The following is a 72,089-nucleotide window of genomic DNA, read 5'->3' as shown; positions in this document are numbered from 1 at the left end:
CAGTCGTTTCTTGATATCACGCACTGTATACTACACTTACAAATTTTGTGGCAAATGTGGAAGGATGCATTGCTGGATCTTGTTCTGAAGAATGAAGTGGGTCAAGTGAATTATAGGGGAACATTTAGGGGACAGTGATCATAGTATCATAAGGTTTAGGTTAGCTATGGAAAAGGACAGGGAACAATCCAGAGTAAAAATAATTAATTGGAGGAAGGCAAACTTCAATGGGGTGAAAACAGCTCTGGCCCAGGTAAATTGGAATCAAAGATTGGCAGGAAAAACTGTAACAGAGCAATGGGCTGCCTTTAAAGAGGTGATAATTCAAGGTACATTCCCACAAGGAGGAAAGGTAGGGCAAACAAATCCAGAGCTCTCCGGATGTTGAAAGAGATAGAGTAAGATGAAGCAAAAAAAAGGGTGCATATGGCAGATGCCAGGTAGATAATACCCAACTGAATATAGAAGGTTCAGAGGCGAAGTGAAAAAAGAAATAAGAGAAGCAAAGAGAGAGTATGAGCTAACATAAAAGGAAATCCAAAAGTCTTCTACAGGCATATAAATAGTAAAAGGGTGATAAAAGGAGAAGTGGGGCCAATTAGGGACTTAAAGGGGGATTTACACATGGAGGCAAGGGGCATGGCAGTGGTACTAAATGAGTACTTTGCATCTGTCTTCACCAAGGAAGAAAATGCTGCCAAAGTCATAGTGAAAGAGGAGGTAGTTGAGGCATTGGATGGGCTAAAAATTGATAAAGAAGATGTACTATATAGGCTGGCTGAAATTTAATGCAGACAAGCGTGGGGTGATTCATTTTGGTAGGAAGGATAAGGAGAGGCAATACAAAATAAAGGGTACAAATCTAATGGGGCTGTAGGAGCAGAGAGACCTGGCAGTATATGTGCATAAATCATTGAAGGTGGCAGGGCAGGTTGAGAAAGTGGTTAATAAGGCATACGGGATCCCGGGCTTTATAAATAGGGGCATAGAGTACAAAAGCAAGGAAGATATGATAGGCCTGTATTAAACGTTGGTTCAGCCTCAACTGGAGTATTGTGTCCATTTCTGGGTACTACATTTCAGGAAGGAAATGATGGCATTCAAGAGGGTGCAGAAAAGATTTACAAGAATGGTTACAAGGACGAGGAACTTCAGTATTGTGGATAGATTGGAGAAGCTGGGGCTGTTCTCGTTGGAGAAGAAATTTGATAGAGGTGTTCAAAATCATGAGGGGTCAGGACAGAGTAGATAGGGAGAAACTGTTCCCATTGGCTGAAGGATCAAGGTCCAGAGGACACTGATATAAAGTGATTGGCAAAAGGAGCAACGGTGACATGAGGAAAAATGCTTTTACGCAGCAAGTGGTTAGGGTCTGGATGCACTGTCTGTGAGTGTGGTGAAGGCAGATTCAGTCGAAGCCTTCAAAAGAGAATTGGATAATTATACGAAGAGAAATAATTTGCAGCACTATGGCGAAAGGGCATGGGAGTGGAACTAAGTGTGTAGCACTTGCAGAGAGCCATCACGACACAGGGGGGCCAAATAGCCTCTTTCAGTGCTTTTACCATTCTATGATACCATGATTCTATGATAATATGAATGAATGGTGTGTGTGTGTGGTGGGTGTGTATGCGTATGGTTGGTGGTGGCGTGTACGTTGAGTAGATGATGTGTGTGTTTGTGTGTGTACGGTACATGTGTGGGTATGTATGGTGCGTGTATGATGTGTGTGATGTCTGTGTGTGTGTATAACCTAACTGTAACACCTATGTGTGATACTATTATTCTATTTACAGGTTTCTGATTTCATAGCTCCAATAGCCTACAGACATGCAGCAGATGGTTGCTTCGAGATGCAGATAGGCTGTGTGTTTTTTTCTAATTTTTTTTTGCCCTTAATGGAAAGATTGCAGCTGCTAAGATCAATTCATGAAAATCAGCTTCATAATAATCATATTTTTACAGTGTTATACACCATTGAGGAAACACAAAACTGGGAGTAAGTTCTCAGCTGTTTTTTGCATACAAAGGTAATTGAATTAGAAAACCTGCAGAATACAGAACACCACATGCAGTTTTTAAAACTGAATTGTGAAGGAAGGTGAGGTAGAGTCTTTTTTGATATTTACTGGTTATCTGAGAGCCTCATGCTCATAGCGGTTTTTTTTATTCATTCATGGGAAGTGGGCGTCACTGGCTATGCCAGCATTTATTGCCCATTCCTAATTGCCCTTGAGAAGGTGGTGATGAGCTGCCTTCTTGAACCACTGCAGTCCATGTGAGGTAGGTACACCCACAGTGCTGTTAGGAAGGGAGTTCCAGGATTTTGACCCAGCGACAGTGAAGGAACGGCGATAGAGTTCCAAGTCAGGATGGTGTGTGACTTGGAGGGGAACTTGCAGGTGGTGATGTTCCCATGCATCTGCTGCTCTTGGCCTTCTAGGTGGTAGAGGTCGTGGGTTTGGAAGGTGCTGTCTAAGGATCCTTGGTGCGTTGCTGCAGTGCATCTTGTAGATGGTACACACTGCTGCCACTGTGTGTCGGTGGTGGAGGGAGTGAATGTTTGCGGATGGGGTGCCAATCAAGCAGGCTGCTTTGTCCTGAAAGGTGTTGAGCTTCTTGAGTGTTGTTGGAGCTGCACCCATCCAGGCAAGTAGAGAGTATTCCATCACACTCCTGACTTGTGCCTTGTAGATGGTGGACAGGCTTTGGGGAGTCAGGAGGTGACTCACTCGCCGCAGGATTCCTAGCCTCTGACCTGCTCTTGTAGCCAAGGTATTTATATGGCTACTCCAGTTGAGTTTCGGGTCAATGGTAGCCCCTAGGATGTTGATAGTGGGGGGATTCAGCGATGGTAATGCCATTAAATGTCAAGGGGAGATGGTTAGATTCTCTTTTGTTGGAGATGGTCACTGCCTGGCACTTGTGTGACACGAATGTTACTTGCCACTTATCAGCCCAAGACTGGATATTGTCCAGGTCTTGCTGCATTTCTACATGGACTGCTTCAGTATTTGAGGAGTCACGAATGGTGCTGTACATTGTGAAATCATCAGCGAACATCCCCACTTTTGACCTTATGATTGTAGGAAGGTCATTGATGAAGCAGCTGAAGATGGTTGGGCCTAGGACACTACCCTGAGGAACTCCTGCAGTGATGTCCTGGAGCTCAGATGATTGACATCCAACAACCACAACCATCATCCTTTGCGCTAGGTATGACTCTAACCAGCAGAGTGTTTTCCCCCTGATTCCCATTGACTCCAGTTTTGCTAGGGCTCCTTGATGCCATACTCAGTCAAATGCTGCCTTGATGTCAAGGGCAGTCACTCTCACCTCACCTCTTAAGTTCAGCTCTTTTGTCCATGTTTGAACCAAGGTTGTAATGTGGTCAGGTGCTGAGTGGCCCTGACGGTAACCAGTCTGGGTATCACTGAGCAAGTTATTGCTAAGCAAGTGCAGCTTGATGGCACTGTTGATGACACCTTCCATCACTTTGCTGATGATTGAGAGTAGACTGATGGGGCGGTAATTGGCCGGGTTGGATTTGTCCTGCTTTTTGTGTACAGGACATACCTGTGCAATTTTCCACATTGCAGGGTATATGCCAGTGTTGTAGCGAGACTGGAACAGCTTGGCTAGGGGTGCAGCAAATTCTGGAGCACAGGTCTTCAGTACTTTTGCCAGAATATTGTCAGGACCCATAGCCTTTGTAGTATCCAGTGCCTTTAGTTGTTTCTTGATATCACACAGAGTGAGTTGAATTGGCTGAAGTCTGGCATCTGTAGTGCTAGGGACTTCAGGAGGGGGTCGAGATGGATCATCAACTCGGCACTTCTGGCTGAAGTTTGTTGCAAATGCTTCTGCCTTATCTTTTGCACTGATGTGCTGGGCTCCCCCATCATTGAAGATGGGGATATTTGTGGAGCCACCTCCTCCAGTTAGTTGTTTAATTGTCCACCACCATTCACAGCTGGATATGGCAGGACTGCAGAGCTTAGATTTGATCCATTGGTTATGGGATCGCTTTTCTCTGTATATTGCATGCTGCTTATGCAGTTTGGCATGGAAGTAGTTGGCATGGGTTGTAGCTTCACCAGGTTGACACCTCATTTTGCGGTATGCCTGGTGCTGCTCCTGGCATGCCCTCCTGCACTGAACCAGGGTTGGTCTCCTGACTTGATGCTAATGGTGGAGTGGGGGATATGCCGGGCCATGAGGTTACAGATTGTAGTTGAGTACAATTTTGCTGCTGCTGTTGGCCCACAGCACCTCATGGATGCCAGTTTTGCATTGCTAGATCTGATCGAAATCTATCCCATTTAGCACGGTGATAGTGCCACACAACACGATGGACGGTTTAAATCTAGCTTTGTAAATATATGAATTCTGTACCTTGATTGGAACTCACAGTCAAAAGAAATTGAGATATTTCTCCAACTCAGTACCCCACTTTGATAAATTGGCATTTCTAAGGCTACAGATAACTGCAGAACTGTCATCCAGCTAAGTTTCAAGTATGTCACAGTTAGCCTTATGGATGCTCATTCTAAAAACAGCATTAATTATTTTATATTGTTCTGTTTGATTTTTAAGTCCCAAAAATTACATTTTGGGAAGATGTTTTTATCTTAAACTATCACGTGACAATTTAAAGCCATTATTATTTGGCAGCTGTGGGATCATGAAAAATAACTTTTTCAATTGCCAGCCCTCATAATTAATAAATGTAAGTTCCTTTCTCTTGCAAACATAATTTGTTACAAAGTCCTGATAAACCCCAAACTCTTTTTTTATTAAACCCATAATTTGCTGTCATGCAAGAATGAATAGATATTATACTCCAGCTCCCACCACCATTTTTCTACATCACAACAGTGACTACACTTCAAAAAAGTACTTCATTGGCTATAATGTGCTTGGGGACATCCGATGAATGTGAAAGGTACGATATGAATGCAAAACTTTCTTTCTAGTCATTGTTTTTATGATCATATGATAGAAAGCTGCACAATGAGCAGGGAGGTTCCGGGATTGATCTCATGTCTGCAATGTAATCTGACACAAAAATGAGCTCCTAGAATTGACCTCAGCATTCCCAGCCGAGAAGGTGGCCAGGATACGCCCTTCTGCATGATCACGAGGTCAATTTCCAGGGGACTGCCTAAACTCAAGCATGAGTTGCTTCCATTAGAAGGAGAAGGAAAATCTGGAGGGACTGTCACTGTCAAGGTAAAGAGAAAATTCTACAAAATTAAAATACAACTTATAAATGGGAGAGAGCAACTGTAAGGTTAGATGCCATAGAAAGCAATTAGATGTACTAAACATCAGTGTCACCGAGGAATAAAAACTGGATTTAACACATTATTTTGCGGCTTGATGTGTTCCACATAATGAAATCAGCACCATTAGGGACAAATGTCTAGTGAAATCAGAACTGTTAGAGAGAAAGTACTACTGAAATCAGCACCGTTAGAAAGAAACATATACTGAAACACACAATGTTACAGGAAAACGCCCACTAAAATTAGCACCTCTAGTGAGCAACACAAACTGAAATATGCAACATTAGAGAGAAAAACTGACTGAAATCAGCACAATCGGGAGAAACACCTACAGAAATCAGTCCATTTAAACAAAAACACCAACTGAAAATAGTAAGAGAAACAACTACAGAAATCAGTCCATTCAGAGAGAAACACGAACTAAAATCAGCACCTTTAGGGAGAATCACCGAGTGAAATCAGCAGCATTATGAAGAAACACCTACTGAATTCAACAAGTTCAGAGAGAAACTCCAAATTAAATCAGCCCCATTAGACAGAAAGACCAACTGAAATTAACACTGTTAGAGAGAAAAACCTCCTGAAATTAGCACTGTTAGAGATAAACACCTATTGAAATTCGCACCATTGGAAAGCAACAGCTACAGAAATCACCCCCATTAGGGAGAAACACCCACTAAAATCAGCACCATTGGAGAGAAACATCTACTGAAATCAAGACCATCAGAGACAAACACCGACTGAAATAGGAACCATTAAAGTGAAATGCCTACTTAAATAGTAACCGTTATAATGAAACAGCTACAGAAATCAGCACTGTTAGAGGTAAACACCTACTGAAATCAGCACCATATGGGAGAAAACCATACTGACATCTGTAGTTAGAGAGAAACACCTAGAGAAATCAGCACCATTAGAGAGGAACATCTACTGAATTCAGCATCATCTGAGACAAACACCAACTAAAACAGGAACCATTAAAAATAAACAACTACTGAAATAGTAATCGTTATCGTGAAACAGCTACAGAACACAGCACTGTTAGAGAGAACTGTGACATTTCAGGCTGAGATGAATCACACTTGAAATCACAGCTATAACTTTAACAAAGATTTAATAAGTGTTTTATTAAAGATTTCTGCAGAGTTCTTGCTTACTGCTCTCACTGTGGCTACAAAGCTATTTGGCCTTACAACAACCCCCAGATCAGATGTTTTCCCCAAATCACAAAGCTACTTTCAGTTTCCCTTCCAAGTACTATATATTCTCTAATACTCAATCCCACACATACAATCATTACATTCCTCCCTTATCAGACCAAAACATGTCCATGATTTTTGAACATAATCACAACACATAATCTTCATATCATTTTACTGGTCTCCTCTCACGCCATGGTCTTCCTGTTATCTCAGGAACTCTGGTCACCATGTCCGGATTAGGAAATATCGTCAGCCGCTTTGAAACCGATGCTTCTCCCTCTGGTTAGAAAATTGTCTGCCTGTTAACAGCATCACTGGCTTGAACATCTGAATTGCTGGATGTCAGCTTCGCCTCAGCTCCTACATCTGGTTTATCTGCTGTTGTGTCTTTGTCACCATGATACTTTTTAACTCATGAAGAATTTCTGTCATATAGTACTCCTTCTGGTGACTGCACAGTCACATTGTTTCCCTTCTTGGCAATAACAGTGTACAGCTTGGGATAATATGGTGTATCCATCTTACTCAGACTCTCCCGTCTCAGCAATACTTCATCACTTGGCATCACATCAGACTGTCTAGCTTTCCTCTGTGATCTGCATAAAACTTTGCAGCACCCTTTTTCTCAGCATCATGATCTCGAACCTCCTGATCAACTCTAATGTCCCTCAGCTCAGGTATCTTGGTGCATATTTTGCATCCAAATAGCAACTCAGTGGGCTCTTTCCCATTGTTGTGTGTGTTGTTGCTCTATACATGGCCACATATGACAACACCATCTTCTTCCAGTCTTTACCCTCAGCTTGAGCAATCCTCATCTGTTTCTCTAAGGTTTTGTCTTTCCACTTTTCCATTTGCCTGTAGCCATTTAGATGTTACTCTGTGATGGTGAGTGCCTGTGACTTGCATGCAATTTGCTAAGGTCTGTGAAATGAATTGTGTTCCATTGTCTGAATACAATGTGATTGGTAGACCATGCCTTGCAAATATTTCCGTCAATGCAAACACCGTTTCCTCTGCCATTGTAGATTTCACTCCCACATACTCATAATAACGGCTGTAATAGTCAATCACCACTAGTATGGACTCTCCTGATGGAAATGAGCCTAAGAAGTCAACTGCTACATCCTCCCATGGTCCAGCCAGTAACAGTGTACTGCATACTGGTTCTGGTGGATTGGGTTTACTGACAAGTTGACATCCCTGACATGTTTGACAAACTGTTCCATATCTTTCTCCCCATCCCTAGCCACCATTCTTTTGTTCGGAAGTTTTGCTTAATATCAACCATTCCCAAGTGACCCTCATGAGCTAGCATCACTAAACTAGGCCTGAGCCTTTGTAGCACTATAAGTCTATTACCTGCGAGAATACGCTTCCCAATTGTGCACAGCTCATCTCGTATAATATGTATGCTCTGAATGGGCAAGTCTCCCAATTTCCAACCTGGATTCTCTGTCTGATATCATTCAATTCTGGATCTTTGTCTGACTCCCTTTCGATCTCTCTAGTTGTGATTGCACTCGGTGTATTATGAACCGCCACAACCTGCATGAATGATTCAGCTACCTTCTCGAGTGAAATCTCTGTGTTTGATCCTCCCTCAGTAGTCGTGACAGCGAATCAGCAATGTTCACCTTTTCAGCAATGTGAACCACCTTGTACTTGTATTGTTGGAGTCTCCAAACCCATCTTTCAATTCTGGCACATGGTTTGGATCTGGGAGAATAAATCATCTGTAATGGCTTGTGATCCATCATTAATTCTAATTCCATGCCAAACATGAATGCATGGAATCTTTCACATGCCCACACCAATCCTAGGGCCTCTTTCTCTGTCTGAGAATATCTCCTCTCTACATCTGTCAGAGATCTGCTTGAATAAGCAATGATTCTCGGGCCCTCAGCAATCTTTTGCATCAGCACTGCTCCTAATCCTACTGGACTAGCATCTGCAATGACTTTTGTTGGTGCTTTTGGACCATAGTATCCCAGCATTCGAGCACTTGTCAAGCTGTCTTTCAAAGCTTTGAATGCCATTTTCCATTCTTCATCAAATCCGAATCGTTCATTCTTTCTGATTAACTTCCTCAATGGATCAGCCAGGGTAACGACGTTTGGGATATACCTCACACAATAGGTCACAAGTCCCGAAAACTCTCACTTCACACTCGTTTTGTGGTTCATGTGCCTCTGCTGTTGCTTCTATCGTGTCTTTGGCAGGATTAATTCCACTGCTCATGAGTTTATGGCCCATGAGCTTTCGCTCTGTCACTCCCAGCGAGCACTTGTCTGCATTTACCATAAGTCCTCCTGACTGCAATCTAACCAATACTAATCTCAGCCTCTTGTCATGTTCCTCTCTGTTGGCTCCATGAATAATGATGTCATAGGATCATAGGAAATAGGAGCAGGAGCAGGCCATTTGGCCCATCAAGACTGCTCTGCCAGCCAAACAGACCATGGCTGTTCACCTACCTCTACTCCATTTTTCATCACTATCCCCATATCCCTTGATGTCATTAGTTTTCAGAAATATATCAATTTCTGTCTTGAATATGCTCAATGATTGAGCTTCCACAGTCCTCTGGGGTAGAAAATTCCAAAGATTCACCACCCTCTGAGTCAAGAAATTCGTCCTCATCTCAGTCTTAAATGGCCTGCTCCTTATTCTAAGACTGTGTCCCCTGGTTCTAGACTCACCAACCAGAGGAAACATCCTATCCATATCTACCTTGTCACGTCCTGTAAGAATTTTGTAAGTTTGAATGATACTCAAGCCCACACATACAATCATGACAAGAACCACCGCTGAAAACAGCACCGTTAGAAAGAAGCAGCTGCAGAAAGCAGCACCGTTAAAGAGAAACACATACTGAAATCACCAAATTAGAGAGGAACAATGACAGAAATCAGCAACTTTTGGGAGAAACACCTACTGAAATCAGCACCATTAGAGACAGACACCAACTGAAATTACCACCGTTGGAGAGAAACATCTAATGAGGTCACCACCATTAGGGAGAAATACCTAGTGAAATAGGAACCATGAAAGAGAAACACCTACTGAAATAATAAACGTTAGAAACACCTACAGAAATCAGCACTGTTCGTGAGAAGCAGCTACAGAAATCAGCACCATTAGAGAAGAACAGCTACTGAATTCAGGGCCATCAGAGATAAACACCGTCTGAAACGGGAACCATTAAAAAGAAACACCTACTGGATTGTAACCGTTATAGTGAAACAGTTCACTCAGAGAGTGGGAAACAGCGAGAGCAGAGCGGAGCTCAAAGAGCCCGGGAGAGAGAGAGCAAGAATTCACTCAGAGAGCAGGAAACAGCAAGAGCGGAGCATAAACAGCCCAGGAGTGAGAACAAGAGTTCAGTCAGAGAGCAGGCAACAGTAAGAGCGGAGTGGAATGTAAAGAGCCCGAGAGACAGAGAGAGCGTGCGCTCGCCCAGAGAGCGGGAAATAGCGAGAGCAGAGCGGGGCATAAAGAGCCCGGGAGACAGAGAGGGAAAGAGTGAGATTACACTTTGAGAAGGGAAACAGCAAGAATGGGGCTAGCTGCTGCTGCTGCCACCAGTCTGCCGGCATTCGGAAAGAAAAATCGAGGTGTGACATCACAGGGAAGCAGGTAGGTGATTGGTTGGTGAGTATTTCCTCGTTATCTCCCCGCTCTCTGGGTGAACTCTTGCTCTCACTCTCTCATGGGCTTTTTATGCTCCGCTCTGCTCTTGCTGTTTCCCGCTCTCTGAGTGACCTCTCACTCTCTCTGTCTCTTTCCCGATGCTATGTGACAGCTGAAGGATGTTTCTCATATCCTGGATAACCATATGTGCAGGAAATGTTGTCAGTTGCAGTAGCTTGAGCTCCGGGTATCGGAACTACAATATTATCCCAATATTAACTGGGATAGTTTTAGTGTGAAAGGAATTGCAGGAACGGAATTCTTGAGGTGCATTCAGCAAAACATTTTTGCCCAGTATGTAGCAAGTCCAAAAAGAGAGGGTGCAGTTTTAGACTTAGTTTGAGGAAATGAAGATGGGCACGTGGAAGGAGTAGCAGTGGGAGAACATTTTGGTGGTAGTGATCAAAATTCAGTCAGTTTTAAAATAATTATGGAAAGAGACAGAGCTAGAACATGAGTTAGAGTTCTCAATTGGGGAAAGGTCAGCTTTACTAAACTGAGGAGTGATTTAGCAAAAGTGGACTGTAAACAGCTACTTGAAGGTAAATTAGTGTCAGAGCAGTGGGAGGCATTCAAAGGAGAGATTCAAGAGGTTCAGAGTAAACATGTTCCCGCAAAGAAAAAGGGGGGATGGCCAAATCTGGAGCCCATGGATGTCAAGGAGCTTACAGGGTAAGATAAGGCAGAAAAGGAAAGCTTATGTGCAACACCGAGAACTCAATACTATAGAAAGCTAAGAGGAGTATAAGAAGTGAAGGGTGAAATCAAAAAGAAAATTAGGAAAGCTAAGAGTGGGCATGAAAGAATATTAGCAAGCAAAATCAAGGTGAACCCAAAGATGTTTTGTCAATACATTAAGAGTAAGAGGATAACTAAGGAAAGAGTAGGGCCCATAAAAGACCGAAAAGGTAACCTATGTGTCGGGGCAGAAGTATTGTTCTCAGTGAATACTTTACGTCTGTCTTCACAAAAGAGAGGGACGATGCAGATATTGTAGGGAGAAAGGAAGTATTAATTGTATTAGCATACTTGAAAATTGATAAATCACCAGGGCTGGATGAAATGTACCCAAGACTGTTAAAAGAAGCAAGAGAGGAAATAGCAGAATGTCTGACCATCATTTTTCAGTCCTCACTGGATATAGGTGCAGTGCCAGAGGATTGGAGGACTGCTAAAGTTGTACCTTTGTTTAAAAAGGGAGCGAAGGATAGACCGAATAATTACAGGCTAGTCAGTCTAACCTCAGTAATGGGCAAATTATTGGAATCTATTCTGAGAGACAGGATAAACTGTCACTTAGAAGGGCACAGGTTAATCAAGGATAGTCAGCATGGATTTGTTAAGGGAAGATCTTGTCCGACCGACTTGATCGAATTTTTTGACGAAGTAATAAGGAAAGGATAGATGAGGGTAGTGCAGTTCATGTGGTCTATATGGATTTTAGCAAGGCTTTTGACAAAGTCTCACATGGCAGACTAGTTAAAAATATAAAAGCCCATGGGATCCAGGGAAATGTAGCAAGGTGGATACAAAATTGGCTCAGTGACAGGAAGCAAAGGGTGATTGTTGATGGGTGATTTTGGGACTGGAGGGCTGTTTCCAGCGGCGTTCCTCAGAGCTCAGTACTGTGTTGCCTGCTTTTTGTGATATATATTAACGATTTGTACATAAATGTCAGGGGCATGATCAAGAAGTTTGCAGCTGACACAAAGATTGGCCATGTGGTAGATAACGAGGAGGATATCTGTAGGCTGCAGGAAGATATTGATGGACTGGTCAAGTGGACAGAGAAGTAGCAAATGGACTTCAACCCAGAGAAGTGTGAGGTGATGCATTTGGGGAGGTCAAACAAGGCAAAGGAATACATAATTAATGTGAGAATATTGAGAGGTGTAGAGGAAGTGAGGGACCTTGGAGTGAATGTCCACAGATCCCTGAAGCTAGCAGGAGAGGTCGATAAGGTGATTAAGAAGGCATATGAAATCCTTTCCTTTATTAGTCGGGGTATAGAATATAAGAGCAGGGAGGTTATGCTGGAACTGTAGAAATCATTGGTTAGGCCACAACCTGAGTACTGTGTGCAGTTCTGGTCACCTCATTACAGAAACGCAGATTCTAGTCTGGTTCTCACTCTTGAGTTTCTTGATGACTTGTATGGGTGAGACCCAAAGTGTAGGCTCATCCCCAACTTTCTCAATAATGTCAAGGTCAAATAGGTGTTGAAGTTCCTTCTCTGCCTGTTTCCTGACATGAAATGATGTTCATCACCATTGATGCACATTAGAATCAACATGCAGATTGCATGTAACAGCTTTCAGTTTTTCAATATCAGTGAAGCAATCAGCATACAGTTCGAGAATGTTTTTATTATGCGTAGGAATCGCGCATGTGACTGCAACCATGTGCAGATCTGTTGCTGTGTGGAAACTGATAAGTGTGTCACATTCTCTTGATATGACATAGCATACAGCATTTATGCCTGTAAATCAGACTGGCATTTCAAAAGTTCCGAGGATTTTCAGCTGTTTGTCACTATTATAAGGGAAAATGTTCATATTCCCTCGTTTGCAGAGAATGGGGCAATCCTGAAGTTGGTTAAATGTTTTGTCGCCCATGACATTGACAGAAGCTCCTGTATCTATGATAGTATCTACATCTGAGCAGCCAATGGTCACTGTCATATGTGGCTGTTTGCTGTGTCTGAGAGGACAAAAGTATATTCAGGGTCATCTGCCCGTATGTTAGTTACGTTCGCTCGCCTTTTTGCTGTGGTATGCATACGTGGCACCCTTCCGTTGGTATTGGTCTTAGTAGTTGATTTTACTGATGAGCGACAAACACGAGCAAGTGGTTGGGTTTTCCACAGGATTTACACTGTTTACCAATAGCAGGACACTCTGTCTGGTGTGGGTAAGCACTGGCATAGTGGAGACATTCTTTGGATAAGTCGCAGCTCTGTTTGTGAAATGGCTGTTGTTGTTTTGCAGGTTGTTTCCTGGCACATGAGCAATGAATAAAGTTCACAGGAGTTGAACTTGGAGTGTGGTAGTTACTGTTGGCAGCCTCAACTTCAGTAGCTGTGGACTCTGACATTGATAATGAACTTGCTAAATCCAGCAGCTCTGGCAGTTTTCTGTCTTTCTCGAGTGCTTTTTGGCAAAGGTGACTGAACCATTCAAACCTGCAAAACAACAACAGCCATTTCACAAACAGAGCTGCGACTTATCCAAAGAATGTTTCCACTGTGCCAGTGCTTACCCACACCAGACAGAGTGTCCTGCTATTGGTAAACAGTGTAAATCCTGTGGACAGGCTTCAATTATTTGTGTTTTGATTTCCATTCAACATGTTCAACATCACTGAAGTCACACCTGGTTGCTAATTCTCTCAAGCGTGTGCAATATTAGTCAATTGTCTCATTTGCTTCTTGCTTAGTGCATTGGATGACATTGGTTTCATATATGGTGTTTTTCTTAGGTGTAAAGTAGGTTGTGAACACATTTTCTGCTGAGTTGTAGTCATTTCGTGTCTCAAAGATAACTTCTAATTCTTCATCTCCATAGTGTCGGAGCAAGGCCTTTTTCCATGTGCCATCTTTGATTGCTAAACCTGCCATCGTGCCTTCAAAATGCCACAGCCACTTTTACCAACGTCAGGATATGGATGATGGCTCTGAATGCACATCAAAATTTGGCAGGTTGGACGTAGGCAACGCCATATTGATCAGCTACGCAGTGATAAAAGATCCGAGATCGCATTGCTTTCAGAGGAAAGTTCTCTGCAATGATCTGAGATTGTATACTTTTTTTGATTGAATGGTTATTTTGGAGAGATCAATGTGTGAGTACACACTGTACAAGCTTCCTGTGTGTCACTCTAAAACAGTCTGCAAGTTAAAATGCTGTCTGTAAAAGTAGACAAAAACCTTCAACTTGTCATATCTGAAAACAATGTTTCCAGTTTTTCCACCATCCTTTTCTTTTTACCTCATTGTCATTGTGATGTCCTCGGCACTGGAGTGAGATTTAGCCAAATTTATTATATTATATGACATGAGGCAAAGACAGACACAACATAGCACTGAACACAAAGGCTTCTTCTTTATTCTGTGTTTGACTTTCACTATCCCTTTGCTAGCATGTATGTTCTCCAGCAGCCTCTAGAGTACATAATGCCCAATGCAATTGTAATTTCAAAACATGACAACACTACAGAAATCAGCACCATTAGAGAGAAACACCTACTGAAAACAGCACTGTTTGAGTGAAAAAAAATCTACATTTTTAAGCACCATCAGAGAGAAACACCTACAGAAATCAGCACACGTAGAGAGAAACAGCTAAAGAAATGGGCATTGTTGGAGAGAAACATCTACTGAAATCTGCGCAGAGTGAAGCACCTACAGAAATCAACACAATCAGAGAGAAATACCTCCTGAAATCAGCGCCATTAGATAGAAAGATCTGCAGCAATTAACACCATTATAGAGAAGCACACACAGTTATCAACACTGTTAGAGACAGCTACTGAAATCAGTACCACTGAGGAGAAACACATACAGAAATCAACACGGTTAGAGCGAAACTCCTCTTAAAATCAGCACCGTTAGACAGACACACGGACTGAAACCAGCACCTTAGGGGGAAACACCTACTGAAAGCAGCACTGTTGGAGAGAAACATCTCATGAAATCCATACCATTAGGGAGAAAGACCTACTGAAATCAGCACCATTCAGGATCAGTTTTTCCCCAGGGATCTGTGTTGGGGTCTCAATTGTTTACTATATTTATTCACAACTTAGATGATGGGATAGAAAGCCACAATTCCAACTTTAATGATGGCACAAGGATACACCAGTTTGGACCTAAAATGGATAGAACAGAATACTTTGTAAATGAGGAAATGTTAGATACAGTGGTAGTCCAAAGAGACTCGAGGGTCCTGTTACACACATCATTGAAATGTCATGAACAAGTACAGAAAGTAATCAGAAAGTCGGATGGAAAGTTGGTTGTTATATCTGGAGGACTGGAATACAAAGTGGTAGAAGTCATGCTTCAGCTATACAAAGACCTGGTTAGACCACACCTGGAGTGCCACAAGCAGTTTTCAGCACCATACCTTAGAGAGGATATATTGGCCATGAAGGGAATGCAGCATAGATTTACTAGAATAATACCTTGACTCCAAGGGTTAAGCTATGAGGAGCGATTAAGCAAACTAGAATTGTATGTACTGGAACTTTGAAGGGTAAGGGGTAATTTGATCAAAGTTTTCAAGATATTAAGGGTAGATAGGGTAAATTGGGAGAAACTATTTCTGCTAGTTGGGAAGTCTAGGACTAGGAGGCATAGTCTCAAAATTGGAGCCCGACCTGTCAGGGATGAAATTAGGGCCGGATATTTACAGCCCGAAAATGAGTGGGTTGGTGGCAGGGGAGTCGCATAAAATTGTGTAGGAGGTGGGGGGGGGGGGTGATTGCCGTTCCCGACCTCCTCCCACTCCCACTGCAATTTTACACGGGGTGGTGGCAGTGAGAAATGGCCCACCTGCCCCAGGCTAACCAATTAACTGGCACTAAAGGGCCTCTTCGCGCCGCGGCTGGTATTTTACCTGCATCAGCTGGACAGCAAAGACCTCAACAACCCCGCCTGGTAAAAGCTGGCGGCCTTCTTACGGGCTGGGGAGGGGGTGCTGACCTCTAGATTGGGAACCGTATGCCCCATGGAAGGCTGCCCTGAAGCCACAACTGCCCCCAATGCACATTACTCCCTCCCACACTGCGCCCCCCCCCCCCCCCCGCAATCGACCCCCTTTGCCTTGCCAGGGCCTGGCCGATTGTCCCCGACGAGGCCCTAAAAACTTACCTGAGTTCCGGGACTGCCCTTCCTCTTACATCCGATGGCTGGATGTAGTCCAAGCAGTGGTCACCGCTCACAGTGGCACTGCTGGGATTACACCCAGCTGGCCCGCTGATTGGCCAGCAGCTCCAATAGGTGGGACCACCTGCCTCAAAATGGTGGAAGTCCCGCCCAAAACCAATTAAGGGCCTGGAGAGTGAAAATTCCTGGTCTGGCTCCCCAAGCCTGCAGAGGCAGGTTCGCCACCGACTTTACAGCCAGTGGCAGGGCCTCCCACCCAATGTAAAATTATGGCCTAGGAAATACTTCTACACGCAAAGAATGGTAGAAGTTTAGAAGTCCCTTCAACTAAAGGAAATCGATGCTAGATCAATTGTTTATTTTAAATCTGAGATTGGTAGTTTTTGTTAGCCAAAGGTATTAAGGGATATGGGGCAAAGGCAAAGGTATATGGAATTAGCTCTCAAATTAGCCACAATTTCATTGAATGGTGGAACAAGCTTGAGGAGATAAATGGTCTACTGCTGTTTCTATGTTCTTAGGTTCTTCCTATGTTCCTGTTAGATTCACTTGCTCTCTGCTGCTCACCTTCACCTCATAACAGGAAATAGAACCTCCAAAGTGATGATTTTGCATAAGCCAGATAGAGTTAAAGGAATCCTGGCAATTCAGTGTTGCTTTCTTGATATCCAAGAATGTTTCAAGAGTCACTGCAGAGGCAAATTGGCATCTTTATGTAAACATGCAAGTAAAGAACAATAAGATAATGACCCTATTTGGATTAAATCTGGAATTTTAATAAGATGATGCAGACTAATTTCCAGCCATCTAATTTACTTATCAATTGGCAATACAACACCATTTTGGAAGCATGGATCACAATATTAAAGATACTGCTCGTCAGCTAAATTAACCAAATTCTGCCTGGGAATGGATATTGAAAACTTTCTAGCGTTACTTTGGGAAATGTGATAACAGCTCCTCCGGTCCTTCATCATTGGCATCTGGAGGTAGAATTTATTTATAGTAGATTATTGCCCTTGAGATCCCAAAGCTAAAATAACACATATGAACAAAAATATCTTCAACATGGATTAAAAAACTGATTTTGCATGGATTTAAACATGAAATGGTTGTTAGTACCCATTGAAAGGAACCATTTTGCACCGAGCCTCAGCAATGGGCACAACCAATACAGCTTCCTGTCAACTGTGCGAGAACAATGTGCTTCAACTCTAACCTCGGAAGAGTGCTCGCTATGATACCACTTTGACATTTCCATTTAACCACATCAGCCATCGCTGTGGCATTGGCTGCTGATATAAGACTGTTTTATTTTGCAGTCATCCACGCGCACTGAAACTGGCATGAGAACGCCCAAACACGTATCACCTCGAACAAAATAGATAGGCCATAATTATTCTAATCCACCACAACAATATGGGGAAAGATTGGTGTTACGACCAGGTGAGAAGGAGTCTAGGGGTTCCCTCTCAGCCTTTGCCTGGTTCCTGGTTTAATCGTATCAGGGTTCAATTTTAGCACACTATATCTTTAGCTCCACCCCTAGTGAATCCTTGTTCACTGCTCCAATTGTAAGGCAAAGAAATCAAACTGGTTTCCTTAGATTTAAACAAGAAATGTAAAAGTTTATTAATCTTAAACTCTAATCCGGTCAACGACTATGAATATAAGATGCGACCATGCTAGCATACATACGCGATAAATACACATGCAGATAGAGACAGAAAAAGTAGAAGGAATAAAGGGAAAAGTTTGAGGCAGTATCTGTTAGTTAGTTACTGTCCTTTCAGTTCAATCTGGAGTCTTTGGTTGCCGGTAAGTCCTATTCTTTGTTGGGGCCCAGTCCACGCTTCAACTTGTTTCGATGTCGGAGTCTTTTCTCTCTTGAGGTGTACGTGTCTTCCATGGGTCCAGTGGCTTGGGAGAAGGCAAGAGAGAGAGCGGCTTCCTTGTTCCAGCTTCAATTGCACACAAAACTTCTGCCTTCTGTTCCTTTCTGTGTGGCACAATTCAAAAAACCTGAGGTTGCCCAGCCGGTTAGTCATGTGACCAGCTCCTTATTTGGAACAGTCTCTTCTGCGAGGTTTGTGGATTGTATTACCATAGCAGTCTCTGGAATACACTTCCTTACACCTTCAATGTCTGGTGATCAAAATCCATTTGGGTTAATTGGAGGAGGGAATAGTCCATTGTCTCCACAGCAGCATCTCTTAGTATGCAAATGTCCTTCCAGCCCAGTGTCTGGTGATCTTCAAATAAGTCATTTCTTCACTCCAGCAACAGTTTAAAATCAATGTTCATATAACAAAATTAATATGCCTCATTCTTGGCAGGTGGGGGTCCGCATGACACCTCCACACCCAGCGGAATGAAATGTGACTTTTTAAAAGACCATTTAATTAAAAGGGACGAGAGAGAAGATAAGGACAGGAAAACACACAAGCATCTCTCTCATTTATTAATAACCCCAACAATTGTCGTAGCTTGTCTTTTCTTGGTAGCAGTGCTGCTTTAAATGGCCCTTTTTGGCATCCCAATAAACATCTGTTTTTTGGGGAATTTTTTTCTGTTTGCACATTTCCATGACTGCCTAAGGGGTCTTTGTTCTTGTTGAGGTCTGCAGGGGGAGGGTTAGGTTTAATTAGCCCTAGGTGGGAGTTCTGCTCAGGGGCGGTGGCAGTGGGCGGTTGGCCTCTGTATTCTCTTTCAGTGCTTTGACGAGTCATGCAAGGGCTTTTCACCTCAGGGAATGGCTGGTTCTGTTTTGTACCTGAATGTGGGGGGGGATTCTTTGCTAATCTTCCCTTTGTCCTCTGGGACACTCCTGCTTGCAGGCATTTGTTCAGATTCTACTGCACTCTCCTGTGGTACTTTGACTAGGTGAGGCATCACCATCACGGTTTCTCTGCCCTCTTGAGGACTTTCTTTGCCTCTGCAGGTGCCTGTAAATGCTGCTAGCCACTCTGGTGGGGTGCTTCTAGTGTCTGCATTTACATAGGAGAATGTGGGATCTAATTTTTCAAACATTTCTGGGTTGGCTGACCGGACAGTAGGGGTTTTTATCCAGGATTCTACCCGGACTTCCTTTAACCTGCCCTCTTGGTCCCTTTTTCCCTGTTCCTTTCTAATGTGTTGCCAGCCTGGTGCCTGCCTGTCCCTTTTTGTTCTCAGCGGGCATCTCTTAGAGTTCACCAGCCTTCTGCTGGAGGATCATCCAAACACCGGGACAGGACTTAGGGGTACAGGTTTCACTGTAGGTTGGGGTTTGCCCTCAACCTGGCACATGTGGCAACTCCTACAGTCCCCCACCATATCTTTGTGGAGTTTTGGCCAGTCAAACGGCTGTCTTATGCGGGCTTTGGCTTTTCATATACCGGCATGTACAGCCACTGCAATCTCATGGGCCATTCTTACTATTTCTCTCCAGTACCTCTGCGGCACCACTAACTGGTGAATTACTGTCCACTCCTTGCTCTCAGGTCTGTGAGGAGAATTCCACTTCCTCATCAGTACATCATTCTTTAAATAGTAGCAATCAGGGACTTACTCTGCTTCAATTTCAGTCTGGACAGCCTGTGCTAACTCTCTCAATATTGGGTCAGCTTGCTGAGCCTCAGCTGGAGAGGATCCATTTAATTCATTTCCTGGGTCTTCTAATTTTCCAAAGAAAGTCACAGATAGACAGACTTCATGGCCATCTGCATGCAGTACCAATTCAGTCTCCTGTGGGGGAGCTGCTTTGATCATGGCCTCACTCATTACACATTCAGGGAAACTGCAGGGAACCATCTCCTGCCACTACCCTGTCTCTCTGACCTCCTGCGGTCTCTCTTTCACTATTGGGGAAGCTGCCACCTTCATCCCTGCCAGATCATTACCTCGGAGCAGATCAACCCCATCCACAGGCAAACTAGGGATAATCCCTATGGTCACCGGTCCTGAAACTAGGTTGCACTCCAAACGCACCTGGTGTAAAGGTACAGGCATACGTTGCCCTCCAATACCATTCACCACCATTCTTGAGTTTACTGTGCTCTCTGGGGGAAAGGTCAGGCCTTTTCCCAATAAAAAGGATCCAGTGGCCCCTGTGTCCCTGAGGATTACTATGGGCTTGCTTGCCCCACTTGAGGGGTATGAGGTTATTCTCCCTTCAGACACAAAACCCTGATAACCTTCAGGAATCCTATTAAATTTTCCTGCACTTGCAGCGGTAAACTTCCTGGGTCTCACTCTTACTGCAGTTAAAGCCACAGCTTGTCCATGTACTTTCCATCAGGGTCCCTTCTTCTTCACTGAGTGTGTGTGCCCTGATTAACCCAAAGGTTTCCCTTTAGTTTCCAGCAGTCAGCTCTTAAATGCCCTGCTTTATTATAATGGAAGCACACAAGTTTCCGGGTCTCACTCCTACTTATAGCACCTTCCTTTTTGGCTGGAGGAGGGCCCACTGTGTCTCCTGCTTTTCCTTCTCTCCCAGGACTGCTTGTGCTTCTATCACCGTCCCACACTCTGTCCTTTTCAGATTTGTGGAAGGAATTAGGAAAGGATTTCCCCTGGGAAACTGACTTATAAATGAGAGCAAACTCATCGGCCAAGACTGCTGCCTGTCAGGCTTTATGAGTCTTTTGTTCCTCCACATGTGTCTTTATGGAGAGTGGGAGAGAGTTTTTAAACTCCTCTAACAAAACTATTTCTCTGAGATTTTCATAGTTGAGCTGTACTTTAAGAGTCCTCAACCACTGGTCAAAAGCCAGCTGCTTATTTCTCTCAAACTCCAGGTAAGTTTGATCAGCTTGCTTCTTGAGGGTTCTAAACTTTTAGCGATAGGCTTCCGATACTAACTCACATGCCCCAAGGATAGCATTTTTTGTCAGTTCATAATTTGATGAACTCTCATCTGGCAACAAGGAATAAACCTCATGGGCTCTTCTGATTAATACTCTGTAACAGCAGAGTCTATGCCTCAGCTGGCCACTTTCACTGCCTTGCCAGTTTTTCAAAAGACACGAATAATGCTTTCTCGTCTCCCTCATTGAATTTTGGGATCAGTTGGGAAAGTTTTAACAATTCTGTACCCAGCCCTCAATTATGCTCCTCAATATTGGCCATGCTTTCACTGGGGTTACTTTGTCGCCCCCTAGTTAACTCAAGCCGCTTCAGCTCTCTTTCTTCGCATTCTTTCTGAAAGGTTCTTTCTCTTTCTCTCTCCTGTCTCTCTCTTTCTTTCTCCTCTGTTGCTTTCTCTCTCTCCTCTCTCTTTTTCTTCACATTCCTTCTGGAAAGTTCTTTCTCTCCTGTCTCTCTTTCTCTTTCTCCTGCCTCTCTCTTTCTCTTTCCCTGTCTTCTAATTCAAGTTTACTCTGTTCCAATTGTATTTTTGCTAGCAATACCCTGTCGGAGTCTGCTTCCTACCCTGTTTCTGCTTCTTCAGATTCAAGGTTAACTTATCCCAAGTTACTTCATCCTGGCTTGGAGAGTTACTCGCTTCTGTCGCAGACATGTTTGTATTCTAGCACACACAACCACAAGAAAACCTGTATTGAAATGTTTTCTCTTTTTGATTAGGAACAATTTAGCTTCTCACTTCCAATTTCTCATTTGTCTGTGGGTCAAATCCAGGATGCTAGTCACCAAATTTCTGTTACAACCAGGTGAGAAAGGGTCTAGGGGTTCCCTCTCAGCCTTAGCCGGGTTTAATTGTAACAGGGTTTAATTTTAACACACCGTGCTTTTAGCTCCCCCGCTAGTGAATCCTTGTTCACTGCTCCAATTGTAAGGCAAAGAAATCAAACAGGTTTCCTTAGATTTAAACAAGATAGGCAGAAGTTTATTAATCTTAAACTCTAATCCGGTTAACGACTACAAATATGTGACGCGACCACTCTAATATGCATACGCGATAAATACACCCACAGATAGAGACAGAAAAAGTGGAAGAAATAAAGTGGAAAGGTTTGAGGCAATATCTGGTAGTTACAGTCCTGTAAGTTACATGTGGAGTCTTCGGTTGCTGGTAAATCTTGAAATTCGTTGGGACCCAGTTCACGCTTCAACTTGTTTCGATGTCGGAGTCTTTTCTCTTTTCAGGTGTACTTGACCTCGTCCTCACCAATCTGCCTGCTGCAGATGCACCTGTCCATGACAGTATTGGTAGGAGTGACCACCGCACAGTCCCTGTGGAGACGAAGTCCCACCTTCACATTGAGGATACCCTCCATCGTGTTGTGTGGCACTACCACCGTGCTAAATGGGATAGATTTCAAACAGATCTAGCAATGCAAAACTGGGCATCCATGAGGCGCTGTGGGCCAACAGCAGCAGCAGAACTGTACTCAACTACAATCTGTAACCTCATGACCTGGCATATCCCCCATTCTACCATTACCATCAAGCCAGGATACCAACCCTGGTTCAATGAAGAGTGCAGGAGGGCATGCCAGGAGCAGCACCAGGCATACCTCAAAATGAGGTGTCAGCCTGGTGAAGCTACAACACAGGACTATCTGTGTGCCAAACTGCGTAAACAGCATGCAATAGACAGAGCTAAGTGATCCCATAACCAATGGATCAGATCTAAGCTCTGCAGTCCTGCCACATCCAGCCATGAATGGTGGTGGACAATTAAACAACTAACTGGAGGAGGTGGCTCCACAAATATCCCCATCCTCAATGATGGGGGAGCCCAGCACATCAGTGCAAAAGATAAGACTGAAGCATTTGCAACAATCTTCAGCAGAAGTGCCGAGTTGATGATCCATCTCGGCCTCCTCCTGAAGTCTCCAGTATCACAGATGCCAGACTTCAGCCAATTCTATTTACACCCCGTGATATCAAGAAACGACTGAAGGCACTGGATACTGCAAAGGCTATGGGCCCTGACAATATTTTGACAATAGTACTGAAGACCTGTGCTCCAGAACTTGCCACACCCATAGCCAAGCTGTTCCAGTACAGCTACAACACTGGCATCTAACCGGCAATGTGGAAAATTGCCCAGGTATATCCTGTACACAAAAGCAGGACAAGTCCAACCCAGCCGATTACCGCCCCATCAGCCTACTCTCAATCATCAGTAAAGTGATGGAAGGTGTCATCGACAGTGCCATCAAGCAGCACTTGCTTAGCAATAACCTGCTCAGTGACGCTCAGTTTGGGTTCCGCCAGGGCCACTCAGCACCTGACCTCATTACAGCCTGGGTTCAAACATGGACAAAAGAGCTGAACTCAAGAGGTGAGGTGAGAGTGACTGCCCTTGACATCAAGGCAGCATTTGACCAAGTAGGGCATCAAGGAGCCCTAGCAAAACTGAGGTCAATGGGAACCAGGGGGAAAACACTCTGCTGGTTGGAGTCATACCTAGCGCAAAGGAAGATGGCTGTGGTTATTGGAGGTCAATCATCTGAGCTCCAGATCATCACTGCATGACTTCCTCAGGGTAGTGTCCTAGGCCCAACCATCTTCAGCTGCTTCACCAATGACCTTCCTTCAATCATAAGGTCAGAAGTGGGGAGGTTCACTGATGATTGCACAATGTTCAGCACCATTCGCGACTCTTCAGATGCTGAAGCAGTCCATGTAGAAATGCAGCAAGACCTGGACAATATCCAGGTTTGGGCTGATAAGTGGCAAGTAACATTTGCGCCACACAAGTGCCAGGCAATGACCATTTTCAACAAGAGAGAATCTAACCATCTCCCCTTGACATTCAATGGCATTACCATCGCTGAATCCCCCACTATCAACATCCAAGGGGCTACCATTGACCAGAAACTCAACTGGAGTAGCCATATAAATACCGTGGCTACAAGAGCAGGTCAGAGGCTAGGAATCCTGCATCGAGTAACTCACCTCCTGACTCCCCAAAGCCTGTCCACCATCTACAAGACACAAGTCAGGAGTGTGATGGAATACTCTTCACTTGCCTGGATGGGTGCAGCTCCAACATCACTCAAGAAGCTCGACACCATTCAGGACAAAGCAGCCCGCTTGATTGGCACACCACCTACAAACATTCACTCCCTCCACCACCGACACACAGTGACAGCAGTGTGTACCATATCGAAGATGCACTGCAGCAATGCACCAAGGCTCCTTAGACAGCACGTTACAAACCCGCGACCTCTACCAACTCGAAGGACAAGGGCAGCAAATGCATGGGAACACCACCAACTGCAAGTTCCCCTCCAAGTCACACACCATCCTGACTTGGAACTATATCGCCATTCCTTCACTGTGACTGGGTCAAAATCCTGGAACTCCCTTCGTAATAGCACTGTGGGTGTACCTACCCCACATGGACTGCAGCGGTTCAAGAAGGCAGCTCACCACCACCTTTTCAAGGGCAATTAGGGTTGTGCAATAAGTGTTGGCCTGGCCAGCGACGCCCGCATCCCATGAATGAATTAAGAAAAAAGGATCCGGTGGCTTGAGAGAAAGCAAGGGTGAGAGAGAGCGGCTTCCTTGTTCCAGCTTCAGTTGCACTGCCTTCTGTTCCTTTCTGTGTGGCACGATTTAAAAAACCCCAGGTTGCCCAGCAGGTTAGTCATGTGACTAGCTCCTTATTTGGTACAGTTTCGCCTGCGAGGTTTGTGGATTGTATTACCTTAGCACTATCTGAAATGTGTTTCCTTGCACCTTCAATGTCTGGTGATCAAAATACATTTGAGTTAATTGGAGCAGGGAATAGTCCTTTGTCTCCACAAGCAGTGTCTTTTCATAAGAAAATGTCCTTCCAGCCCAGTGTCTGGTAATCTTCAAACAAGTAATTTCTTCACTCCAGCAACAATTTAACATCAATGTTCATATGACAAAATTAATATGCCTCATTCTTGGCAGGTGGGGGTCTGCATGACATTGGATAAGGCCTGAGAGTGGACACAGGAATCGAGTTGCAGGATTAGCACATCCAATCGTTCTTATACAAACTGCACACAAACTTTGAGCTGCCTGCCAATGTAAATGACAGTAGCTTGCAGCTGACCACTAAATGCACTCTGAGAGGCTGTACACTTCAGCAGCGGACCCAAGTTTATACAAAGCCAGTGTTGTGTGTGTACACCTTTAAGAGGTGTGGCTATGTTATCTTGCCAGCAGTGTAAGAGCTGTGATATTACACACAATGTGACCTCTGGTTTGGGGGCAGTCTTAAGTAAGTATCTGTACAGTGAAGACCTGTGTGTACATGCAGAACCATCCTTAAATAACAAGTCCATGTTACTGCGTTACTGATCCCATCTTGAGTGGTCCGTGCTTTATGTTTAGCAGCAGCTGACACAGAGGTGAAGACAACAGGCAACAGCCAGCACCATTTAAAACTAGCCTGGACTACGTAAAGTCAGCTCTTGAAAGGGAGTTGTACTCTAGCTGCAACACGTATTGGAATCAGCTGGGGGAAGATTGTCTGACCTGCAAGAAGACTGAAAATGGTGCAACAGGACAGCAAGCGTGCTTCAAGTCTCTCTGACGCAGCACTGGAGGCCTTGGTGCAGGAGGTGAACAGGAGGAGAGAGGTCCTCTACCCATAGTGGGCCAGGAGGTTGTCCGGACAGACAGTGAGAACAGAGTGGGAGCAGATAGCCAATGCTGTCAATGCAAGCAGTGTAGCCTCAAGGACCTGAATGCAATGCAGGAAAACCGCACACTCACATGTGTGGTCAAGGTTAGTTATTGCATCTTCAAGTGTCATATCCTTACAACTGAACCTCTCGCCTCACACACTGCTCAATGCCCCCTGCTCTCCTTTACTCAACTTACCAACATTTTCTATCAAGCATATTCATTGCTTCAACTCACCCTCACACACTTAGCACTGCTGCAAGACTCAGACCCACACCTCACAGTTTTCACACACTGTTAGCTATTCAACTAAGACAGCCACATCACCCAAATACATTTCACCACACTCACTAACACATTTCCCTCTCTTTTGCAAGACAAGATGGCACATGACACCTAACCAGCGGGCAGCCATAGCTGCATGTCCTAGCCCTGATGGAGGAGACAGTAGTGGCCATTAATGGAGCGGACACACCTAAGGCCCTGATCTGCGGCAATGTGTAAGCCATTGAAGATGATGGTCTCCTCATACCTAATCCTCCTCTCTCAATCCATCTCCCCCTCATCTCACACCATCTTCTGATTTACAAGCTGCAGATGGTGTAAACATGCACCTCCTGCTTTCCCCTAATTCCCTCATGGTAGCCCAACACTTGTGCATTTCTCCTTTCAGATATCCAAGAGCTGCCACCTAGTCAGGCAGTGGTGTGGGAGCATGAAGTCCAAGAGACTGATGATGATGACACCTCTTCACATGTTCTCACACCCACAGCAACCAGCTCATATACTGGCACATGTGTACTTTAGATAGTAGGATCGAGGTTCAATATGCAGTAGCTGAATTTTATGCAGGTGACTAGGGTCCCGAAGACCAGGCCAGAAAGGCAAGAGGAACCCTGCCTTGGCCGGTTTGGGGACCCCCGACTGCATTCTATGGTGCTCAGGCAGTTAACTGTCCGGTGATGACATCCTCTCCCCTTTAAGAATGGCGATCCCGCCTCTAAGTGCACCCGGCCAATCAGAGGGCCAGTTGCTCAGCAGTCCCAGCAGTGTCACCGGAAGCGGTGGCCACTGCTGGTACTGCAGTAGGCCCAGGACCAAGAGCAGCACCGGAGCCTCGGAGTGCAGGTGTGTGGCAGGTTCACCAGGGCCAGTCAGGTCAGGTGGGGGTGGTTGTTGATGGCAGGGAGTGGGGTGTTGGCACAGGGGCAGCCTTTGCCGCCAGGGGCCATCTGTGGGTCCTCCATGGACCATAGATTTCCCAAACAGCAGGGAAGCCCCCAAACCCCCCCCCCACCCCACCAACCCATGAGGAGGTTGCCTGGTCCTACTGGGTGGCCTCCCCACGTGGCACACAGCCAGGGCAGGGGAATAGGATCCTGCAGGTGCACATGGGTTCTGCTGCAGAGGACTTAGATGAGGATTTCAATGGAGTATCTTAGAAAAAAAGAATGATCGGCACACACAATGAAATGCTTGGTGCATTGGCAGGTCTGCCAGTAAACGTGCTGTCACTCTCAAAGAAAATGGAGGACAGTACCAACTTGGTATGGGGCTTTGTGCAGAGCTTGGAGTGCATCCTCTCCAGCATGGAAGTTGTGGCCAACTCCATGAGAACACTTGCAGACTCAACTGTGATGCTGCGTCTGATGACCAATGTCTCAGCTTCAGGCAGAAGCCAGGCAACATCTGAGTGCTGCAGTGGAAGCTCAGGAGGGGATCCTCAAACCTTTGTTTGTTGCCATGCCCAGCTTGCTGTCATGCAGACTCAGACTGCTGCCTTCATGGCTGCGGGTAGCAGTGCTCAAAGGGACTTGCAGGGTTTCACAGCAGCCCAGCAATCTGTCTTCCAACAGTGGGAGTATCACCTGCTGTCCTCTCTCAGTTTTCATCCTACCAGCACTGCCACTTCGCAAATGCCTTTGCTGTTGCCAGTCAGCTAGCTAGTCCAGACAGCTACTACACATGTTTTGGTGCTGTAGTCCAAAGCCGGGCCTTCTCAAAGGGTCCTCCAAGGCCATCTGCAGTTTACTCCACTGAAAGTCAGCAGCCTTCCACCAGCCTTGCTGCAGCTACTGCAATAGCACTAGGCCGGCAAAGGCACCCCCAAGACAGACACTAAGGCAATGTACAAGGGTGATTAGTTGCATCTTGTAAACAATATTGGATGGTTAATTTGAAAAGTTGGTTTGGATTGGTTGTTTTCTGGTGGTATTATTTTAGCATTGTGGCCAACAGGATGCTGTGATGGTCAGTGACAGAGGAAAGTAAGATGTGAAACTGTTGTAGAATAGGAAATGGTGTAGTGTTCACTGGTACAGTAGTAAAATGACTGCCCGGCCAGAAAGGACGTGTTGTTGCCTCCTTCCTTCCTCCTCCCTTCCTCCTGCTCCTCCTATTCCTCCACCTCCTCTTCCTGCTCTTCCCCCTCAACTGCCCGGTGTATACATACGATCATAAGCAATAGGAACAGGAGTAGGCCATTCGGCTTCTCGAGCCTGCTCCGCCATTCAATAAGATTATAGCTGTGCTGATTGTGGCCTTAACTCCACTTCCCTGCCTGCTCTCCATAACCCTTGATTCCCTTGTCAATCAAAAATCTGTCTAAATCGACCTTGAATATATTTAATGGCCCAGCCTCCACTGCTCACTGGGGAAGAGAATTTCAATCATTAACGACCCTCTGAAAGAGGAAATTCCTCCTCATCTCCGTCTTAAAAAGGAGACTCCTTATTTTGAAACTGTGCCCCCTAGTTCTTGATTCCCGCACGAGGGGAAACATCCTCTCAGCATCTACCCTGTCAAGTGTGCTCAGAATCTTATACATTTCAGTAAGATCCCCTCACAACCTTCTAAACTCCAATGAGTATAGGCACAACCTGCGCAACCTTTCCTCATAAGACAAACTCCTCATCCCAGGACTCAACCTAGTGAAACTTCTCTGAACTGCTTCCAATGCAAGTATGTCCTTCCTTAAATAAGGTGACCAAAATTGTACGCAGTAGTCTAGGTGTGGTCTCATCAATGCCCTGTACAGTTGTAGCAAGACTTCGCTACTCCTATACTCCATCCCCCTTTCAATAAAGGCTTGGTGACAAGGGCTGTGCCCTCATCATTGTTAGGTTATGCAGGATACAGCAGACCAGAGCACATTGTGACATAGGCTCCAGTGAATACTGCAGGTCTCCTCCAGAGTGGTCCAGGCAGCAGAAGCATTGCTTTAGCACCCCAATTGTCATCTTGATGATGTGCCATGTGACAGCATGGCTCTCATTATATGCCTGCTGCCCATGTATGGTTGAGGTACATACCAGAATCATGAACCAGGTGGTCAGCAGATAGTCCTTGTTGCCAAGTAGCCGCCCTCTGGTTTCAAACGGTGGCTCAAATCCTAATGGAACAGCAGACTGCCACAGAATGAAAGCATCATGACTGCTGTCAGGATAGTGGGCATTCACCTGCATGATGTGCTGAGCATGGTCGCACACCATCTGCACATTCAGAGATTGGAAACTTTTGCGGTTGCAGTACACCTCACCATTGAGATGCAGTGCCCAAAAAGCCTCATATGTGAAGTTGGTGGCTCCCTCCACCATGGGGAAGCCCATTATCCTGATAAAGCCATGTGCACACTATGCCTGCTTCTCTCTGTTCATAGAACACACAATGAACTCCCCTCTCCTAGCATAAAGAGCATTAGTCACCTCCCTTAAGTAGCAGTAGACACCAAACTGGGAGATGTTGGAGATGTCGTCTCTGCAGCTTGAAAGGATCCCAATGCTAAGAAATTCATGGCCACGGTCACCTTCACAGGCACAGGCAGTGTCAGCCTCTTCCTGCATTGAGGCTGCAGGTCTGCATGCAGGAGGTGACAGATTTCAGTGAACACGGAGATGACGCACACATTATTCCTGGCATAGGTCGAAGCTAGAGAAATGCTCCCTGAAAATCCTGAGTGGATATGGTCTCCTGCTGAGGGCCCTTCTCCCCCCACCTCCTCCTCTTCCTTCCATTGTGAACAACTCGTCCCCTCTTGTGTTGCCTCTACTCAATTTCCATGTCATGCTACAGGTCAAGAGCGATGGTGACAAGTGGACTAACCAGAATCATTGAAATCAGAACCAAGATCTTCACCACCTGCAGCACCACTCCTAGTAGACGTCACTACCTTTAAACAGCACTAAAAAAACTCCTTCCTGCTGCTGAAGTGAGGTTCAGCTTTGCATGTTTAAGAGAGGGCATGAGCTGGGGTGATCAAATCAAAAATGGCAGCGCTGGCATCAAATCAGCGTAACACAGTGACCGACATCACAATCTGCTTACTCTGCATACTTCCAGTGCTTGCTTCGAATGCCCACGTTAATGACCTCACTAAAATGGCATCCAGTGCAGACTCCGCCGGAAGTGTGCAAATACAGTGTGGATGCCATTTTGATACCAAAACAGCACCCATAACAGTGAAACTATGGATGCTGAGGAGCTAAATTTTGCAGCCCATATCTACAAATAACATTGATACCTTTCTATTTACATATAAATATAGTGGGTTTGTGTGGGCATAAAAATGAGCATGTGGAAAATGTTGGGTTACCATTTTTTCATAACCCTTGACACAAACCATGAGTATCTAACAACAGATGGCTTGCAGATGCTTGTGGCAAAGTTATCACACACTCTACTTCCCAACTACTACACTATAATGTGATGAAAGCACCGACAAATGCAACCATTATCATGGTACTGTGTGCTGCTAGTTTCTGTACTACTAAATATAAGTTAAATTTATGGGATTAAGGTAGTATCCAACACTGTTCTATGAGTTGCTCACAATGTCACAATGCTAAGTTTCACTGTGGGCTTACAGGATGTTGTAGCATGTGGTGTTGTTTAACGTCAATGTTAGGACAACTTTGATCATGTAACTGATTTGGAAGACATTTCTTTTTATTTGTTTGAAAAGATTAGAAGAATTCAACCCTCCTCCAATACAAACACACGCACAGAATACTGGCTATGTGGAATCAGCTGTCTGTAAGAGCAGTTAATGTTGTGGTATTCAAACTCTTATCAAAAGAAAAGTCTCAGTATATATTTATATATATATTGTACATGTAATTGAGGGTTACAAAGATAAATACAGATTCAGATGGTCAAATACACAGTGGAAGCCAATGGCCCTTGTGTTCTTTGTAAAGCCTGGGGAATAAGAATGCCCCACAAGGAAAATCTGGGTTTTCTGTAGGCCAGGCTCCGTCCCTCCCCAGCTTTGAGAACTGAACTTCCCCCTTCCCCCACCCCATGACTTACGTGACTCCTGGTGGGCAACTTCCAGGCTGTTTGATCTTCACCGGCTGGTGGCAGATCTTGCCAAACTTCTCCCCGTTCAACACACCCTTCCCAGTGCCGATCCTGTGGACTCTGCCAGCTGATCAGCTGTCAGCCTCCCTCTCTGCATCTCCCTCCAGAACGTCCGTTCACTTGTGAACTAAACTTTTGCCATCCATGCACTTATTGTGGATGATTGCATCAACATTGTGGCCTTAATGGAAACCTGGCTGAGAGGTGATGACACCTTCCCCCCTAACTGAAATCTCTTGCCTGGCTGTACCTTCCACCACTTGCCTCATCCAGACTGTCACAGTAGTGGCGTGGCTCTTATCATCAAATCTCACTTTGGCTTGTCCCCTTACTCTGTTGACACTTTCTCCTCCTTAGAGCATCTCACATTGTTCCACCCCTCTCACCCATCATTTTCAATCCTGATTCTCCACTGCCCACCAAACTACCATGCCAATTTTCTTACTCAGCTATCTTCATTGTTTTCCTCCTTCAGCCTCTGCACTATGGACCATGTTTAAAGTGCAGTACAGCTCATTAATTAGTTGCAGAGGTGTATTTCTTCACTAGACTCTAAACTATAACACTATAAACTATAGCACAGTGGCGCAGTGGTTAGCACCGCAGCCTCACAGCTCTAGCAACCCGGGTTCAATTCTGGGTACTGCCTGTGCCGAGTTTGCAAGTTCTCCCTGTGACCGCGTGGGTTTTCTCCGGGTGCTCCGGTTTCCTCCTACAGCCAAAGACTTGCAGGTTGATAGGTAAATTGGCCACTATAAATTGCCCCTAGTATAGGTAGGTGGGAGGGGAATTGAGGGAAGGTGGGGATGTGGTAGGAATATGGGATTAGTATAAATGGTTGGTTGATGGTCGGCACAGACTTGGTGGGCCGAAGGGCCTGTTTCAGTGCTGTATCTCTAAATAAATAAATAAATAAAAACAGAATGTTGGAAATATTCATCAGGTCTGGCAGCAACTTTGGAGAGGGAAACATTGCAGGAAGATGCCCTTTCATTAGAACTGGAAAAGGTTAGAGATGTAACAGGTTTTAAGCGAGTGCAGAGACAGGGGAGGGGGTCGGGGGGTGTGGGGAGTACAAAAGGGAAGGTCTGTGATAGGATGGAAGGTAGGAGGGATGAAATGACAAAGAGATGATGGCTGGGAATTTGCATGAATCGGGGAGAAGGGGAAAGTGGGGCTGGAAGCCCATGGCACTGATGCTCCCACTCTGATCCCCAATCTTGCCTAATCCTCATGCTGACTGGCCAATTAATGGATAGCAGGTGGGGGGATCAACCATTTAGCAGTGGGAGGCAGGGACTGAGGGGGCAGCCACGTCATTAGCTGACGCTGGCGCATGTGCTGGTGTCATCTTCAAAGGGCTGCCAACGCCAGAACGCAGCTGAAGTTGCCCTTAAGACCTGCTTCAGCCATCCCCTCAAGATCTCCAGCCAGCACTGCAGCCCTGCCTGTGGGAAAAGGCGAAGAGGTCAGCAAGGCAGGCTTGGGGAAGACCAGCAGGGAAAGGCGCTTGTCGGCTTGGCAGAAGGAAGTTCCCAGGTGGCCTCACAGTTCACTGGCAACTCCTGAATGTTCTCCTCCAGGCTAGTCGGGAATGATGGGAGCTCCTCTTCCCCAGGGATAGAAGGAGGAGACCTCCGACCTAACTAAGCAAGCCTGGATGGAGATCGCGGAGGAGGTCAGCAGCCATGGAGTCTTCAGAGAACCTGGCTGCAGTGCTCCAAGCATGCCAAAGACCTTCTCCATTCTGCCAGGGTGAGTACCAGACCTTGGTTCCCTTAGGGGTTAGCAAATGTGAGGATGCAGCTGCTGGTTAACAAGGAGGTGCAAGTGTGCCTTGTGAGGGAGGAAGAGCAGCTGTCTTCCACATCTGGGGGTTCCTCTCAGGGCTGTGGACAGTGACTACTCAGTCTCTCTGCCAGTGACATTAGCGCCTCAAGATGCCACAGTGACAGGGGAAGCTCCTGCATCTGTGCAGGCGTCCCTCAGTATACTGGGGCCCACCAGGCCTCAGGCTGCCAGAGGTTATCCCAGGCCAGGGGCAACAAAGTCTGCCTCCATCACAGCTGGCACTGAAGGGTGAGCACCACATAGGAGAACTCATAAAAGAATTAAGAAAACAAATTAGATGAACTTGGGATTCACTGGTGAATAGATAGTTAAGCCAGTGCTGCTTGTGTGTTCCACTGTTTGTAATAAATTTGTTATTTGTTTTCTTGACATTTCCATCTACTGTTGGAGGACCTCAGGAAGGACAGGATTACCTCAACTCGTCCCAAGGGCCGCCTGAGAGGGGTCAGGGCATTTGCGGTCATTTTTTGAAGCATTATGTGGCACTGGGCGAGGGAGATCGGGCTTGCAACCAAGGTAAATGACAACAGTAGAGGTTGAAGGTGGACCATTTTTTTGGCTGGAAGGATGATGTGGAAAAGGTCATCTGAATGGTGTATGTATGAGTGCCTGCCAAGACTTCCTTGTGCCTATTTCAATGCGTCCTCCATCCGGCCCATCATGTCTATTGGGATGTTGCGGCTGGTCATCTGTTTCCTCACCATTCTCCTCATCTGGGGATGCTTCACGCACCACTATATCCTTAATGGCCAGGACCTCCCCCATTCTGCAGGGCCAGGTTGTGCATAGTACAGCAGACCAACACGATCTTGGAGACCCTCACTGGGCCCTATTGAAGTACCCCATCGGAACGATCCAGGCATCTGAATCTCATCTTCAGAAGACCTATGGTCAGTTCAATGGTACATAAGAATATAAGAAATAGGGGCAGGTGTAGGCCATTTGGATCCTTCAGCCTGTTCCACCATTCAATAAGATCATGGCTGATCTGATCGTGGCTATAACTCCATTTTCCTGCCTGCCCTACAATAACCTTTGACTTCCTTGTAGATCTGTAACAGTGCTTTGATAGTTCTGACTCCTCGTTCAACTTCGCCATTGGATTGAGGATATCTGGGGGAACTTATAAGATGTACAAACCCACAGTTTCCCACAAAGTGTGTGAAGTAGTCGTTTACAAATTGTTGACCATTATCTGACACAATCTGGTCAGGAATGCCATGTGTTGCAAAGATCTCAGTTAAAGCTCGAATGTCTATCTCGGTAGTCATTGTGCACAAACATTTGACTTCAATTCACCTGGAAAAATAATGACAATCAGGTAGGATTTTCCATTAAACATGAATAGATCCATCCCCAGACGTTCCCATGGTCTGGTTTGAAATTGGGTCAAGAAAAGGGGTTCCCTCTGGTTTGTTCTGTGCATTGCTCATACCTGGCAATTGGAAATCATATCTTCTATATTTCTCAATATGCCCAGCCACCACATGGATGACTAAGCCCATGCTCTGCATTTCGTGATATCCATGTGGCCCTGGTGCATTTTCTCCAAGCTGGGGAGGTGGTGGTGTAGTGGTAATTATCGCAACTAGTAATCCAGAGGCCCATGCTAATGCCCTGGGGACATGGGTTCAAATCCCACCATGACAGTTGATGGAATTTAAATTCAGTTCATTGATAAACTCAATTAATTCATAAAAATCTGGAATTGAAAGCTCGTCTCAGAAATGGTGCCATGAAACAATCATCGGTTGTTGTAAAAGCCCATCTGGTTCACTAATGTCCTTTCGGGAAGGAAATCTGCCATCCTTACCTGATCTGGCCTACATATGACTTTAGACCACAGCAATGTGGTTGACTCTTAACTGCCCTTTGAAATGGCCCAGCAAGCCCTTCAGTTATCAAGGGCAATTAGGAATGGGCAGTCCGGACTGAACATTGAGTTCAATAATTTCAGAGCATTTCAGAGCCCCCCATTTTACTTTCATTTTTAGTTATTTTTTCTTCCTTTTTTTTAACATTCTTTTTTACATTTTTTACAATCTTTATTTTTGCATTTATTTCATTTCACCTTTGTTCAGTTTGCTTACCCAATGTTTTTTTTCAGGTTTGCACTTGCTGTTGTTCAATATTCAGTGCATTTACACCTAACCTGTACTAATGCTTTGTCTTTCAACACACCATTAACATATTGTTTGCCTTTGCTCCGTGACCTTTTGGTCAGCTATGTGGCCTGGTCCAATCTAGACCTCCTTTGTTATCTCTTGCCCCACCCCCACATCACTTGTTTATAACTTGTGACTTTTCTAATATTTGTCAGTTCCGATGAAGGGTCACTGACCCGAAACGTTAACTCTGCTTCTCTTTCCACAGATGCTGCCAGACCTGCTGAGTGATTCCAGCATTTCTTGTTTTTAATTCACAATAGTAATATGCTTTCAGTGCTCAAAGAAGATTTTCATCAACGTACCACAGGGCCACTGCTATGTCCAATCTTGCACGCAATATTGGCAGATACAGATGCATTCCTTACCTTGCATCTGAGCATGATGAATTTTTTGGAGCTTTTTTGAACTTGCCAGCCATTGTGATGCAGTGAGCTGAGAATACAACTCAATTTAATTAATGAAGTTAATATCCTGTTGTGTCAGATGATCAACAGTAGCTCTGGACAATGCATCTTCTTCTACTTTCCTGATAAGATTAAGGTCTATACAAACTCTTGTATTTGATTCTGTCGAACAAACAGTGTTTCCAATATTTGCTTTCCCTTGTGCTGGAGTGTTGCCTGTAGCTTTACCTTGACTTTCAGTTCACTCCCTCCTGGACCATGTAACTGAGTTTCTGTTGGTTGCAGGTAATGTGTTGATAACCACAGTTCGTTATCTGATAAAACTGTTACACTTGCTCCCGCGTCTAGTTTAAAGTTGGTGATATGTCCATTTATATATGTATATCTGCAGTCCAGAATGCATGATTAGGGTCATTGTCTCACCAATGAAGTTTTCTGATTTCTCTTCTGGTGGAGATTGTTCAGTTTCATTATTAGCTCTATGTGTGAAGACTTTTCCTTTAGAACCTGTGAAAGTAGAGTTTCACTTTGGTACATCTTCAGAAAATGGCCAACTTTCTGGCAGTGAAAGCATTCTGCTTTGTGTGCAGGACACTGTTGGTGCCTGTGGGTCTTTTTTGGTGCTACAGCACTGGCAGGGTTTTATGGCATCTTGTACTTTCCCTCCCAAGTGTATCTTCTTTCCTGTTGCTTCTTTTACGGAGTTTGCTTAAGGAACTGTATGGTCATTGGAGGTTTCCTGACCCCAGGTTGTTTTTCACCTCTCAGGATTGCTCTGTTCTGCTTACGGACCTCTGCTTGTCTCACCAACTCTATTGCTTTCTCCAAGGTGATGTTTTCCTTAGACTGCAATAAATCTGATAGAGATTCATCAGCGATACCCACTACAATACAGTCTCCATATTCACATCCTTCAACTAGCCTGTAAAGGTCATTAATAAAAGCATCTGCTGGTTCATCTGGCTTCTGGACCCTTCCGTTGAATTTGGCCTTATCTAGAATCTTGTTGCTCCTCGGGTTGAAATAGTTATCGAAAGCTTTTAAGTAATGTGTTGACTTGTTCTGCTTCAGACTTGCTGTCTAATTTTGAAGCAATTCTGTACCTCAAAAATCTTTTTCTCCAAAGTGATCAGCTTTGAGTTTGATTTGGTCCTTCCATGTGTCCAAATCTCTCTGGTAGCATAAATTTAAGATCCATTGCTTTTCTAAGTATTCTAGGTCGTTTACTTGCTGTTTTAAATTCTTCTTCCATTCTTGGAAGTTTTCCTGCACTTCTCAGCCACATGTAATAGCACCGACATCAGAACCTCCCTTGCTAGGGATTCGGTTTTCCCAGTGCTACCTCCCTAGTGCACCATTAAAGACAATTTTCTACCCTTTTTTAAGGGTTGCTCACCAGATCCACGACAGTTGCTTGGTTCTCTGACTCAAAGCCTGCAATCACTGGACCAGGAATTTTTTTCCACAAACCACCACTCTGTGGTGCAGCCTGAATGCCTCTACAAGCCGACTCCCCTACTGTCCATGCCTACGCTTCAACCACGGAGCAACTCTGGAGCTCTTTACAGCCTCTTCCCGAGTTCTGCAGATTTGGTGCCACTTTTTTCAGGTCTGACTTTCAAACCTTCTTAAAAGTTTTTTTTTTTAATTGTGTGTTGTATGGCAAGAACCACCACTGTTCACCATGTTGTATGTTCGGTTTTCCAGCCAGCAGTGATTACTGAGTCTTGGGTAACTTTTAATGATAATTAATTTATTACATATTGCAGAACTATGTACAATTTTTTAAGCATATCTAACTCCTCGAATGCCATGCTGCTGCTTCTTCTATTCAAGTCCCTCTCTCATGTGATCTCTTACACCATCATAGTGGGAGGTATTACTCACACTGTCCCAGACATTAACCCTTTCAAACCCTATACTACATGGTGAATGAGCCATCTGTCAGCTGACATATGCTTTGTGGGCCTCTGGCTGTGAGATCCTTCAACTGTCTCTGATAGAGCCCTGGAAGGAGCCAGGGGCTAAAAACTTGAGGGCAGTGGTGACTTTGACAGCCATTGCTAATGCATGGCCAGCAGGGCCAGCAGGTCTTCTTCTTGGGAAGCTGCAGATGTCTGCCACCACCTGGCATGTCATCCTGAGCCTCCTGAGACACTGGTGTTCAGATATATCAAGGAAACTCAGCCTCAGCCTGTAAACTCTGTTTCGTGAATAGTGCCTCCTGCGGCCTGCGCCTCTCTGCTGGTTCACTTTCTGTTGGTCCACTCTCTGGTGTGCAGCTACTGGTCTGTCGCCAGCAAGATGCTGGTGCTGTTGTTGCTGGTCATGCTACTGCTCATCTGAGGTCCAATCTAAGGCAACATAAAGAGCGCCCATCCTGATGTGATATAACAATTTGCAAAGTATAGAAAGTCAACTCTCAGTAAATGTACTGTGAGCAAGCCTTTCCCACAAGCAGGTAAGAATGTAGCTCTGACTACTGAGTGTTTATTGTAGTATTTCCATGAGACGGGTTGACCCCTTGATTTGCCGTTGTGTACTCACCTTGCTTTCACTGGTGTGTTTCAGGAAGCCCAAGAAACCCGTGAATCCAATTTCCAACTCAAAAGTGAGTAGAAATATCGCTCTAATTGAGCTATTGGCTCTCCTGAGTTTGCATGCATGTCACCTAGCGCACTCAATGTAAATGCTGAAGTCGGCGGATCCAACTTGCTCTCAATTTCCCTAGTTTTTAACCACCAACCTCAACCGAACCCACATGCTCCACCCTGTTAAAATTACCAACAAAGTAATTTTATGGTTTATTATTGCTATCTTTCGAGTGAATTTAAAAAAAAATATTTATCCTCACTGAGACTGCTCTGTATTTTCTGTTACTTTAAATGCATTTTTATGACATCAGTATGAGTCACATTACAAACTGAAAAACTTCCAAGCTTTCATGTTCTTCATCATTCTGTGCCTGATGTGCATGATAACTTGAAATATTTTCTTACTTAAAGAATGAATATTTGGTGTAAGTTCAGCACTTTCCTCGAAGTCCTGACTATTTATGCTGATTTCCACTTGTTTAAGCCCATTTTGACGTTCCAGTGTGTGTTATTGAGAGTGGCAGGAAATTTGGGTGTAAATAGGCATCGGCAAAACGAGTGCACAAATGAGCATAATTTCAGGTATGATTTCTCGATCATGACCTCAAAGGAAATTCCACTCCCAAGTGGAATTTCTGGAATACTGGAATACTGGAACTCTGCATTGTTTCATTGGGTCAAATTGGCACAAAACCATTAGCTCACAAAAATTGTAGATCATCGATTAATATTTCTGCATTGTAAGTGGCCCACTATTATTTAATATGTAGTTAAGTTCCCTTTTTGCCATATTCTCCCCTTTTAGATTGTGATGATCACTATTCTATGGTCCATGATTATTCTTGTGACTGAGGGAGAGGTGCTGATGTGTGGAGGACACAAACCAGGGTTAGACAGTGGACAAATACTCTGCTATTCTTGCATTACTGTAAGACATGGGAGTATTTATGCAGCACCTTTTCCCTGTTGGTTAAGTGGGTTAGAATCCCATAGCATTAATTGTGGCAGGAGTGGGCTTCTCATTCCAGACTTATATATTCTTATTCCACTCTGTTGCATGCCATTCTTTAGCTGCTGCAATTAATTGTTTTTTCTAGGCTCCCTGAGTGGCAATCTGAAGCAGCCACCAAGAGATATAATATAACATTGTCATTTCATTTACTTAGATATTTTCCTTCTCCCCATCCACTTTGGAACAGAGCCTCAAAGATGACTTGAAATCAGGAACACACTCTTTTGGTTGCATGGAAGAACCCAACTAGTTCACTAATGTCCTTTAGGGAAAGAAACCAGCCATTCTTACCTGGTCTGGCCAATACATGACTCGAGCCCCACAGCAATATGCTTGACACTGGTCTTTGTAGAGGCCTAACAAGCCACTCAGTTGTATCAAAGTTTTCAAGGGCAACTAAAGATGGGCAATAAATGCCAACCTTACCAGTGATCACCAAATCTCAAGATTGAATTTTAAAAAACAGTTGCATTCACAGTGCCAAAAAATATTGCAATTTTTTTTGGTAAAAGTTTTCAATATGTTTTCGTGCAATATTGTTTCTCCCACATATTTATGGCTACATTGCTAAAGGTTTCCATTGTTTCCCCCCACAATTATTTCTGGATTGCTTTAAAGAAATTGCACAAGGAGCATTCTTTAATGTGCATTCCTTAGTATCAAATACTTTTGCTGCTCATAGTCACAATATTTTGATTTTTGTATCTAAGTAAACTGCAGATATAAGACTTGCCCTTATTCTCTGTGATTTATGCCCTTCTTCACCGCTCTAAAAAAAGTATCTGATCCAAGCGACATTTTTTGAACTTTATTAACATAAAAGGAATGCTCCTCTTACTGTCTGCTTGCTTGGTTGAACATTTCTTGTGAAATGGGTCGAATGGAATGCCAAGGGCGACTGTTGTGCATTTTGTGTTCACTTTAATGATTACGCCATTAAATATTGTGAATAGTGATATACATGGAGAACCAAAGGCATAGTTTGCAGATGAGTGTGGTTGCATATGTTTGTGCAAAGATTCTGTGCATTTGGAAACTGTGCATAACTCTTCACATGGAAGTTGAAAATTATGCTGATTGCCTGTCATCTCAGTTAACAGAGTAGTACTTTGGTGCTAATTTTGACTTGGCATGATATTGCAAAATGGTTGATAAGAAATCAGCAGCCCATTTTACTTTTCCCCTAATTTTTGTTTCCATTGAAGGAAATGGAAATAAAAATTGAGAGAGCTGTAAAGCAAGCTGCCAATTCGTTATCACCCATTTGACATTATCATAAAATGTCAAAATGTAACCCCTGTATTTAGCATTTCACAGAATACATATTTCTTGCTTAAAATGCATAACCTTGAGTAGAATGGCCCTTCTGCTTATTGTCATAGGTGTTGATCAAGTCTCATTCGTACAATGGCAACATCACAGCATGTAACTCCAAAATGTACATCTAAATGCAGTAGACATACAATTAAATAATAAAATGTTCACTCTCATGATAGGTGACAATGGACTATCTTACACAAGTAGTCTGATACAGGAGTTCTTTTGATACACCACTGCTCGATGGCAAGTCTGCTTGCTGCAGTTGTATTTGTTACTATTGTATTTCAAAAAACATCCATTTCACAGAGATGGTTGCAGACTTCCTGTCATGTGATCTCATGCTTCACACAGAAGTTGATTCTTGCTGTCATATCCATGTGGTTTAAAATGTTGTTAAAACAATTACACCGTTATAGATAACAAACCACAACATGTGCTGTTGTGAAGGTCTTTTTTTTCTGTAACAATTCCGAATAGTGTAAAATGTACATGTTTTTGGAGCTGCTTTTCCCACTTACTGTATAGTAACGTTGCCTGCACCAGCTTCCCTGTAAGGATTTTTCAGATAGATTGTTTGAATGCTCCCTTGCTGGCATGCGGGCAGCTAAAGGCTCGTTGCTGTGTGGGCGTTGGCAGCTTGAACTGTGCAACTGCTTCCTCCATGTAAATTTCCTTTATTATGGTCTGTGTAAAAAATGTAGCTGCCACTAATATTTTAGCAGCTATCAATCAACAGGCTATTTTGGGAACATTTCCTTTTCATGTCACTGTTTGTTTTTGTCATTCCTTTTCTCTCCACACAGACTCTGCAGGAATGTCAAAGCTGCTTTGATATTCCCGTTAGCTACTCTACTTTATGTCTGATATACAGTCTTTCACTAGTTAAATTCACACTGCTGTCTCATTGATGCATATCAAATTTACCTACTTCAATTTCCAGGCTTTGTTTTAAAATGTAAAGATAGGAACACGTAGTTAGAACTGTGTAAAATAAGATCTAAATTTTGCAATGAAACATTGATGTCATTAAATTAGTTTACCTTGTTTCTCAGGCTAACAAAGCAACATTAAAAATTGTAAAAGGGTAATGTAGCACATAGCTTCATGGGAGGTTGGCAGAATTGTTATTTCCGTTCTTGAGAATTGCGATAACTCACCAGAAACAAAGTGAAAACTGAACAGTGATCAGTATTATGTTCAGAATTCAAGATTTCTGCTGCACAGAGCTCAATCTACCTTAATTACAACATTTTATGCTATATTGAGGAAGTGGTGACTGGAAGTCTGTTGTTACCTTCAAGATTGAAACCATTTGTTGAAAGAAACCATGGTACCTTGTGCTACATAACATAATCAGGTTATAATTCATTTTTGGTCATTTTCAGACTAAAGTGATAATATACTGATTATAAAGGACATATTCTTCAGAATAGGTGTCATGATACTGGTAGCATTCAACCACTAATTAGCATTTCAAAATAAGTAGTCTCAACAAACCCTTTCCCAGTGGGAGGTAAGAAAGCAGGTGTGAGCACTGAGCATTGATTGATGTCCATATTACTGCCTTTTAATTATCCTCATGTAATACCATACAATCTTCTTGCTTCCTTTCAAACCAGGAAACAAGTGCATGTGATGTTAAACTTAAATGCTGATGAAAATCTCCTTGAAATTGCTTAATTTAAATAATATAATCAGTGACCTGCCTCTCCGGACGGGATTACATACACGCAGCCAAACACACCTGAGTTAAATCTGGAAGTTGGCACGTTGGAGCTGGGTTCTGGTCACATTTCTGCTTCCTGAACCCAACCCATACACTCTTGGCTATTAAAATTCCCCCTTTATACTTTATCACTTCCTGAGCACAACGGTTTCTTGCTGCCGAATGCACTAATTACACACAGATGGTAACTTGTGGAGATAATCAAGGATTGCAAGAATGACAATAATTTGTATTTATATAGCACCTTTAACATAATAAAATATACTGAGGCACTTCACACTGAACAACACACAGAGATACTAGGGCAGATTATCAAAAACTTGGTCAAAGAAGTAGGTTTTAAGGAGCATCTTAAAGGAGTAAAGAGAGGTAGAGAGACAGAGAGGTTTAGGGAGGAAATATCACAGCTTAGGGCCTAAGCAGCTGAATGTACAGCCACCAAAGGTGGAGTGTTTAAAATTGGGGATGCTCAAGACGCCAGTATTAGAGGATCACAGATATCTCAGAAGGGTTGTAGGGCTGGAGGAGATTACAGAGATAGGGAGGGGCATGGCCATGGAGGGATTTGAAAACAAGGATGAACATTTTATAATTGACGTGTTGCTGAAAGGGGAACCAATGTAGGTCAGCAAGCACAGGGGTGATGGGTGAACAGGACTTGGTGCAAGTTAGGACACAGGCAGCAAAGCTTTGGATGACCTCAAGTTTATGGAGGGTAGAACGTGAGAGGCCGGTCAGGAGTGGTTGAGGACAGTCAAGATTAGACATAACTAAAGCATGGATAAGGGTTTCAACAGCAGATGAGCTGAGACAGAGGCAGAGTTGGGAGGTGTAATGGAGGTGGGAAACAGGCAGTCTTAGTGATGGCATAGATATATGGTTGGAAGCTCATCTTGGGGTCAAATGTGAAAGCAAGGTTTCAAACAGTTTGGGTTAGCCTCAGACAGTTGCCAGGGAGAAGGATGGATTCAGTGGCTAGGGAGTGAAATTTGCGGCAGGGACCAAAGGAAATGGTTTTGGTCTTCCCAATATTTAATTGGAGGAAATTTCTGCTCATCCATGTCACAGAAGCAGCCTGACAATTTGGAGACAGTGGAGGGGTCAAGCGAAGTGGTGATGAGATAGAGCTGAGTTTCATCAGTGTGCACATGAAAGGACGATGATAGGTCACAGACCTGAAACGCTAACTCTATTTCTCTCTCTACAGATGCTGCCAGAGCTGCTGAGTATTTCCAGCCTCTTTCTGTTTTTGTGGAACGTGGCAACTGATGTGTCTTCAGATAATGTCACCGAGGGACAGCATGTATTTCAGAAATGGGAGGAAGCAAGGATAGATCTTTGGAGGACACCAGAGGTAACAGTGCAAGAGCAGGAAGTCATAAATGGCACTGTCTGATTCTTAATGACTTTAGACTTTCTGTGCAAACACACAGCATCTTGAAGTATGATTGAGGAAAAAAAATGTGCCATTTGCTGGTAACATTATTTTTACAGAAGATCTAATCTGCATATTTATGAAAAGCAGGCTGAAGCAAAAAGAACAAAACAATTGGGACACATACTTGCTGTACACAGATAACGTATTCTGAGCACTGAAGATGCTTGCACTATTTTTAATGCACATGGCCCTCAATTGGGTGCAACTGTATAGACAAGGCATTCCAAGAGGAGAGAGAGATTTAAAAGTGCCTTCACTTTAAAGAGGAAGAATTTCCCAGTGACGATAGTAAACAGTTCTGTGGTTGGCAATAATAATACATCAGCCAGAAGGTAATGAGAACTGACTGTAAATGTCATAACAGCACAAATTTTATTGCTTGCATGGGATACTGAGCTGCAGAGAAATATTACTGAATGTTTATGGTAACTTGGTCAGGCAGGATTATGATGCATGCTGGATATAGCCAGAAGGTGCGTTTATGTAGGTTTATAGTCCAATTCATTTTCCACAGTGGAACCTACATTATCTGCTCTCTCATAACCTGAATTTTTGATTATCCGTGGATAATAAAGCTGGGTTAGGAGAGAAGTGGGAGTCCATGAGAAAAAGAACATTAGTGAGAAAAAGTACTCCATCAAATTTCGATTTCATATAATCTGAAAGAGATTAAAAGGGAGTGATACTGCATAATAAAAGTACCTCAAACAACATAGGGTGCAAAGTAAATATGATCAAAATACTCAGTGGATTTGTAATTATCCATCAGTTTACTTATGTGCCAGTAAAGAGGGGCATTATCCTTCACTATGATGGATACATTCTCTTCTGTGCCCCCTCTGTCCCCATCTCCAACAATTGCAAGGGATTTATGGCTTTCGATGTGACTATGTTTGAGACAATTCATTCATCTGCATTTTCTACTTGCCCACATTGTCCACTATTCCAAACCACCTCCTATCCATACACTAGCCCTGAACCCACACCTATCTCTCCTGTCTCCCCACATGCACTATTCAATCTCATCTTGCCCATGAGATCCGTCTTCTGCTCCCTTAACCCTATTCCCTATTTATGGGGAGATGGTGGCATAGTGGTAATATCACTGGACGAGTAATCCAAAGGCCCAGGCTAATGCTCTGGGGACACCGTTTCAAATCCCACCACAACAGCTGGTGGAAATTTAATTCAATTAATTAATAAATTCAATTAATTAATAAAAATCTAGAATTGAAAGCGAGTCTCAGTAATGATGCCATGATTGATTATCATTGACATCATTGATTGTCGTAAAAAACCATCTGGTTCTTTCGGGAAGGAAATCTGACATGCTTACCTGGTCAGGCCTGCAATGTGACTCCAGACCCACAACAATGTGTTTGACTCATAACTGCCCTCTGAAATGGCCTAGCAAGTCACTCAGTTGCCAAGGGCAATTAGAGATGGGCAGTGATGCCCACATCTCATGAAAGAATGAAAAAACAAAATCCTTTCAATTTGGAGAGCTGCCAGGTGGAAAATGGAAGAGAAAAGTTGTGATGATGTCCTGCTGTTAAATTTGGCAGGATCTCCGCATCCATGGCCTTGCTGGGTTCTGCACACTACCATTTCCCTCGCACCCGACATCCCTGCTTCCCTGTAAAGATTAGGGCCATGGAGTTTGTAGCAGCAACTGAAGACAATCGGGCTAAATCTGATCGCCCCCAAAAATGACTGCAGGGAGCGCGTCAACTTCGTGCTATTGATTAGCTGGACACATCATGAGTCACTGGCACCACTTAAAGCTAGCATGCACTGCTTAAAACTATCCTGCACCCCTTAAAGGCGAGGTGTATGAAAGTTGGAGCAGTGCTAGGAGTCGTGCAGGAAATGAATCTGACCTGGGAAACACTGAAGAATGGTAGAACATGAGAGCGAGTGGGCTCCAAGGTTGTTGGAAGCTGTGATGGAGGTTTTGGTGCAGGACGTGGAAAGTAGGAAGATGTCCTGTATCTGCAGTGGGCCAGGAAGCCCTCCAGATGCATGCTGAGAAGGCAATGGGAGCAGATAGTCATGGAGGTCAATGCCAGGAGTCAAGCCCCAGGACCTTGGTGCAATGCCACAAAAAGTTCAATGACCTCACAAGTGGTCAATTTCAGTGAATGCATCTTCAAATGCCAAATCCGACCAAATTCACCACTAGCCTCAGGCACTGCTCAATTTACCGCGCACCTATCACTCACTTACCATCTCTACCAATCAGGACTCATGCTTGAAAATCCTTTTTTTTAATTCATTTCATGGGATGTGGGTGTTGCTGACAAGTCATTTGTTGCCCATACCTAATTGCCCTTGAGAAGATGGTGGTGAGCTGCCTTCTTGAACCACTGCAGTCCATGTGGTGTAGGTACACCCACCGTGCTGTTAGAAGGGAGTTCCAGGATTTTGATCTACCAACAGTGAAGGAACGGTCATATAGTTCTAAGTCAGAATGGTGTGTGGCTTGGAGGGGAACTCGCAGGTGATGGTGTTTCCATGCATCTGGTAGCTAGTCAAGTGGGCTGCTTTGTCCTTGATATGACCATACAAATTAGAAGCAGAAGTAGGCCATTCAGCCATTTAATAAGATCATGGCTGATCTGTTTCTGTCTCGAACTCCACACTCCCATTTACCCCCGATAATCTTTGATTCCCTTGCCTAACAAGAATCTATCTACCTCCGCCTTAAAAATATTCAATGACCCTGCCTCCACCACCTTCTGAGGCAGAGAATTCCAAAGTTGCACAATCCTCTGAGAGAAAAAATTTCTCCTCTCCTCTGTCCTAAAAGGGCAACCCCTAATTTTCAAACAATGAACCCTAGTTCTGGACTCACCCACAAGAGGAAACATCCTTTTCACATTCAACTTGTCAAGATCGTTCGGGATCTTATAAACTTCAATCAAGTCTCCCCTCAATCTTCTAAACTCCAGTGAACATGAGCCCAGTATGTCGTTATAAAACAACCCCCTCATTCCAGGTATCAATCTAGTAAACCGCCTCTGAACCGCCTCCAACGCTTTCACAACCTTCTTTAAATAAGGAGACCAAAACCGCACACAGTATTGGAGATGCGGTATCACCAACGCCCTGTATAACTGAAGCATAACATCCTTATTTTTATTTTCAATTCCTCTCGTAATAAAAGATAGCATTCCAATAGCCTTCTTTATTACCTGCTGTACCTGCATACTAACCTTTTATGACTCATGCACTAGAACACCTAGATCCCTCTGCAGCTCAGAATCCTACAGTCGTTCCCCGTTTAAGTAAGACTCTGCTTTTTTATTCTTCCTACCAAAGTTAACAACATCACATTTTCCCACATTATACTCCATCTGCCAGATTTTTGCCCATTCACTCAACCTATCTATATCAGTCTGTAACCTCCTTATGTCCTCTTCACAACATATTTTCCTACCTATCTTAGTGTCATCTGCAAATTTAGCTACCATGCCATCGCTCCCCTCATCTAAATCATTAATATAAATTGTAAAAAATTGAAGCCCCAGCACAGACCCTTGTGGGACTCCACTCGTAACATCCTGCCAATCAGAAAAGGACCCATTTATGCATACTCTCTGTTTTCTGCCAGCCAGACAATCTTATATCCATGCTAATATGCTACTTCCTACACCATGAGCTCCTACTTTGCGCAATAACCTTTTATGTGGCATCTTGTCAAATGCCTTCTGGAAATCCAAGTACAGTACGTCAATAGGCTCCCCTTTATCCACAGCACACGTCAATCCTTCAAAGAACTCCAATAAAGTGGTTAAACATGATTCACCAGCTCCATTATTCGTTCTGCCAACTCTGAAAAATCACATTCATTGCCCTTACTACGGCATCAGCTGACAAACTGGTCTATTGATTTCTGTGATTTCTGCCTGTAGGACATCAATTCCAGGTGGTGAATTCAAAAATTCACTCTTGATCGAGCTGATCTTCTAGTATTTTCCATTTCTTGGTGGGATCTTTCTGGTCCTCATCAGATATGCTTGAGATATTGATTCTGTGTAATCCCTCACTTCCAACTGCTATTCGTATTTTCACAGCCTGTTTTTCTGTAATTACTTGGTCTGTAAAGCAGAATTACAGAATTGTTACAGTGCAGAAGGAGGCCATTCAGCCTATTGTGTCTGCACTGGCTCTCTGAAAGAGCAATTCCCTCAGTTCCATTCCCCTGCCTTTTCCCCATAACCCTGCACATTCTTCCTTTTCATCTAACTGTTTAATTCCCTTTGAATGCTTCAATTGAACCTGCCTTCACCACATTCTCAGGCAGTGCAATCCAGACCTTAACCACTCACTGCGTGAAAGGTGAAAAAGTTTTTCCTCATGCCACTTTTGCTTCTCTTACCAAATACTTGAAATCTGTGCCCTCTCGTTCTTGATCCTTTCATGAGTGGGAACCATTTCTCTCTATCTACCCTATTCAAGACCCCTCATGGTTCTGAATACCTCTATCAAATCACCTCTCAACCTTCTCTTCTGCAAGGAAAACAGTCCTAATTTCCCCAATCTATCTTCATAACTGAAATTCCTCATCCCTGGAACCATCCTCGTGAATCTTTTCTGTACTCCCTCCAATGCCCTCACGTCCTTCTGATCGTGCGGCACCCAGAACTGGACGCAATACTCCAGCTGAGGCCAAACTAGTGTCTTATACAATTTCAACATAACCTCCTTGCTCTTGTACTCTATGCACCTATTAATAAAGCCCAGGATACTCTATGCTTTATTAACTGCTCTTTCAACCTGTCCTGCCACCTTCAATGACTTATGCACATATATATAGGTCCCTCTGCTCCTGCAGCCCTTTTAGAATAGTACCCTTTATTCTATGTTGTCTCTCCATGTTCTTCCTACCAAAATGAATCACTTCACATTTTTCTGTATTGAATTTCATCTGCCACCTATCTGCCCATTCCACCAAAGTTTTTTTTAAACTTTGGCTGAGTGAATGAAAGCTCTTCCTGCTTGAGCGGTTTAATAGGTTTTTTTTAAAGCTGTAGCTGCGAGCTGCGTGAATGGAGGATTCCTTTGCTATTTGCTGTTGGGTGCCTCCTGTAAGGGTGCCGCCTCAATCAGCCTGGGGGTGCCTTTGAAAACAATCGATCAGCCTGAGATAGAGATTGGGATTTCCTTGCTATTTTTCTTTTGCTGAGCCTTTTAAAAAAATCAACTTTGCAAGCACCTCAAAGCTTTTTTTTCTCAATGGGGATTCCTGGACAGTTGGGACCATGCCTCATCCGATCACAGTTATTGATTTGCAGACTGTTATTCAGTGCTCTGTCTTCTACAACTTGAGGTAAGTGGTTTCTTCTTTCCTTGTTTGGGCCAGTATTTTTTTAACTTTCTTTTAGCTGTAGCAAGGTAGTTTTTAAAGCTGTTTTCCCTGTGGTCTTCAATCTTAGATTCTGTCTTCTCACCACAGCTGTCACCATGTAATGAAAAGCTCGCCACCATGTATTGCATTCTTTTTATATTGTCTGATGCAAGATAAATGAGATGCGTGGAGTCCAGTTAGTTGAAGATCTCAAAAAGGTTTAGTTACAACTACACTATTATACAGTACAGAGCTATTTACAGAGCCTTCCTCTAGGTGTTACAGTTACAGAGTGATGCTGGCTTTGAATCACATGACCATGTCCTGGTACTTAGTTCATTGGCATACTAAGATCTTAAAGGGACATCACTCTTAAATGCAATCATACAATAGTATCGACTTACAGAGGACCCCCCTTCCCACCCAATAGTATCCACTTGCAGAGTTCCCTCCTTCCCTCACATCTGCAGATTGAGCACAGCGTCAATGTCTGATGTGAAAGAAAATTCCACAAGATAACAACAGATAACCTATCTAACCCTGGCAGGCACCAATGACTCTCGTGTGAAGTTGATGTTACAATCAGATCAGCCATGATCTTGTTGAATGGCGGGGCAGGCTCGAGGGGCCAAGTGGCCTACTCCTGCTCCTAATTCGCATGCTCGTATGTTCACCTCGGTGGCATCAGCATTTCCATACGAGAAAATGAAGGCACATGAGTGCTGCACATCATGCATAAGATTCTGAACGCCTGATAGGATCATGGCAAATTAGATACAAATTTATACAAAACAGTATGCAACAGATTTAAATTATGATCCCGTCATGTTGCGGTGGAGGTGCTGCCATGGAACTTGGCCACCTCCGAGGAAATCGGAAACTGGCATTATAGCGTCCGGTACCTTGGCGGACGACTCCACGTTGATTCTCCGCCCCCCCCCCCCACCCCCCCACCCCGCCAGAAATCCCGCCTTCTAACAGAGTATAAAATCAAGCCCAACTTGTGGGACTGTTGGTGAATGGGGAATTGGGGTTACAGTTACTGGTATCACACCCGGATGACTTCTTCATGGACAGCCCGGTCAGAAAGGGGTCGCCACCTCCTTTTATCTTCCTCCTCTTCTCCTCCTCCTCCTCCTCCTCATGTTTCTCCTCCCCAGACGCTGGCCAATGCTCTGCTCTATCACATTTTGTGTGGCAGTATGGCTTTCATTGTATGCATGCTGTGCGCGTGTGTGTGGATTACAGTTATTGATTTGCAGACTGTTGTTCAGTGCTCTGTCTTCTACAACTTGAGGTAATTGGTTTCTTCTTTCCCTGTTTGGGCCAGTATTTTTTTTTTTACTTTCTTTGAGCTGTAGGAAGGTAGTTTTTAAAGCTGTTTTCCCTGTCATCAGAGTCATCAGCCATGTTATTAGCAGATAGCCCTCATCACCTAGTAGCAACCCTTTGGTTTACCATGGTGGCTCCAAAGTAGCTGGCACATTGGATTGCCACAGAATAAAGGCATCATGATTTGCCAGCAGGATACCAGGCATAGACCTACATGATTAGCTGCTGCCTATGGCCACACACCATCTGGGTGTTGAACAAGAAAGATCCCTTTCAGTTCTGATATAGGACAGAGTTGACATGTGGTGACTTCAACATAATATATGTGCAGTGAATGGCACCCTGCACCATGGGGAAGCTTGCAATGGTAGTGAAGTCATATGCTCATTCCATCTGTTATCCCTCTGGCATGGAAGAATGAAATATAGTTAGCTCACATTGAGTAGAGAGCCTCAGTGACCACCCTTAGGAAACAGTGGACCGCAAACTGTGAGATGTTGCAAATAGAACCATCCAGCCTGGAAGGAGACTGACACATAAAGGTTCATTGCCACATTCATCTTCATAGCCAGTGGCAATGTGGTCCTTGCCCTGCTCTGAGGTTGTAGTTGTAGCAGGTGGCAGATTACAGTGAGGATGACATTACTTAAATGCAGATATCTCACACATTATTCCTCACTGAGGTTCAGGTAGGAGAATTGCTTCCTGAACATCCTGGGTGGATATGGTCTCTTGCTGAGAGAACTTCTCCCCCTCTTCCCCTCTCCTCCTCCCTCTTCCAGCAGCTTGCCCTGCTCTGCATGGCCTCTGTTCATTCTCCAAGTCATGCTGTATTCCAAAGGGAATGCTTACTCATGAACCATTGTCGGGAGTAACTAGTTAGTACAGAAGTCTTCAGCAGCAAATAACCTCTAAGTAGCTGAAGATTCCTTTAAATAGCACTGATCAGGATTGGGGGAGGGGGTGGTTTGGTGGATGGGGTGCTTTCTGTTGCTGAACATGTATTCAGCTGTGTGAGGTTAAGAGAGGGCATTGGCTGGTGTGTTGATCTCTAAAATGACATCATTTGCTTCCTATCAGTTTTGCACACATACTTACATCATGATCTGCCTGCTCTGCATACTTTCTGCAGATTTTCACTGCGCAAGCGCAAATGCCCTGACTGATATGGTGTCTGGTGTGATCCACCCTACAAATATGCGCACGCACTGCAGCACCATTCTGGAGCTCTCAGGACATTCAGAGCACCCAAAAAACAGACCCAAACAATTTCTTGTCCGATGATTTTTGTAAGCCCCTATGTTTAATTGGAGGGAATTCAAATCTAAACGTGGCTGTTGATCAAGCTGTCTGACAACACAAAGGGTTCATAAAAAATGGTGGAGAGGTAAAGCTGGGTGTTTTCAGTATGCATGGGACACTCAAGACATAATGGTGCATGGGCGGGAAGAAAAACATTGCTGGAAATGCTCTGGCTATAATCCATGCGTCACATAAGCACAAAAATATTCAAGTTCCATGGATGAGCTGGGCATTCGGAGGTAACCTTACAGGTCGGGCTGGCAGCAGTAGGAGGTGCTGACTTTTATTCTCTAGATGCATAGGTGCAGACAGAACTCAGGAAATGCTGTCAGTGTGGAATTCTAATGTTTGACTCTCTTCAATAATGCCTTATTTTGAGCATTACTTTCCACTGGGGCCTGTGATGGTCTTAGCATGGGATGAGGGACCACAGAATGGTTGAGAATGATCATGGTGGAATTTTAATACCATATTCTTGCACAGATGGAATTTCCTGAGTAATGCAAACACCATAGGAAGGAAGCCTATCAACATTCACCAGCCACAGAGATGCTTTTACTTGTACAAAAAAATCAAATTCAGTTTAGTTTTGGGCTAATATTTAAAGTCTGCATTGCTGCATCCACCTGCAACTGGTCTCACTTGTCCCTCCTCTTGTGATCCAGATTATCGCTATTTCTGACTACAATAACAAGTGTGAGAGGCCCCATTGCACCTGAAGAGCTGTACTGACTCACTTGATAGGAGAGACACTGGGAGGATGTTTCCCCTGGCTGGGGAGACTAGAACTAGGGGCCACAGATTGAGAACAAAGGGTCAGCTATTTAAGACTGAGATGGGGAGAAATTTCTTCACTCAAAGGATTGTGAATCTGGAATTCTCTACCTCACAGAGTTGTGGAGGTTCAGTCATTGAAATTAACTTTTAAATGTCTGACAAAATACATTTGCTCTCATCACAATATCTTCTCCTGATTTGTTTTCATTACAAAGCTCTGTAAAAATGCTGATATAATTAGTCATCATTTTCATTGCCCAGAGCCACCAATCTTTAGGTTTAGTACTGGAAGGTGCATAACGTTTACATGCTAAATGTTTCAAACATATTCATGAATACAAAGAACCTCAGTCATCTGGTGACTTGGCTGCATCTGTGTTGATAATACAAGCATAAGTGCTTTTTTTAAAATTCATTCTTCGTATGCCAAGACCAGCATTTATTTCCAGCATCCGCAGTATTTTGCTTTTATACCAGCATTTATTGCCCATCCTTAGCTGCCCTGAGAAGGTGATGGTGGGCCTTCTTGAAACACCAGTGACAGTTTTGAATGGCTTGCTGAGCCACAGAGGGAAGTTAAGAGTCAATCACATTGGTGTGGGACTGGAGTCACATATAGGCCAGCCTAGGTTGGCAGGTCTCTTCCTCTAAAGGACATTCGTGAACCAGTTGGGATTTTACAACAATCCAATAGCTACACAATTTTTTTTTTACTGATACCAGCTTTTTATTTCCAGATTGTTTTACAAACTGAATTCCATTTGACTTCAGTCCAGGCTTTGGCTTACTTATCCAATAACAAAACGACTGCACTACTGTATCCCTTAGCCACTATATTACCATACCCAGTTTCTGAGGCTACCTCAGGACAGTGAGCAAAGTCTAAATCCTGCACTGAATTTCGTCAGCAAGCACTGACAAGCAAACAGCAGAGTCAAAACATTGACTGTCAGTGTTAAATGTTGATGATGGGGACAATGTGTCTTTCTAGCATTCTTCTAAGTCTTGTGCAGTTCTGATCTGAGACAGAAGCTCTCACTCCACCAGCACTTTATACAGCAACTGTAGCTTTAACAATCAATAACAGAGCACAGGGCAAGGGTATCCATTCTTCCAGAGGCAGTACTTTGGACCAAAAACTCTCAGTAGTATTTAAGAGCATAAGAACATAAGAAATAGGAACAATAGTAAGCCCTTCAGCCTTTTGAACTGCTCCGCCATTCAAGATCATGGCTGATCTTCTACCTCAACTCCACATTCCTGCACTATTCCCATATCCCTTAATTCGGTTGGTATCCAAAAATCCAAAAATCTGTCTTGAATATACTCAATGACTGAGCATCCACAGCCCTCTGGGGTAGAGAATTCCAAAGGTCCATAATACTTTGAATGAAGAAATTTCTCTTCATCACAGTCCTTAACGGCCAACCCTTTATTCTGAGACTCTGACCCGTAGTTCTAGACTCCCCACCCAGGAGAAATATCCTCTAAGCATTTGCCCTTAAAAATGTTATATGTTTCAACAAGATCACCTCTCATTCCTCTAAGCCCTAGGGAATAAAAGCCTAGTCTACTCAATTCCTCCCCTTAGGCCAATCCCCTCATTCCAGCAATCAATCTAGTGAATCTTTGCTGCACTTCCTCTGAAGCAAGTTTAGTTTAGTTTAGTTTAGAGATACAGCACTGAAACAGGCCCTTCGGCCCACCGAGTCTGTGCCGACCATCAACCACCCATTTATACTAATCCTACACTAATTCCATATTCCTACCACATCCCCACCTGTCCCTATATTTCCCTACCACCTACCTATACTAGGGGCAATTTATAATGGCCAATTTACCTATCAACCTGCAAGTCTTTGGCATGTGGGAGGAAACCGGAGCACCCGGAGGAAACCCACGCAGACACAGGGAGAACTTGCAAACTCCACACAGGCAGTACCCAGAATTGAACCCGGGTCGCTGGAGCTGTGAGGCTGCGGTGCTAACCACTGCGCCACTGTGCTGTCGCAAGTATATCCTTCCTTAGGTAAGGAGACCAAAACTGTATGCAGAACTCTGGGTGTGGTCTCACCAAGGCCCTTTACAATTACAGTAAGACTTCTTTACTGTTGTACTCTGATCCCTTTGTAATAATGGCTAACCTGCTATTTGTTTTCCTAATTGCTTGCTGTACCTGCATTTGTGATTTGTGTACAAGGACAACCAGGTCCCTCTGAATATCGACATTTCCCAATCTCTCACCATTTAGAAAATATTCTGCTTTTCCATTTCTCCTACCAAAGTCATTAACTTCACATTTCTCCACATTATATTCCATTTGCCACATTCTTGCCCACTCACTTACCCTTTTTATATCCTTGTTCCAGCCTCCCAGCTTACTTTCCCACCTAACTTGGTATCACCAGCAACTTGGATACATTATACTCGGCCCCCTCATCTAAGTAATTGATATGGATTGTAAATTATTGAGGCACCAGCACTGGTCCTTGCATTAGTCCACTAGTACACCCTACCAACCTGAAAATGACTAAGAAGAGGGGAAAGATCCAGCAAAGTACTAAAGAGGCGATGGAAGGGGAGTATCGAATGAGAAATTACACCTTTCATAAAATACAGACGTAGTATCAAAAAAAAATGAAAAATATTTCAATTTACCTGATTCTCTCCTCCTCTACCTTCTGCAGAGAAACATATTGAGCCTGTACAGAGGAACTAAGCAGTGGTGGCTATATGGGTGACTTGGAGAAGCATGAGAAAGCCTACTGATGTATGGGGCTCCAAACACGAATGTCCATATCGTAAAGTGGGTAGTTGGCAGGCCGAGCTTTTCCTACAGTATTGCCACTAAAACCAGATCTTCTGTTCAATATTCTTCTTCCCTTCCCTCTTTTGTACTTTGCTGGATCTTTCCCCTTTCCCCACAGTCACCATGGGAAACAACAATTGTTCATCTGCCTGCTGGAGCGCAGTGTAAATATTATGTCTTAAACCATCCTACTGTTGTGAACATAAAGCAGCATTTTTCCACACAAAGTCATTTTGTCATACAACACACTTTATATGGGCTTCTCTTGAGTTAATACTAATGACAAATCTATAAACAAATGTGAAGAACCAGCTGTACATTTAACAGGAGTGCACTGCACTATATGATGAAAAGCGTTCTTGTATTTTCAAATCTGCAAGTGAAATATAGTTTTCGAAGTTCAGAGGTGCAGAAGATAAAAGAAAAGCTGGTGACAGACGTAGATATGTTTATTGTAAGACTCTAATTATTCTCCTTTTTAGGACTTCTATGTTTTGAATGTCTTTTACAGCATTATATCTAAAGTTTGCCTACCATTCATTCAATTGGAATCTGCACTGCTCTGTTTGTACACATGTATATATGTGGAGATAGAAATATATAAAATATTCATTTCACATGAAAAAGTAAAGCAGCAGTTCAAATGTTGGAATTTATAAATATAAATCCATTCAAAAACATTTAAGATCAATTGCTGATTTACTGAAATCATCTAAGTCCTGACTTAAAACTCAACTTTTCAAAGATTTTTATTAATACGTTATTTGTCATTATTTGTTTTGCTTTTGTTACAACTCAAGATGAACACACAAATAAAAAAACACTGGAAGAATAGAATGTAGAAGCTCCAGAAATGGTCCACCAGCTTGCACCAGCTCAAATATTACTGTACAATGTAATGTATGCTGCCATCTTTATTATTTTTTATACCTATACCAAGAATGGCCAACTGTGGCCTGACAAGGAGTATGTGACTTTTTTATGGCTAACTGTGGCTTTTCCCCCACTCAGTCTTGGAGTATGTAGGACAGTTCTTTGGCTTAAAGAAAGAGAAAGAATTTCCATGCATATAGCACCTTTCATAATCTCAGAACATCCCAAATTGCTTTGCAGCCAATGAAGGATTTTTGAAGTGTAGTCACTGTTGTAATGTAGGGAAATGTGAACAGTTAGTTTGTGCAAAGCAAAATCCCACAAACAGTAATGTGATAATGACCAGATAATCTTTTTTTTAGTGATGTTGGCTGAGGGCGAAATATTGGCCAGGGCACCAACTCTGGAAGGAGAACTCTGTAAGACCATTTGGCCCATCTTAGCTGGCTCATCTAGAAGGATCCTAAATACCTCTTTTCCAGCATCCCATGGGTCCAGGCTTTCTTCTCTACTGCTCTGCCCAGGAGTCCATTCCATGTATTGCTCACTCTCTGAGGTTGATTTTGAGTTTTGGGCAACTGACTGGCAGAGCACACTTGAAGCAAAGAAGCAGCAGTGATTCTCATTCACATTAAGCTGGCGAACTGCAGAGCGCCAGACGAGTATCTTGATGCAGCTAGCCAGATTGAGGTCTACCAGTTTCTGGCTACCCCATGGGATTGCCAATTCTGGCTGGAGACCATTCCTGGAGGTTTCATCATATGATGTCCTGACCACATAAACTCAGAACATGTGATGCCTGATCAGGTGATAGCTGATCACATGACTTCTCGAACCAGAATTACATTTACCTTATAAAGGTCAGGCCCACTGTAGCTGAGATTTTTTTGTTCATGGTTTCGTGCCAGCAACTGTTGTGCGAGAAGTTGCAACAACCAGAAGGCAATAGGCAAAGAGGGGAAACCAAGGATTGAGAAGAGGAGAAATCGAGGCCAGGCAAGAGGAGGAACTGAGGGTCGGGAAAGGGGAAACTGAGGAAGGGAAAAAGGGGAAACTGAGGAAAGGGTGGGGAAGAGGGGAAACTGAGGATGGTGAAGAGGAGAAGCCGAGGGCGGGCAAGAGGAGGAACTGAGGGTGGGGAAAAGGGAAACTGAAGAAAGGGAAACTGAGGGTGGGGAAGAGGAGAAACCCAGGGCATCAGAACATAAGAAATAGGAACAGGAGTAGGCCATTCAGCCCCTCAAGCCTGCCCCGCCATTCAATAAGATTATGGCCGATCTGCCCCAGACTTCAATTCCTCTTTCGTGCCAGCTCCTCATAGCCCTCAACTCCCCGATATTTCAAAAATCTATCTACCTCCTCTTTAAATACTTTCAGTGATCTAGCCTTCACAACTCTCTGGAGTAGAGAATTCCAGACATTCACTACCCTTTGAAATAAGAAATTCCTTCGCATCTCAGTTTTAAATGAGTGTCCCCTTATTCTGTAACTATGTTCCCTAGTTCGAGATTCCCCCACTAGCAGAGACATCTTCTCAACATCTACCCTTTCAAGCCCCCTCAGAATCTTGTACGTTTCAATAAAATCACCCCTCATTCTTCTAAACTGTAATGAATAAAGGCTTAACCTGTTCAGCTGTTCTTGATAAGTCAATCCCTTCATCCCAGGAATCAGCCTAGTGAATCTCATTTGAACTGTCTCCAATGCCAGTATATCCTTTCTTATGTACGGGGACCAAAACTGTACACAATACTCCAGGTGCGGCCTCACCAACACCCTGTACAGTTGTAACAAGACTTCCCTATTTTTAAACTCCAACCCCCTAGCAATAAAGGCCAAAATTCCATTTGCCTTCTTAATTACTTGCTGCACCTGCATGCTAACTTTTTGTGTTTCATGTACGAGAATGCCCAGATCCCTCTGTGCTGCACTTTTTTGGAGTCCCTCTCCATTTAAATAATAGTCCGCCTTTTGATTCTTCCTACCAAAGTGCATGACCTCTCACTTTCCTACAATAAACTCCATCTGCCAAGTTTTTGCCCACTCACTCAACCTATCTATATGCCCTTGCAGATTCCTTATGTCCTCATCACAATATGCTCTCCCACCTATTTTTGTATCATCAGCAAATTTGGATATATTACACTGTGCCCCCTCCTCCACGTCATTAATATAGATAGTAAATAATTGACCCTAGGACTGATCATTGTGGCACTCCACTAGTTACGTCTTTCCAACCTGAAAAAGGCCCGTTAATCCCGACTCTGTCTTCTGTGAGTTAACCAATCCTCAATCCATGCTAATACATTACCCCCAATACCGTGAGCTCCTATCTTGTGCAATAATCTTTTATGTGGCACCTTATCGTATGCCTTCTGGAAATCTAAATACACTACATCTACCAGTTCCCCTTTATCAACTCTGTGGGTTATATCCTCAAAGAATTCTAGCAAATTTGTCAAACATGATTTCCTTTTCACAAAACCATGTTGACTCTGATTGCATTAAGCTTTTCTAAATGTCTTGCTATTTCATAGAGAAATACAGCACTGAAACAGGCCCTTTGACCCACCGAGTCTGTGCTGACCATCAACCACCCATTTATACTAATCCTACATGAATCCCGTATTCCCTCTCACATCCCCACAATTCTCCTACTACCTACCTACACTAGGGGCAATTTACCAATGCCAATTTACCTATCAACTTGCAAGTTTTTGGCATGTGGGAGGAAACCGGAGCACCCGGTGGAAACCCATGCGGTCACAGGGAGAACTTGCAAACTCCACACAGGCAGTACCCAGAACTGAACCTGGGTCACTGGAGCTGTGAGGCTGTGGTGCTAACCACTGTATAAGGTCCTTAATAATGGACTCTAGCGTTTTCCCAAAGACCGATGTTAGGCTGACTGGCCTATAGTTTCCTGCTTTTTTTCTTCCTCCCTTCTTGAACAGGGATGTCATATTAACGGTTTTCCAATCCACTGGGATCCTCCCAGAATCCAGTGAGTTCTGGAATATTTCAACTAATGTCTCCACTATCTCTGCAGCCGCTTCCTTTAAAACCCTTGGATGCAGGCCATCAGGTCCTGACGACTTGTCTGCCTTTAGTCCCATTAGTTTGTCAAATACTTTATCCCTCGTGATGGAAACTGTTACAAGATCTTTCCTCCCATTAGCTCCCTGCTTATCTGATATCTGTGGGATGTTTATAGTATCCTCCACCATGAAGACTGATGCAAAATATTGGTTTAAATTATCTGCCATTTCCCTGTTCCCCGTTATCAATTCTCCAGTCACATCCTCCAAGGGTCCCACGCTCACTTTAGCTACTCTCTTTCTTTTTATCTACCCGTAGAAGCTCTTGCTGTTTGTTTTTATATTTCTTGCCAATTTACTTTCATAATCAATTTTCTCCCTCTTTATTAGCTTTTTAGTCATCCGCTGCTGGTTCCTAAAAAATTCCCAATCCTCTGGCCTACCACTAGTTTTTGCTGCTTTGTATGCCTTAGTTTCTGATTGATACTCTCCTTGACCCCCTTTATTAACCATGGGTGGTTCATCCTTCTCATCGAGTCCTTCTTTTTGACCGGGATAAATTTTTGCTGAGTATGAAATATCTGCTTAAATGCTTATCCACTGACCCTCCTCATGTCTATTTTCCCAACCCGCTTTAGATAACTCTTTCTTCATACCTCTGCAATTGCCCTTGTTTAGGTTGAGGACGCCGGTTTGAGAGCCAGGTTGCTCGCCCTCAAACTGAATTTGAAATTCTACCATGTTGTGATCGCTACCCCCTAGAGGATCCTTAACTACGAAATCTCTTATTAATCATACTTCATTACACATTACTAGATCTAAAATAGTCTGTTCCCCGGTAGGTTCTGCAACGTATTGCTCTAAGTAACAATCCCTGATGCACTCTACAAATTCACCTTCCATGTTACCTCTGCCAATCTGATTTGTCCAGTCAATATGCAGATTAAAATCACCCAAGACAATTGTAGTGCTGTTCTTATACGCCTTCATTATTTCCCAATTTATACGTTGTCCTACAGTGAGGCAATTCTTCAGGGTCCTATAGACGACTCCCACCCGTGACTTCTTCCCCTTGCTATTCCTTATTTTCACCCAAACTGATTCCACATCACAATCACTACTCACCACCGCACTGAAACCTTCCTTTATTAACAAAGCTACCCCACCTCCTTTTCCTTTTTGCCTATTTTTCCAGAACATTGAATACCCTTGAATATTGAGTTCCCAGTGTTGTTCACCCTGCAACCATGTCTCTGTAATAGCTATTAAGTCATACTCATTCATTTCTATTTGTGCCGTCAACTCATCTATCTTGTTACAAATGCTGCGTGCATTCAGATAAAGAGCCTTAAGCTTTGACTTTTTGCCATTATTACTCATTCTGGTTCTAATTTCTGCTGTACTCTTCTGCTTATATTTTCTGCACCTAGGGCAGGGAAAAGGGGAAAGCGAGGATGGAGAAGAGGAAAAACTGAGGGCGGGCAAGAGGAGAAACTGAAGGTGGGGAAGAGGGGAAAACTGAGGGTGGGGAAAAGGAGAAACCAAGGGCAGGGAAAGAGGGAAAACCGAGGTGGGGGGAACAGGGAAACTGAAGATGGGAAGAGGTGCAACTGAGGGCAGGAAGAGGAGAAACCGAGGGTGAGAAAGGTGAAACTGAAGGTGGGGGTACAATTTACAGAGTGGATACTAGAGGTCAGAGAGCTTTGATTCCACAAGTAACTAATGGTAACTCATTAAATTTGCACTGTAATCTAATAGTAATAAGGTAAATGTCAGGTTCCCTTTATAACCAATAATAATAAAATAACTCACTGATAGTCTATATGTAATTGGTAGTAATAGGGGTGATGCCTTGATATCCTACCTAAAAACAGCAGTTATTTATAACCCGCTGATATTCACCCTGAAACCATAGTCACAAATGCCCTGCATGTAACAAGGTGCAGTCAGGCTCACCATCTCCCTCGACTCCAGTTTGGACTCCAGTTCCATGTGAAGGTGATAACTCTGAACCGGGAGCCTCAGTCAAAATTGATCAGCACTTGAACCAGGAACAGACCAACATGAATCAAACCAAGAGATTACACAAAGGGAAGAGGGGTGAGTGTTTGGGACACTTGTCACAGGACACTCCAGTCGTAGCCTGAAAATCACCTGCAAAGGCTTCTCTTCTTGCTCCCGCAGTTATCTCTGATGTCCGCAAGGATATTTAGTTGTCCCTGTCCTATTTCTCATCTACATGATGCCCCTCAGTGACACCAACTGAAAACATAGCATCAGTATGCTGACAACACCCATTTCTACCTCACCACCATCTCGCTGGACCCTTCTACTGTTGCTAAATAGTCAGACTGCTTGTACGGCATCCGATATTTGCTACAACTAAATATCGTTGTTACAATCAGGAGAGAAAGGTATCTCGGGGTCCCTCTCAGCCTTCGCCTGATCTTACCCGAAGAGGGTTTTATTTTTAAACACACTGGGCTGAATTTTATCGACCCCTAGACGGCGCGGGTCATGGCTCGGGGCCTGGTAAAATTCTACAGGGAGAGGCCCGCCTTGACCCACAATGTTGAGAAGGGCCCACCGCAAATTACCGGCGGCAGGGGGACCTCGGTGCAGCCCCCGCCCCTCACATGGCAGTGGCACCCCAATTAGATTATGTTAAACGATACTTACCTTGGCAGGTTATGCAGCTCACCACCTCTCCATGGACACTTCCTGATTTTACTTTGAATGGGCGGCCGTCACGTGCATCCCGTTCACGATTAAAAAAGCCGGCGGGTCATCGGAGACTGAAGGTTTCACGACAGAAGGTAAGCTCCGTTTTCAGGTGTCTCACTCTGCATTCTTAAAGGGAGGAAGGAGGGGGTTTACAGGGGTCTCACTCTGCATTCTGGGAGGGAGGAGAGGGGATTACAGGGGTCGCAGCTCTGCATTATTAAATTGAGGAGGGAGGGGGTCTGGGATTACTGGAGGGAAAGCTCTGCAGGCATGAAGGGAGGTACTGTGTACCCTCCCTCTGTAAACAGTGTATGCTCTGTGTTTGTTTGTATTTGTGAAGGAGCAATGGCACACTGGTCACCCTGTGTGTGGGGAGGGTTCCAGAAAGGGTAGGAGCATGAAGGTTATATGGATGGTGAAGGCAATCGATTCAGCTGGTAGGATCTTGATGTAGTCATGCTGTGCCACTCTGAGTGTTGGCCAAGATGGGCAAAGCCATGGCATGCCACATAGTTGATCCACGAAAGCAGCTGATGTACCCGTCAACACCAATCCATGACCTGTTAGGAACCTTCGAATACATGAAGGGTTCAGCTTTATTTATCACATGGAAATCGGTATGGCTCATCCTACATTGTGTGATCCTCTGCTCCTGAGGATCTGTATGTGCCAGAGGCATTATCAACAAGCAGGTGCGGTCCACGTATAGGCTCCCGGTCATGAGCAGCAGCCCCCAAGGGGAGCTCACCATTACGATTCCCGTGCATCTACAGGCCCCACATGACATGCCATTGGATGAGCACCAGTGTCAGAGGCGATTGCGCATGTAGAGAGGGTGGTGACACGTCTCTGTGCCCTGCTCAAAGTTGACCTGCAGCCCATGGCCTTCGGTGAACATCCTATAACTGTGGTCCTCATAGTGGCAGCGGTTCTCAAGCTTGATGCCTATGCAGCTTTTCAGGGGCCCATCGGAGACATTTCTGGGGTCACAGAGTCAGCAGTGCACCGCTGGATCAGGGAGGTCACCGATGCCCTGCACAGGAGGGCCAGTGAATATGTCCGCTTCAGGACGGACTCTCACAGCCAGGCCCAGTAGGCCATCGGTTTTGGCACCATTGCTGGAGAACCATTGGTTGTAATGTTTATAGACTGCACTCATGTGGCCATCAGGCCTCCTGCCAGGCTACCACCTGCAGACGTCACCATTAAAGGAATCCTCTCAATCTAGGTGAAGCTGGTATGTGATCACCGCAGATGCTTCATGCAAATCTTAGACCGCTTCTCAGGCAGCTGCCAAGACACCTGGGACCTGTGCCATTCCCATTAACTGAACTGGCTTAGATGGAGAGGTGGCCTCTTGGAGATAAGGGCTATCCTTTGCAGACATGGCTCCCAACACCAGTGAGAGACTCCACCACTGCTGCAGAGGAAAGATACAACACCAGCCACTGGGTTACAAGAGCCACCATTGAGTAGGAGATCAGCATGCTGAAAGAGCACGTCCAATGGCTGTATGGATAGGGTGATGCCCTGTACCATGGGCCGAAAAGAACAGCTCCTTTCTTTGCAGCTCTGCACGACTACGCACCCAATAGGGGACAGGCCTGGCATGATGAGGAGAGACATGAACAGGATTCTTCCTTGGACTATGAGGACGCTGAGGACTTACAACATGAAAGACACATGGGAGGGCAGATGGCACCAGGCTCTGCACGCAGGGCTAGCAGTGAGGTAGGGATGTACAGCAGTAGTTTATCAGACAAAGGCTGTCTGCTCCATAGGAACCAACATGAACTCTGCAAGCCACACATCACCCCTCATTCACCTGCTGTGCACCAGTCCACATCTGCAGCATCCCTGTGTAAACCATTAGAGGCAGCAGCTGACTGAGCCAATGTCCATGTCACTGGATCCATGGAGACGCTCATGAGTAATGGTAGCATGGCAATGATGTTATTGCATACATTGGCTCTCCTGAAGGGCCAATGGTGCAAAGGGATGTAACATTGGTGCGAGGTGCTGGCACACATCATTCACACAGAGAAAAGAACGCACATGTTGGTGAGGAACATTTATTGAAAGACGTATTTACATTGCTGTGACACCCGTGCCTTCCCATTTGTGTCAGTGTGAACAGAGAGGCTGCCCCTTCTTGGTGGAACCTCTGCGCTTGCAGCCTGATGGGAGGAAGGCTGCTGATCTGTTTGCCCTTTGGCTGTGGATGACTTTGGCACTAATATCCTGTGCACATGAGGCCTAGTGATTCCTGGCTGGCTGGAGGAGTGCTCGTTCATCCCCTTTTAGCATTGGACCCTTTGACAGCGCATGACCCCACGGCTATTCATCTCCTCTACCATCTTCAGCCAGACTGCCTTGTTCAGGTGGGAGGGCCTCTTCTTACCATCGCTGGTGTAAAGGACCTCCCACCTTGCCCACACAGCCTGGAGGAGAATGAGCAGGGAGGCATCGCTGAACTGTGGGGCCACCCTAGAGCATCCCTCTGCCATCCTCGGCTTTTGGTGTGGTCCTTTAAATGCAAAGGTAACGCCACCATGTAACAGCTCTGACTTCTGGCTGCAAGGTTTGTCTTGCACATGTTTGAAAACCAATGCAGCACTGGTGAGGAAATCTGTTCTAATGTTATGGTTTCTCAACTATTACACATCTACGTATGTTCACGAACACTTTGCTTCTGCAGCAGCTGATCATATTTATTGGTGTAATATTTCTAGGTGGCAATGCAGCTAGAATATGAACATATTGTCCTGTTTTTTATAAACAAAGATTGTATAATTGCAGTTACATGTATTTTCACATAACTGTTAGCAGAGAAATTAATACAGATTCCAAATGCATATTAGTCTGCGGCTTTTCACAGTCAGATGATTAGATGCTCAGAGTAGATAATTATTCTTCAGTTATTGTTTTATTTCCGTTGTGTATTTGCATTTTATGGTATATTTAAGCGTCACGTCCTGGAATGTGCAAAATTAAGATTATTCACCCAGGTGCAGCATGCCTACAAGAAGGACTGTTACACTGGAGTGGAAGAAGAGGATCACAACTTTACAGGACACTGGGACACAGCAGGGTAAGTATGTGGCAGCAAAGCAGAAAGTGCTGGGGTAACTCAGCAGGTCAGGCAGAATCTGTGGAGAGAGAAGCAGTTAACTTTCAGGTCTGTGAACTTGGTCATGTTAGTTCTGCTTCTCTCTCCACAGATGCTGCCTGACCTGCTGAGTTTCTCCAGCACTTTCTACTTTGCTGCCAGATTGACAGCAGCCCCACTCTTCAGCAGTCAGGTAAGTATTTCTTTGACAGCTGTCAGGAAGCAGGTGCTGGGGTGCTTTAATTAAGGCCCCAACACCTGCTGCACAGCTGTCAAATTGTATCTCACTGCACCGAATGTCCCGCCTCTCCCCATGTAATATGTTGTGGGGGGGGGGGGGGAGGTGGGTGCGGCTCGGCATCGTGATGATAATGAGCCCACCGTGAAATATCGCGGGGGATCTGTGGCGGCTGCTAATTGCGGGCACCCCACTGAGTTTAAAGGGTGCCACAGCGCAGCGCCCAAATAAAATTCAGCCCACTGTGTTTTTAGCTCCCCCTTGGTGAATCCTTGTTCACCGCTTTTCAATTATAAGGCAAATAAACCAGCGTAAGCAGGTTTTCTTAGGTTTAAAGAAGAAAAGTTGAAATTTATTAAACTTAAACTCTAATTCGGTTGATGCCTGTAGATACACGACGTGCCCACGCTAGCATGCATATGCGATACACACATACAAATAGAGACAGAAAAGAGCATAAGAAAAATAAAGTGGAAAAGTTTGAAGCAATAGCTGAAGAGTTTTTGTTACAATTCTTCGAGCTCACCGTAGAGTCCTTGATTGTAGGTAGTTCTTGCTTTTCTCTGGGGCCCATTATTCTTCTTCAACCTTGTTCACTGTAGGAGACTTTTCTCTCTTGGGGTTCATGTGGCTTCAGTGGATTCAGAGGCTTGTGAGAAAGAGATGGGAACAGACAGGAGAGATCTTCTCAGTCCAGGAGCAAACAGTCTTTCTGCGTTCAAACTCTTTGTGGCTTGTTCAAAAGAGCCTGGAACAGCCAGTTAGTCATGTGACCAGCTGATCTTACCAGTCCTGAATTGTATCACCTTAGCAGTCTCTGGAATGCTCCTTTTACACACCTGGTGATCAAGGTCCATTGTGGGTTGAATGTGTTAGGGAATAGTCCTTTGTCCTTCCAAGCACTGTCTGTTAGTATGCAAATATCTTTTCCAGCCACAGCTGATCTGTTTAACAAGTCATTTCCTTCCTCCAGCAACAGTTTAAAATCAATGTTCATGACAAAATTAATGTGCCTCATTCTTGGCAGGTGGGGGCCTAGCATGACAAGCGGGAAGACCAAAGCCATTGTCTTCTGTCCCTGCTCCAAAGTCCATTCCCGAGCCACCAAATTATAGAAATTCCCATTTATCATCTTTTATACCTCGAAGATTGTCTCTCAGAGGCTCTTTCCAAGGCCAAAACATCCATGTTTCTCCAGTGTCTTCTTGTATCTCAGATTTCGAACATTAGGCATCAATCACTGTCTCCAATGCTTGAATGTCTCCCCTGTGATTCAGTGACCAGACTGTGATGTAATAGTGATCACTGAACAATACACTTTGATTATTACTTCCTCTGACTTATATTCTATTGCTTTGGTTCTATAATCCAACATTCTCTAGTTTGGGCATGTTGACCTTCCAGTCTACAAAAATTCTTGGGTCTCTTTCAACTTCATCCTTAGGTATGTTAGTGCCATTTATGGAATATGTGTGTTGCCCATTTTTTCTTTTTGCAGTGCTTTATACTTGTCTTTATTAAATTTTATCTGCTGTTGTTCTGCCCACTTACATTTATCCAATTCATACTGTAATTTCTGAGCTGCCTTCTCTGATTCCACTGCTCCTGCTAGCTTACTATCAACTGCAAATATTTCTAATTTCCTTTTGGTTCCTGAATCCAAGTTATTGTTGTAAATTAGAAACAGTTGTTCCATAACTGATCCCTGGGGAAACCCATTCACTACATCCCACACCCCCACATCACTCTGATATAAGTCCCCTAAACAATACCCATTGTTTTCTGCCTGTCAAACAATTTCTGTGCATTCCCAAAGCTTTGAGTTCAATTAATAAGCTTTCATGTGGAACTTATTCAACTGTCCCCTGGAAATCCATGTACAAAATAGAATCATAGAATCTTACAGCGCAGAAGGATGCCAGTCATCTCATTGTACCTGTCCCAGCTGCTTGAAAGAGCTAGCTAATTAATCACACTCCCCCACTCTTCCTCCACAGCCCTGCAAATTTTCCTTTTCAAGTATATATCCAATTCTTTGAAGAAAATTACTATAGAGTCTGCTTCCACCAACCTTTCAGGTAGTACATTCCAGATGATTAAAGGCTTTTCTCCTCTCCCCTCTGGTTCTTTTGCCAATTATAAGATATGTCCTTTGGTTACTAACCCTCCTGTCAGTGGAAACAGTGTGTTGAATTTTATCCTGCCTTTGAAGACGGGAAAGGAGAGAGGGTCGGGGGGTGCCACACAAAATGTATTTTGTCAAGTGGTGTGCTGACATTGTCCTGCCCCCATGCTATTTTATCTGCGGCAGGCACCATGGTGGATGGTAAGAGACCAATTGAGCCACTTATATGACCCATTAAGGGCTGCCTCCTGCCTCAGCTGGCATTTTGCCAATGTCGATGGGGCAGCCGTCGTGTGGAGACACTGCCAGGTAAAACTTGGCAGTCTCCTAGCGAGCTGTGGGGGTGGGGGGAAATCCCTCCTCTAGGGACAATCCATGGCCCACGGAGGGACCCCTATCAGTGATGGCTGCCCCCGCGTCAAGATTCCACCACCCCCCCCCAACTGCCCTCACCAAACCCACCCCCTACCTCCTCGCCGGGGCCTGCCTGATGGCCCTGATGACCCCGACCCCACTTACCTGGATCCCGGAGTCTCCTTAATATTCACTACTGCAGGCCTCATGCAGTACTTGCAATGGCCACCTCTCCCAGTGGTGCTGCTAGTACTGCTGAGTTGTTGGCCCTCCAATTGACCGGCAGCTCTGAAGACGGGGCTTTGTCCCTTAAAGGGAGGTGTCCCTGATGGCGGGCAATTAATAAGCTGCTCCCCTGAGGAATTCAACCCCGCCCCCGCCTTTTGGCCTGTCGCCAAGACCTCCATGTCCAAGATAAAATCTGGCCCAGTTTCTTCTTATTTACTGCATCACAACTTCATAATTTTGTACACCACTATGAATTCTCCCCTTAACCTTCTCTGCTCTGAAGAAACCAAACCTAGCTTCTCTATTCTCTCCACATAACTGAATCCTTCACCCTGGTATCATTCTAGTAAATGCCATTAAAACGGTTCACTTCAGATGGCACTTCCTCAAAGAAGTCAAGGATACTGGTGAGACCCAATCATTCCCTTCTGAGTCGATGTTGATTGCTGTTTACTAGATTATCGTACAGACAATCTTCAAGTTTGTATTTGATTCCATTTTTATATGTCATTAAAGTAACACTGATTTGTCACCTATTTTGAATAGGGACATCAAATTAGCTTGCTTTTGAGCTACTAGTACCTTTGCAGTGTCCAGTAAATCCTTTATAATGATTGTCAGTGTTTCACAAATCTCCTCCCTAGTCTGTCTCAGCACTCTGGGATAAATATAGGTTTAATGTCTTATCTGAAATCTGGCACTGACAACAATGCAGCACTCCCTCAGTAGTGTACTGAAATGTGTGTCTAGATTATGTGCTCAAGTACTGCAGTCAGGCTTGAACTCGTAGGGGACAGTGCTACCAACTGAGCAAGTCATAGAGTCATTTCCAGCATAGAAGGAGGCCATTCGGCCCATCGAGTCCATGCCAGCTCTTCGCAGAGTAATCCAGTCAGTCCCACTCCCCCGTTCGATCCTCGTAGCCTGCAAGGTAATTCCCTTCAAGTGCCCAATTTCCCTTTGAAATCATTAAATGTCAAGGCTGACTCTCAGACCATACTCCTGTGCTGTAAGCTTTTCTATGGTTCTGTGTGTGTCATTGTTTCAAAATTTATTAGAAATTATTTCGTTTTGTTTATAATTGTTACTGGAAGTATTGCAATTTTTGAAAAATGTTTTAAAAATTTGACTGGAATTTGATCACATCTTATCTCTAATCTAATCTAATCTAATCTAAAGAACATGTGGTATAGATGCTGATAAGAATAAGAGTGAAGAAAGTAGCATTCTTGATAAAGAGAAAGATCTTAAGGGCAAAATTGAGCTTTGTGGCACCCATTGTTTGGGCACTACAAGGTTCCTTAATGTTCCAAAATGGTGACCATGGTGCATGCACACACTTCTGATGTGAAGTCACCAGATGCCATACTGGTGACGACGTTAGTACACACATACTTGATGTCCACCAGATGTATGCAAAGTAGGCAGATCCTGATGTCAATTAGTGTGCGAAGCTGTTTTGACATCAGTGTCGCTATTTTGAAGCTCCACGTTCCAGACTACAGCCTGTTTTAACACATGCTCATCAACAGGACACACTCCTCACCAACTCTATTTAAAGGGATCATCAATTCCTTACAGATTCTTCTGGCTGTTGCACATGTATTGAGTGCTTCTAGAGTTGGTTAAAGTTTAAATAGTCTACAAGGATTGGTCTAGCAGGTGGTCAAGTACTTTTTTGGTGACTTTAAGGCTTACTAGGCCTTCCTCTACATTAAACATGACTGGGAGAGATCACGCACAGTAAGACACACTGCTAGAAGAGGGAGAAGGAGGTGGGGGAGAAAGACGCCATATCTACAGAGGGTCTTTAGGAAGCAGCTATGTTGGGGAAGAGATTGCTGGAGTGCTACGACATGCTGGAAGCCACTTTGCACACTGGTACCCAGAGCTATGGTGGCAGCAGTCTTAGATTGCATGACAGCACTCACAAGTTGTGTGGATGCTGCTTGTGCTGCAATGGAAGCTGAGACATTGACAGGCAGATTTGCTTCATAGTTGGCTTCACAGGTGTGTTGATAGAGGTGGCCACCTGTTTCACTGTGGAAAGGACGGGTTTTAAATTCTGCATAAAGCTTTGTGCCAAGTTGGTGTTGGACTCCTCAATTCTCCTTGACATTGAGAGCAAGTTTATCAGCAGAGATCCCAGTGCACCAAGCATTTGGCTCTGGACACCCATCAGCCTTCTTCTCTAATATAAAAGCAAAATACTGCGGATGCTGGAAATCTGAAACAAAAACAAGAAATGCTGGAGTCACTCAGCAGGTCTGGCAGCATCTGTGGAAAGAGAAGCAGAGTTAACGTTTCGGGTCAGTGACCCTTCTTCGGAACTCCGAAGAAGGGTCACTGACCCAAAACGTTAACTCTGCTTCTCTTTCCACAGATGCTGCCAGACCTGCTGAGTGACTCCAGCATTTCTTGTTTTTGTTTCAGCCTTCTTCTCTAGTCTGCCTCATCGAAGTCATCATCTGAATCATCTGCAGCAGAACTCGTGTGCGGCCTCACCCTCCAGTGAGTTGGCACCTGTACTACCTTTTCCCCCATCCATGGCTGCAGTGCGCTTGTGCTCGATGTTTAACCATTTGCAGATCCCAGCACAATTCCAGCTACTAAATAACGCACAGTGTCAGTATCTGAACTGGTGGCTGCAACTGTGAAATGGAGTTACAGTGCATCTTGATCTTCACTGTCTTTTTGCTCTTCCTCCACAGCCTGGGTAGGTTGCAGTTCTTGGGTGTGTGAAATGAAAAAGGGACAAGGGTGGGTTGTGGGACGAGTAGAGGAGAAAGTAAGAAATGCATGTTTACACCATCTGCTGCTTCTTTGTCAGGAGAGACTATGAGATGAGGGAGAAGTGAGATGAGCAAAGGAGGATTAGGCATGTGGATATTAGCCCCGCTGGTTGCCCTGGCCTAAGGAATAGCCCTTCCCATTATGGCCAGCACAGTCTCCTCTATGGGGGTGAGAACATGCAAGCAGACCACTCCCTCTGTGCTTATTTCTGCGGCCTTTGGTTGTGCACAACCTACTCCTACAAGAAAGAAGGAAATGTGTCAATGAGTGTCTTGCAATCTGTGGGGTGATGTGGCTATCATGTGGAATAGCTGGCAATTTGTGCGAACTGTGAGATGCGTGTTTGAGGCTTGCAACATTGCTAAGTGTGTGAGAATGAGGAGATGCATATGACGTCTTGGTGTGAGTTCTAATTGATTGAAATTATTGATATTTGACTGATTTGGGTATGGTGAATTGAACAGTGTCTGAGGCTAGTGGTGCAGGTGGTCGGATATAGCATTTGAAGATATATACATTGAACTTTTTTATATTCTTTCATGGGATGTGGGCCTCACTGGCTAGGCCAGCATTTATTGCCCATCTCTAACTGCCCTTGAGAAGGTGAGCTGCCTTCTTGAACTGCTACAGTCCATGTGGTGAAGGTACACGCGCAGTGCTGTTAGGAAGGGAGTTCCAGGATTTTGACCCAGCAATAGTGAAGGAACAGCGATATAGTTCCAAGTCAGGATGGTGTGCGACTTGAAGGGGAACCGGCAGGTGGTGGTGTTCCCACGCATCTGCTGCATTTGTCCTTCTAGGTGATAGAGTTCGCTGGTTTGGAAGGTGCTGTCAAAGTAGCCTTGGTGAATTGCTGCAGTGCATCTTGTAGATGGTACACACTGCTGCCACTGTGCATCAGTGGTGGAGGGAATGAATGTTGAAGGTGGTGGATGTGGTGCCAATCAAGCAGGCTGCTTTGTCCTGGATGATGTCAAGCTTCTTGAGTGTTATTGGAGTTGCACTCATCCAGGCAAATGGAGAGTATTCCATCACAATCCTGACTTGTGCCTTGTAGATGGTAGACCGGCTTTGGGGGAGTCATGAGGTGAATTCCTCATCACAGAATTCCCAGTCTCTGACCTGCTTGTGTAGCCATGGTATTTGTATGGCTACTCTAGTTCAGTTTCTGGTCAATGGTAGCCCCCAGGATGTTGATAGTGGGGGATTCAGCAATCCTAATGCCATTGAATGTCAAGGGGAGATAGTTGGATTCTCTCTTGTTGGAGATGGTCATTGCCTGGCACTTGTGTGGTGCAAATGTAAATTGCCACTTATCAGCCCAAGCCTGAATGTAGTCCAGGTCTTGCTGCACGTGGACACAAACTGCTTCAGTATCTGAGCAGTCGCGAATGGTGATGAACATTGTACAATCGTCAGCAAACATCCCCACTTCTGACCTTGTGATGAAGGGAAGGTCATTGATGAAGCAGCTGAAGATGGTTGGGCCTGGGACACTATCCTGAGGAACTCCTGCAGTGATGTCCTGGGACTGAGATGATTGG

General features: G+C 44.2%; 1 long non-coding RNA gene across 1 annotated transcript; it reads left to right on the top strand.

Moving 5' to 3' along the window:
• Positions 1–33,264: 33,264 nt before the first annotated feature.
• LOC137371757 (uncharacterized) lies at positions 33,265–44,724 on the top strand. Its single transcript, XR_010975283.1, has 3 exons — positions 33,265–33,347; positions 37,975–38,014; positions 43,263–44,724. It is a non-coding gene; the product is annotated as an uncharacterized lncRNA (long non-coding RNA).
• The last annotated feature ends 27,365 nt before the right edge of the window (positions 44,725–72,089 follow it).

Source organism: Heterodontus francisci, chromosome 7 (genome assembly GCF_036365525.1).
Source record: "Heterodontus francisci isolate sHetFra1 chromosome 7, sHetFra1.hap1, whole genome shotgun sequence".
Classification (NCBI taxonomy): domain Eukaryota; kingdom Metazoa; phylum Chordata; class Chondrichthyes; order Heterodontiformes; family Heterodontidae; genus Heterodontus; species Heterodontus francisci.
This window is presented reverse-complemented; position numbering and strand designations above follow the sequence as displayed.